Source organism: Pleurodeles waltl, chromosome 10, assembly GCF_031143425.1.
Source record: "Pleurodeles waltl isolate 20211129_DDA chromosome 10, aPleWal1.hap1.20221129, whole genome shotgun sequence".
Taxonomy (NCBI): Eukaryota; Metazoa; Chordata; class Amphibia; order Caudata; family Salamandridae; genus Pleurodeles; species Pleurodeles waltl.
Genome location: NC_090449.1, coordinates 138,981,159 through 139,053,247, shown reverse-complemented (window position 1 = coordinate 139,053,247; position 72,089 = coordinate 138,981,159). Strand labels below are relative to the sequence as shown.

General features: G+C 43.5%; 1 protein-coding gene across 2 annotated transcripts; it reads left to right on the top strand.

Moving 5' to 3' along the window:
- The first annotated feature begins 28,760 nt into the window (after positions 1-28,760).
- LOC138261236 (actin, cytoplasmic 1-like) lies at positions 28,761-53,117 on the top strand. 2 transcript variants are annotated; one of them, XM_069210002.1, is made up of 5 exons: positions 28,761-28,882; positions 35,863-36,106; positions 48,872-49,310; positions 49,423-49,604; positions 52,974-53,117. In XM_069210002.1, the coding sequence occupies exons 1-5, from the start codon at positions 28,764-28,766 to the stop codon at positions 53,115-53,117; spliced, it is 1,128 nt and encodes a 375-aa protein (XP_069066103.1). In that variant the 5' UTR covers positions 28,761-28,763. The 2 variants fall into 2 exon arrangements, with proteins under 2 accessions (XP_069066103.1, XP_069066101.1); XM_069210000.1 differs by having other exon boundaries at positions 28,781-28,886; positions 35,876-36,106.
- The last annotated feature ends 18,972 nt before the right edge of the window (positions 53,118-72,089 follow it).

Below are 72,089 nucleotides of genomic sequence, written 5' to 3'. Positions count from 1 at the left end.
GAATCTGAGGTCCGTCACACCATGTGGAAGCCGAAAGGAGGTTGGCATCATCCTGATGAAGAAGGTAACGCAGGAGTCGCTGGGAGAGAGAACAAAAGAGACATATTAGAAGAAATAGCGGTGGGATAATACTCACCTCCGTGTCTTTAATAAAATTAAAACTTTCCTTCATAAATTACTAGGAAAATCTACATTTTATGACAAGACCAGAGGCTCCTATTATGCATGTTTAAAGCATATCAATTACTAAAGAAGTTGCAGTTTTAACAGGTTTACAATAGAACGTTTTAAAGACGTTATCCTTGGACCAATCAGCAGACCTGAGAATGTCCTCTAAGCTGGAGTCTATTGAAAAAGCTTTAGAGGCCTTGGTACCTCTAGAGGAAAGGGCACCAAAGATGGAAACGTTGATACCCGCTAGGGACATTACCCACTTAACCCAACGGGCCAACGTGGCAGAGGATACAGGCTTATGGGGTTTACAAAAGGAAATTAACATTTGATGGAGAGAGGACATTTTGAGGCTGAGAGTCTTCTTTTCGTATTCTTTTAAGCAAAGGCCTACACAAAGTTTTGGTTTGTTGGGAAAAAAGGGATAGAAAACAGAATGTAGGTTGGTTTTTGTGCGTTTTGAAATGTGAAAAAGGACACCAGTAGGCAGGAATTGGCGGGAAAAAACATCTAAAGATTTAACATCAGACACACGTTTAATGGAAATTAGGCACAACAACATGGTTAATTTAACAGAAAGCATTTTTAGGGAAAGATCGGATTGTCCGGCCATATAAGGAACAAATTGAGAACTAGAGATACATCCCAAAGGTAAGAGTATTTGGAAGCTGGAGGCTTGGATAATTTTACTCCCTTTAGAAGGCGACAGATAACAGGGTGTTCCCCTGCAGGTTTGCCATTAATATGTTGGTGATGCATGGAGATAGCCGATAAATAGAGGTTTATAGTTCTGTAAGATTTACCAGATCTGGCTTGGGCAGCCAGGAAGTTAATTATTAACCTTTTCAATGCGGGCGTCGGCCACGTTATGATAAACAAGCCTATTTGATTCTGGTTTTAATTAACTTTAATTAATTGTTATCTCCTCCAAATTTATTCTTTGAGTAATTCTTCTAATAATTTTTAGAGTGTAATGTGTCTTTTATATTTATGTTTTTTTCAGAATGATGGGGTCCGGCCGGATTCCAGATTTGTGTATTCACTGGTGATTAGTGTTCAGTTTTTTCATGAGGTGATAGGTATTGGATTCATAGAAGCAATAGGAAGTATTCTTTTTATTGATTATGTATAACAAAGAGATTGAAAAAGGAAGAATTTATTATTTTTTTCTGAAGGGAAATATTTAATCATTGTATGATGTATATGATATTTAATAGATAGATTTTTTGTACATATGAATCCGTTACTCGAATTATGACATCGGTTCCAAATATATCCATGACAAATGACTTATTGAAAACAATTTAAATGATATATATGATTTGGAACCATGTCTATGTTTTAGGTATATATATGGTACATGAATATTTAAACATCTATATTTATACAATTATTTATCTATTTATATATTTTTACTGGTATTGTCTACTGATATAGGAATGTATAATTCTTGATATTTTAAAGTCATCTATATCTACTTATAAACATATTTATATCGTATTTATTTATATGTGGTGATAAGTTTATGTATATGGATGAAATTGAAATATATTTTTCGGTTGTACAGCATGATATTTACCCTTTTCAGATTAACAGGTTAACTATGGTTATATATTTGAAACTCACAAGAAAAGAATAATAGCAGTTTTTGAGAACATATAATGAAGTCCTGTTTCTATGACCATGATCACTAGATATATATTGTTGTTTGTATTAGTTGGATTATGCACGTGACCAAGGCTGCTAGTCAGTCGAAACGCGTTGTGCTGAATAAACTTACTTCTCTTTTGACCTCCTGAGAGTGCTGCTGTTATATAATAATTTTGTGGTTGAGGATATATATATATATATATATATATATATTTATGTATTTATATATATATATATATATATATATATATATATATATATATATATATATATATATATATTTGCCACCAGTTGTCTTGCAGTTGCAGCTTGCGTCTTCAAAGCAATGCACATACTTCAACTGACGCATTTCACCTGTAGCTTTTAGGCAGCAATAAAAAAGTCAAGTAAGTATTGTGAATATGTTTCTGCTACGAAAGGATCAGACTTTTGTCTAGTGGCAGTTTTAGTGCCATAAAGAAGCGCAGAAGGTTTATATGCCTACTGCAAAGAGCAAATCTGTATTTTATGTCAATAGCTGAGTACAGTAGTAAAGTCAGCCATTACCTGCGCTATAATACAAATGAAATGTATATGCGGGCGGCTATGGAGAGATGAAGGGCACTTTTGCTGGGTGGTAATGAGGGAATCCGAGGAGGAGGGAGTGGGAGCACCAATAATGATTGTTGGACTGGGCGCAGGAGGTGCTAAAGACTGTGACGAATGGTATGTGACAAGGTGTTTTTTTAGTGTCTTGAAAGAACGTGCTGATTGAGGGAAGAAGCGCAGGTAAGGTGGCCTCTACTGTTGCACGTATCTCACACACACCATTGATTTTGTGACTGTCTACGTAGGCTAGTGTTTTAGAGCAACAGTTTAGCCAATAGCAGAGATGGCATCTTGATGGATGACTGCTGTCTGCACTCGTGTTATAGAGGACAGCTCTGACATAGGATCAGAGACTGAGACATCAGATACTGAGACAGCATCTGAGGGATAGGACAATGGCGCAGACTCTGGTATGATTTTTCAGTCGGAGGAGTCCCATTCGATAACTCCTCTTCCAGTACATTATGAGGGAGGTGATGAGGACAGTCCTGCTGTCCCTTCGCAAGCAGTCTGTGCAACTGGGTAATAGTGGGTTGGCCCAACCAAGAGAGCAGGTGAATGCGGCGGCAAGCAGAGAGAGAGAGAGTGCTCTCTTGGGAGCTCCCCAATTTAGTTCAGCCCCAAATTCCACCACCCAAATTGTATTGTGGAGACATCAAAATTATCTATCGCAAAACAAACGGGTTTTGTAAGGCAGGCACCTGTGTTTTTGGTCCTGGGTTCGGCGGCCATATAGAGAAACACACTAAACCCAAACAGTTTTGGAAACTAGACATTCGGGGGAGTCCACAGAGGTGTGACTTGTGTGTATTCCCCAAAGTTTTCTTACCCAGAATACCCTGCAAATCTGAAATGTTGAATAAAAACTCTATTTTTCTCGCATTTCTGTCACACAAACTACAGGAATATGCTGGGGTCCACAAAATTACTACCACCCAGTGATTCCTCACCTGACCTGATGAAAGCAATACCCCACTTGAGTGCCTACACCTAGTGCCTGCGTCAGGAATGGATCACCCCAGGGTCAACAGCTGCCTCATGTAAGGACCAACATTGAATGTTGTGTGATCTATTCCTGTCGCGGGCACCAGGCCTACCCACACAAGTGAGGTACAATTTTTATCGGGAGACTTGGGGGAATGCTGGGTGGAAGGAAATTTGTGGCTCCTCTCAGATTCCAGAACTTTCTGTCACCGAAATGAAAGGAAAAAGTGTTTTTTGGGCCAAATTTTGATGTTTTCAAAGGATTCTGGGTAACAGAACCTGGTCAGAGCCCCACAAGTCACCCCATCTTGGATTCCCCTGGGTTTCTAGTTTTCACAAATGCGCTGGTTTGCTATGTTTCCCCAGGTGCCGGCTGAGCTAGAGGCCAAAATCCACAGGTAGGCACTGTTTTCTATGAAAAAATGTGATGTGTTCACGTTGTGTTTTGGGGCATTTCCTGTCGTGGGCGCTAGGCCTACCCACACAAGTGAGGTATAATTTTTATCGGGAGACTTGGGGGAACGCTGGGTGGAAGGAAATTTGTGGCTCCTCTCAGATTCCAGAACTTTCTGTGACCGAAATGTGAGGAAAACGTGTTTTTTTAGCCACATTTTGAGGTTTGCAAAGGATTCTGGGTAACAGTACCTGGTCAGATCCCCACAAGTCACCCCATCTTGGATTCCCCTAGGTCTCTAGTTTTTAAAAATGCACAGGTTTGGTAGGTTTCCCTAGGTGCCGGCTGAGCTAGAGGCCAAAATCTACAGGTAGGCACTTTGCAAAAAACAGCTCTGTTTTCTGTCAAAAAATGTGATGTGTCCACGTTGTGTTTTGGGGCATTTCCTGTCGTGGGTGCTGGGCCTACCCACACAAGTGAGGTATCATTTTTATCGGGAGACTTGGGGGAACGCTGGGTGGAAGGAAATTTGTGGCTCCTCTCAGATTCCAGAACTTTCTGTCACTGAAATGTGAGGAAAATGTGTTTTTTTTTAGCCACGTTTTGAGATTTGAAAAGGATTCTGGGTAAAAGAACCTGGTCAGAGCCCCACAAGTCAGCCCATCTTGGATTCCCATAGGTCTCTAGTTTTCAAAAATGCACAGGTTTGGTAGGATTCCCTAGGTGCCGGCTGAGCTAGAGGCCAAAATCTACAGGTAGGCACTTTGCAAAAAACAGCTCTGTTTTCTGTCAAAAAATGGGATGTGTCCACGTTGTGTTTTGGGGCATTTCCTGTTGCGGGCGCTAGGCCTACCCACACAAGTGAGGTATCATTTTTATTGGGAGACTTGGGGGAACGCTGGGTGGAAGGAAATTTGTGGCTCCTCTCAGATTCCAGAACTTTCAGTCACTAAAATGTGAGGAAAACGTGTTTTTTTAGCCACGTTTTGAGATTTGCAAAGAATTCTGGGTAAAAGAACCTGGTCAGAGCCCCACAAGTCACCCCATCTTGGATTCCCCTAGGTCTCTAGTTTCAGAGATGTGCAAATAACCACTGCTCCTCAAAACCTTATCTTGAGCCCATTTTGGAAATGCAAGGGTTTTCTTGATACCTATTTTTCACTCTTCATATTTCAGCAAATGAATTGCTGTATACCCAGTATAGAATGAAAACCAACTGCAGGGTGCAGCTCATTTATTAGCTCTGGGTACCTAGGGTTCTTGATGAACCTACAAACCCTTTATATTCCCGCAACCAGAAGAGTCCAGCAGACATAATGGTATATTGCTTTAAAAGATCTGACATCGCAGGAAAAAGTTACAGAGTAAAACATAAAGAAAAATGGCTGTTGTTTTCAGCTCAAAGAATTGTTGAGAACTAGATTGTGGGGAGATCCGGACGGATCCAGAAGGAGGGACGGAAAAACTGGGAGAAGGATCGGAAAGTCCGAGGATAGTTCGAGAAGGGGAGGAAACCAAACTTGGGACTGCCAGAAGGGAACCACAATGACCAGAGAGGCTTTTTGATGCCTGACTTGTGCTAAAATTCTGTTGATTAGAATGAATGGAGGGAAAGCATAATTGAGAGAATGGGACCAATCCTGCAGAAATGCATCTGTTGCTAAAACGCGAGGGTCTGGGCGCCAACTGAAAAAGAGTGGAAGATGAGTATTGATTCGAGAGGCAAATAGATCTATGTGAAAAGGTCCCCATTTGTTGAGGAGCATTTGAAAAACAGACGGATGAAGTTTCCAGTCGCTGGTATCCTTGGGATGGCGAGTCTGCTATTGAATTTTGGGAACCCGGAAGGTATTCTGCAAGAAGAGAAAATGGCCCTCATTCTGACCTTGGCGGTCGGCGGAGAGGCGGCGGTCGGACCGCGAACAGACCGGCGGTATTAAAAATGGCATTCTGACCGCGGCGGTCACCGCCGCGACCGACCGCCACTTCCCCACTCCGACAGCCACGGCGGTCATGACCGACGGGCTGGAGTCTGCGCACTCCGGTCCGGCGGTCGACCCAAGACCGCCAACGGTATCATGACCCTGCTTACCGCCGCGGTTTCTGGCGTTCGGGATCCGCCATGCGAACCATGGCGGTAGGCACTATCGGGGCCAGGGAATTCCTTCCCTGGCACTGATAGGGGTCTCCCCCACCCCCCACTGCCCCCCCGAGTCCTCCCCCCAACACCCTCCACCCCCCTGCCACCCCCCAGAGGTGGTACGAACCCCCTCCCCACCCCCACCCCGACATGCACATACACGCACCCCGACATGCACACACCCCCAACATGCACATATACACACCCCCTACACACACACATACACAACGGGGACACATACCCGCACACATACATGCCGACATGCGCACCCGCCGAACTACACACATTGCCCATAGGCACAGCAGCACTCCCCCGCCCGCATGCACGCACTCACACACCCCCTCTACACACTCACACCCACACCCCCATGCACGCACACATCACACAACACCCCCCCACCCCCTCCCCTCACGGATGATCAACTTACCTTGTGCGTTGGTCCTCTGGGAGGTGACAGGAGCCATGGGGAGGTGACCGCCAACAGAAGACCGCCAACAGAAGACCGCCACACAGAAATGTGGGTCGTAATTCTGTGGGCGGTGTTCTGCTGGCGTGGCGGTGGAGGTTGACCAGTCTCCACTTTCCCGCCGACCGCCAGTGTGGCTGCTGGCGGTTTTCCGGCGGAACGCTCCCAGCGGTCAGAATGCACACAGCGGCATACCGCCGCGGTCGGCGGTCTTCACCGCGGCGGTAACTCGGCGGTCTTGCGAAAAGACCGCCAAGGTCAGAATGACCCCCAATGTGTGGGAGAGGCAGAATTCCCAAAGGCTTTTTGCTAGAAGGGCCAAAGGCTTCGATCTGGTTCCTCCAAGGTGATTTATGTACCGGACCGTGGAAATGTTGTCCATGCGAAGCAGGATAGAGCACTGAGCCTTGTTTTTTGTGAAACTCTGGATTGCAAAGGAGCCGGCAAGCATCTATAAACAGTTTATGTGCAATTTGGACTCCTCTGTTGACTATATACCGCCAGTCGATATTGGTCCACAGCGGGCGCCCCAGCCCGTGAGGCTTGCATCTGATTCTAACACAAGATCGGACGCAGAGGGGAAGATGGTTCTGCTGTTCCAGGCATCTAAATGGTATTTCCACCATTGCATTTCTAACCGGGATTCTTCGTCTAGAGCAATGAGATCGGAAAATGCCAGTCCTTTGCGAAGATGTAGAATTTTGAGGCGCTGTTGAGTGCGGTAATGAAGAGGACCTGGAAATAAGGCCTGAATGGAGGAAGAAAGAAGCCCTACCACTCTTGCTAGAGATCTGAGAGAGATTAGATCTTTTTGGAGCGTTTGGGAAAGCTCTTTCTTAATAGAAGAAACCTTTGAAGGAGGAAGATGGAGGGTAGCCGAGGAGGAATCTATTTGGAAACCTAAGAATTCTATTCGCTGGGAAGGAACTACTATGGACTTTTCCGGGTTTAAAAGAAAAACGAGATCGATGTGCAGAGAAGATGTAAGGTGAAGGTGAGAGCGAAGGGATGACACATTCTGGTGCATGATGAGGATGTCGTCCAGATAAATTATGAGTCTGATACCTAGAGATCTGAGATGTGTCACAACCGGTTTCAGTAATTTTATGAAACACCAGGGGGCTGAGGAAAGGCTGAAGGGAAGGGAAGAAAATTGATAAGTTTTTGAACGCCATTGAAATTGTAAACATTTGCTGTGGGAAGGATGGATTGGAATAGTTAGATAGGCGTCCTGAAGGTCTAATCTCACAAGCCAGTCGTTTTGAAGTAAGATGCCTCTGAGATGGACAATAGTTTCCATTTTGAAATGCTGATATATTACAAATTGGTTGAATGATTTGAGATTGATTACTGGCCTGAGTTTTTTGTTTTTCTTGTGAACGAGAAACAGGGAGCTCATGAATCCTGACGGATCGGGAAAGGAAGGTTGAATAGCATTTTTGACTAGAAGAGATTGGACCTCTGTGGTAATGAGGGAAGACATTAGGTGAGAACATTTTGGAGGACACGGGAAGAAAGATTGGAAAGGAGGGGAATAAAGTTTGATGCGATAACCTTGGACGGTATCCAGAACCCAGGGATCTGAGGTGATTAAACGCCATTTTGGGAGGAAATACTTGAGATGCCCTCCCACTGGAAGGCCAGAACACAGGCTTACCTTGGGAATTATTGGCCCTGGAGAAACGTTGTCCGCGGTTGCGGAAACCTCTGGACCTCTGAGGGTAGAATTGAGGTTTGTACTCTTGTAAGCTGTAGGAAGATTTTGTAGGAACCTCTTGTGCCTTGGTTTCGGTAAGTACGGCCGGTAAAGCGGCTCCTGCCTCTACCGGCCCGTGCAAAAACACGCTGGTTGAATACCTTCTTTAGGGATTGTTGTGCTTTGTCGATAGAAGAGAAAGTCGTAACGTATCGACTGAGGACCTTAATGAAGGAATCACCGAAAAGCTTGCCATGAGCTTGGATGCCAGGATCAAGGGAAGCAAGGTTGGACAGTTTTGGATCTAACTTGAGGAGTAAGCCTTTTCTCCTCTCGTGGATAATAGCCAAATTGGCGTTTCCCAAAAGGCAAAAGGCTCTTTGGATCCAGAGGGCGCGATCCGAAGGTTTAATCGGTGAATCATCCAATCTGGCTGATTCCGCCAGGTTAAAAAAACGAGCAAGGGGACCCACCACATCGAGGAGTTTATCCTGACAGGTTGTCCAGGCTTTATCAACCCCTTTACGGGGATCCTTGCCGAACTTTGTAAAGAAAGTTATTAAAGATTGGTCTATGGAGGGGGTGGCAGTGATGCTGGACGCTAAAGAAGGTCTTGGACACTCTGATTTTAACTTTGCTCGGCTTTGTTTGTTGAGAGGAAGACGTAGACGAGATGAAATATATTACCCTACATGAGCAGAAGGGAGCCATTCAGTGGAATTGGGGTGGTGGATTAAGGTAGGGTCAAACATGGGAACTCCATCAGAATCCATGTTGGCAGAAACGTCAGTAAGAGATTGTTTAGGACGTTTAGTAGGAGGCGAGGAATCCAAAAAACTGTCATCAGGCATATCAGACTGGAATAAATCATTCATATCATCATCATCATCTGTGTCGAATATATTAGATATAACAATCTTTTTAGGCGCGTCATCAGTGTTCTTTGATTTGAATTTGCATTTAGAATGAATCGGGTAATAAATGTTGGTATTTTTTGCGGTATTTTTCGTGGTATTCCCCTCCTTAGAAGGAGGCCTGGGAGGAACCAAGTCCTCAATCTGTTGTGAGGAAACCTCACTAATCAGTTCAGCGCCTTTAGAAGTTTTTTTCAAAGACAATTTTCGTTTTCTGCTTTCCCCTGCAGAATGGGCCATGGAATTGAACACCATATGCTTGACAGTATTTCCGATATTTTTAGACATTTTTTCCATAGAAGCTTTTAAAGCTTGGTTGACAGAAGCCTGAATAAAATTATTCAAATCTTGTTTGAATATTTCCTCATTCAAAGCAGGTATAAGGGCAGAACTGTCAGAATCCATGTTGAAAATAGAAGCAGGGAAATATGGGCAGTAACTAGTTAATGTGGAACACACAGCTGAGAAACACTCCCCTCAGGGAGGAGCCAAAGTCAGGAAGAGGCAGAGAAAAAGGACGTGCTCTCCTGGAGAAAAAACAATGTGAATGTCAAACTGTGCGTGGAGTCGGGGCTGATAACGAGCAAGCGTCCGGCAGGCGCGCTCAAGCCCAAAGATGTTGTGCTGCTGAAGAGACGAGTCGGACCGCAGCGAAAAGAACGCAGTTAAACAGAGAGACGCGTTTTTGAAGAAAAAAGGACCGCAGGTTATGGAAAGCAGTTGGAAAGGCGGGCAGTGAGCGTCCGGAGACGCATTAGTGAAGTGAAGTAAGGCGCGTATGAAGCGCACATGAAAGAGAGAGCGCGCGACGGTTAGAGCAACTGGCAGGGATGCGCGAGGGAGACGCTGAAAAGCGTGTAACGGAGGGGGGTATGACACTGTAACCGACAGAGAAAGCAGGACAAAACTGAAATAACCATGAAACTTTCAAAACAGACATACAGTTAATGCAATATTGGAGAGTATAAAATGAGAGTACTTATCTTGACTGCGAGCAGCAAGAAAAGAGGACTGCTTGCAGTCAAGGGTGTACTCTATGGTACTTGGGGCCAGATGTAGAAAGCTGTTTGCATGGTGCAAACTGCGAAAATGGCAGTTTGCGCAATGCAAAAAGCCTTTTGCGATGCACATTCACAATTTGCGAGTCGGTACCAACTCGCAAATTGTGAATGCGACTCGCAAATAGGAAGGGGTTTTCCCTTCCTATTTGCGACTGGCATCGCAATGCAGAATTGCTTTGTGACCGTGAATGCGGTCGCAAAGCAATTCGCAGTTACCACCAGTGTCACACTGGTGGTCACCCATTCGCAAAATGGTACCCCTTCCCCTTTGTGAATGTTGCCAAAAAGGGTTTTTCAGAGCAGGCAGTGGTCCAATGGACCACTGCCTACTCTGAAAAAACGAAACCAAACGGTTTCCTTATTTTTTTATTTTGCAACTCGCCTTCCTTTAAGGAAAACGGGCTGCAAAATAAATTTCAAAAACTGCTTTATTTAAAAAGCAGTCACAGACATGGAAGTCTTCCGACTTCAGCAGGCCACCATCCCTGTGAGTGCAGGGACTCGCTATGGGGTTGCAAAATGCGACCCACCTTATTAATATTAATGAGGTGGGTCTTTGTGACCCCATAGAGAGTCGCTGCACTCACAGGGATGGTGGCCTGCTGAGTTGGTGTGACTCGCAATTTCAGAATCGCAAATTCTGACATTGCTAAATCTGGCCCTTGGTATCATGCTATTGGTGCAGTACATACCAATGTTTTGTTCCCATTGGCTAGCCTGTTGCTCAGCCTTTTGGGAACTCTAGTTATTGACTGCTGCTAGTTGAAATAAAGTAAGAAAAGAATGCATAATAGGAGCCTCCGGTCTTGTCATAAAATTTACTGTAACAGTGCTATAATATTATGGTATTCATAGACTTCGAGTTAACATATACCTTAGCTAACCTATCTGTTTGTAAGTAAAAGTAACTAAATTGTAGTGCCACCATTGAACTTCCTCAGCTGTAAATGATCCCGTATGAAGTCAGTTCGCAACGCTTGTAATCAACCAGTTTAAGATGCAGCGTTTTATTTTGTGTGGCTCTGGGAGAATTTTGTTTGAATCCCAGCTTCTTGGAAGCCATATCTCTGATCAAAATTGGCCAGTATATACCTTTTGAATTTAACTGAATAAAGTACAGACACATGTAACACCTCATTGTCAAAACTAGTACTTGATTTGGAGGATAATTATAGCAACTGACTCAGTAAGAAAAAGCCGAGTCAGAAAGTACTATGCTGAAAAGTCATGTTTGTAGAAGAACTATATGGCAGAGGGTGACCTTTCTCATTTAACTAAATGCAAGTACTCCTTCTATCTGGTCAACTTATGAACAATATGTGAGTCAAGAACAGGGAACTGTTTGCCTGGGCTAGAAGCCTGCCCAAACCTTTATTCAGTATCCAGTAATATATCTTGGGCATTACTATGGAGCGTTTTGCGAATTTTGTATTGAGTGGTCTTTTATCAGGGCGAATTTATACCCAAACTGGTCTCTTCCAATCCACCACTATTATAGCGCTGGACTACAACTGTTGATTATCTACGCTAAGAAGTGCTATAAGAGTGGCCTGCGATAGAATGTAAAATGGATCATACCAACTGATGGGGTCCTTGAATTATAGGAATAAAACAAACTAGAAGATTCCAACAGTCTAAGAACACAAAAGACAACTAACTACTTCACTGTAGGATATGTCAGATGATGACGCTAAGGCTGGAGACCATGTGTTTGTAAATCCACAACAATTCTGATGGGTTCTTCCATCAGTTTTTATTCTGGCTGTATAGATGTGGAAAGCATGCTGGACTAGCCAGAGCTGGGCTAGGTCAAATTGTTGATGATGCGTTCATGAGTTTTATTAAAAATATGCATCATTAATCAACACTTCAATTCACACTTGTACACGGACATGAAACTAGTGCATTTATAACAAGTTTGCTACGACTGGTTAAAGTGTGTTTTCTTGGCTTATGTTAAGTAGGCCTTAGTTAGGCCTTGACTCTTTGTTATCTAAATTGGATGTCTTATCATGTTAATTTATTCTGTTTATAATTAAAGCTTCCAGGTTTCCATTTTTACAGATAAATACAGACAGAAATCGATCTATTTCCTGTCTGTGTTTATTTTTAAAAGCGGAAAAAACTGAAAATTGTGTTTCTTTTGTGTGACACTCCTTGCTGTCCTTCATGAGCTCCAGACCAGCTGCTCAGCATGGGGATATTAAAAACAGGATAAGATCCCCTTAAATAGAGGCATATGTTAACATATCTTTATATCTAATGCTAAAAGTTACCTGTTGGTGAAGGGTTTAGTTATATTTGACTGCTTAATTTGCTAAAATGGGACTAGCATAAAAGTATGAATGCAGGGTTATCTGTTAAATTAATGTGGAAATATACCATTTTACAACTCCATTTATTCTCAACGTAAAATAAATATGGATAATTACCATTAAAATAGCCAAAAAATCAATGTGGATAAATACAGATGGAAATGTTAAAAATATAAATACTATAAAACCGGGAGCCCTAATTATAATTCTACTGCATGCAGTTTGGCAAGACATGCTTTATTTTCTGAACACTGTTCTCGGAGAAAGCTTAATTGAGGGCTCACTATTACATCGTTTTTCCAAGGACCTTCAGCTTGCATTTGGTATTCCATTAATTTACAATGGTTCATGGTTGTTCAGTTGACTAGTTTGTTTCGACACCTCTGGATGACATTAGGTCAGCCCCTCTGAATAAATATTCATGTAGTGGGTTAGTGCTTAAGTGAAAATGTATTTTTTTCTCATTACACAATGTGTTTGCAGTTCTAGTTTTTCCTATGTGGGGGAATTGGCTATATAAACCCCTAAATTTGGGGGTGAGGTAGGTCTTCTTGGGTTTCCACTAGGGATGCTGCCCAGTTTCTTATTTGGTTTTACTGCACATTTGAGACTTACCATATTACAAATTTTGCCTACTAATCTCAATGTTCTATTACTGGGAGCCTTCATGGTAATGATTCTTGCATTGAAATGAGAATATCTGCATCTGTACATTTCTGTTTCTCAGTCAATCAATCAAGGATTTGTAAAGCGCAGCTACTCACCCGTGAGGGTCTCAAGGCGCTGGGGTGGGGGGGATAGTATTGTATTGTACTATTTTGAATTTTGTAATAAACATTCAATGTTTTTCTAAATTCCACTTTAGAACTCACTTTTTGAGTCTGTCCTTTCTTATGTGATTGTATTTTGAAATGCTGATGCTGTTTTGTTCCTTGCCTCTGTGACAAGTTGCATCATGAAATTGAGGTTAACACCGTCACCATCCCTGACCCACCTAACCCCTGGGCGCGCTATTCAACCTCAAGATCTTAGGGGTACAGCGTGCCCACACTGGCATCTACATTGCTTTTGTTAATGCAGTCAAGGTCTCCATTACTTTTGTCAACAGACTCAAGGTCAAGTTCAGCTAACTCTAGGGAGTTGACTAGAAAGACCAGGGGAGGCTCCTCCATTAGGGCGAAGGAGCGTTTAACCCCCCCCCATCCCCACCAGCAAGGGCAGCTGCAAAACCTTTAAAAGAAAACGATCATAAACGGTGATTATTATAGTTTTCTTGAAAAGGCGCAGGGCATTGGGGTTCCGAGCACTTGAGTGGAGTTCACAGAGCACTCTCCTCAGAGCACATGTGTGTTTAGCCGGCTGTCTCAGGCCGGCCAAACACACATGCGCACAGTAGGCTCTCTCTAGCCCAGCAAAACAGTTTTCAGGCTGTAGAGAGCCTGCAAAGGCTCCCAGTCTGCCCGAGAGCACCCTGGCTGGGCGCTCACAGCCAATCCTGACGCTGCTTTGAGCTGTGTTAGGATTGGCCGCAGGGCAGGCTGGGATTCTGTGCCTCCAGTGATGAAGCAGTGGAGCGGCGCGGCGGCGGAGACGGTAAGTGTTTTTTTACAATGTTTTTATATAATGTAATATGTTCCCCTGCGCACTGCCCTGCTCCTTTTGCGACACGCGACTGAGGAAGACTTAAATATACTTAATGCTTTCAATGCCCTAGACTATCTACTCCGTGCTTCTAATGCCCTGTAAACAAGCATCTCGTCTGTAGGAGGCAATAAAACAGATAAATGCCAGAAAACAAAAGGCATAAATTATCCCTCCCACCCAGGCTTCCTATGATTCAGGAAAATTAAATCCCTCAAAGGAGGCCCTTCAGTTTCTCTCGAGAAGTGTTCAATAGCCCCAAGACCTCCGAGGCCTAACCAAACCGTCAGTTAGCGCATCATTGGCACCAGTAAAGTAGGAAGTGAAACGGTGTTGGAGTGTAATTTTATAATCAAAATTAACATGAAATGTTTGCAAGTTAATGTATAATGATGCCGCATAGAAAATGTATTAATGTTCTTTTACTAAACGTGTGTTTGAAATGTGGGGAGTGGCCACCATTGTATTCGATGATTAATAAAATTGACTAATAATGAGTTATTAATGTACTAATGTATGATTTTCTATTAGTATTGAGAGTTATATGTTAAGGTTTTGCTAATTAATCACTAGGCCTTAGTTAGCATGAGCCGGGGCCTAGCTGCCCGGTTTCATATTAAATGTGTTTTTCTAACGTGCAATGTGCTGACTTGCTGAAGGACATGTAGCTGTACATTTCCAGAAGTTAGAGATGTGTGTGTAACTGTAGTAAATTTTCTCATGAGAACCCGACTTGCTCAAGGAGACATTCTTATGGAGCGCAGCAGTGTAATTCGCAACAGGTACAAGGTCATTTAGACTAGGGAAGACAATGGGACTACTGACTTGAGTAACAAATGTCACTTATTCCTCACCTGACATTCTACCCGTTGGAGGCGTCAAACTCAGGAACCAATGAGCTGCGTGAGAACTGTCAAAAGTGGAAAGCTCTAATGAGGTGACCGTTGGACTATTGGATGGAGATAATGATGCACCAAAACTTGCCCAATTGGGAATTAGGGGACTGTACGACAAGTTTGATATAACCGTTTGACACAAGGAGAAAGCAGCCATTCCGAGCCATTTTCTATAGCCATTATGTGCCTTTACTATTGCTTAGACACTTTGTCACTCTGTCTTAAAGACTTTGTGGTTTATCTCTTTGAACAATACTAACTTTGCCTTGCCCGATTTATACTTTCATCCTTATGAGGGAAGTGTCCCTTATTGCCCCGTCCTGCTGAACTTTGCTGTGTTTCCTGGCTGATGGCGAATCAACTGATGTCCTGAGGACGAAGACTGACTCTGTATGCTGACCCATTACGGAGGGTAACTATATGATGTTGAAATTGTAATTGTCTATTTGCCTTTTCTTTCTAGGTACCAACTGCTCTTTTGATAGAGACAATAGTTAGATGTTTTCTAAATTTGTGTTGCTAAATTGTTTTGCATGAAGCCCAACATGCTAATGCTGATTCGAGGTTAGTTAAGGAATTCGCTAAACGGACGCAAATAGACAAATGACTGAATCTATGCTTTGTTGAAGAATGCGCTAATGATACTACTGACTTGATTAACAAATGTCACTTATTCCTCACCTGACATTCTACCCGTTGGAGGCGTCAAACTCAGGAACCAATGAGCTGCGTGAGAACTGTCAAAAGTGGAAAGCTCTAATGGGGTGACCGTTGGACTATTGGATGGATATAATGATGCACCAAAACTTGCTCAATTGGAAATTAGGGGACTGTACGACAAGTTTGATATAATCGTTTGACACAAGGAGGAAGCAGCCATTCCGAGCCATTTTCTATAGCCATTATGTGCCTTTACTATTGCCTAGACACTTTGTCACTCTGTCTTAACCTCTTGGGTGCGGGCGTCAGCCACTGGCCGACGCCCGCACTACCTCCACCGTGCGGGTCACGACCAGTGGCTGACACCAAGGAGGGGGTTAATAAATCCTCGGGTGCGTCGCACCTGAGGATTTATATATATTTTTTTAAACCCCAGGAGACACGAAAGCTTTTACGTGTCCCCCCCACCACCACCCGCCCCTTTGTGACGTCAGAGCACTGCGAGGTGCGCTGACATCACTTTGTTGATTTCCCCATCGGAGCAGGAAGCGTGTTTGCGGCCTCTTCCTGCTCCGATGGGGAAAACGGCCCCAAACGGCCTTCCCCACGTTCGGGAAGGCCTCGTAAGAAAGGGGAGACTCTCCCCTTTCTTACGAGGCCTTCATGAAAGTGTTTCCTGGCCCACAATCGCAGCACAGCTGCGATCGGGGGCCAGGAAACACCACTAGACACCAAGGATTTCACTTGGGGGGGTCGGCCCCCTCGGAAAACGGGCGGCCCCCCCGGGGGCATATATATATATTTTTTTAAAGGTAGGTGTCCCCTGGGGGTGCGCGATCGCTCGCTATCACGCCCCCCGGTGCTAAATTTTATTTTAAAAGAAATAAAAATATATATTTTTAAAAATGGACAGGGGGTCGCCCATGGGCAGGGCGATCCCCTGTGAGGGCAATATTTTTTTTTAGTTGTTGTAGGGTTTCCCTGGGAGCCATTTTGGCCCCCAAGGAAACCATACAACTACAAAAAATTTTTTTTTTTATATATTTTATATATATATATATATATATATATATATATATATATATATATATATATATATATATCTATGTAGATATATCTATCTACATGGATATATATATAGATGGATCTATATATATATATATATATATATATATATATATATAAGCAAAAGAAAAATAGATATAATACTCGCACACTCGGGTTTCAGGAACAAAAAAGATCAGTTTAATCTACACACAACGCGTTTCGACTGACACAGCAGCCTTGGTCACGTGACCAAGGCTGCTGTGTCAGTCGAAACGCGTTGTGTGTAGATTCAACTGATCTTTTTTGTTCCTGAAACCCGAGTGTGCGAGTATTATATCTATTTTTCTTTTGCTTAATTAATTACCGGCTTGCTCGTACCAGCTCTCGCACCACCCCTTTGGGCTGATTGAGATCTTATTTCGAGCATTTTTGAAGTTATATATATATATATATATATATATATATATATATATATATATATATATGTATGTATATATAAATCACTTTTGTCAATACATGTGTGGTTTCCCTGGGGGCTGCGATCGGCCCCAGGAAAACCAGATCCACATATAAAAGTGATCTATATATATATATATATTTGCCACCAGTTGTCTTGCAGTTGCAGCTTGCGTCTTCAAAGCAATGCACATACTTCAACTGACGCATTTCAACTGTAGCTTTTAGGCAGCAATAAAAAAGTAAAGTAAGTATTGTGATTATGTTTCTGCTACAAAAGGATCAGACTTTTGTCTAGTGGCAGTTTTAGTGCCATAAAGAAGCGCAGAAGGTTTATATGTCTACTGCGAAGAGCAAATCTGTATTTTATGTAAATACCTGAGTACATTAGTAAAGTCAGCCATTACCTGCGCTATAATACAAATGAAATGTATGTGTGGGTTGGAAGGCGGCTATGGAGAGATGAAGGGCACTTTTGCTGGGTGGTAATGAGGGAATCCGAGGAGGAGGGAGTGGGAGCACCAATAATGATTGTTGGACTGGGCGAAGGAGGTGCTAAAGACTGTGACGAATGGTATGTGACAAGGTGTTTTTTTAGTGTCTTGAAAGAACGTGCTGATTGAGGGAAGAAGCACAGGTAAGGTGGCCTCTACTGTTGCATGTATCTCACACACACCATCGATTTTGTGACTGTCTACATAGGCTAGTGTTTTAAAGCAACAGTTTAGCCAATAGCAGAGATGGCATCTTGATGGATGACTGCTGCCGTCACTCGAGTTATAGAGGACAGCTCTGACATAGGATCAGAGACTGAGACATCAGATACTGAGACAGCATCTGAGGGATAGGACAATGGCGCAGACTCTGGGAGTGATTTTTCAGTCGGAGGAGTCCCATTCGATAACTCCTCTTCCAGTAAATTATGAGGGAGGTGATGAGGACAGTCCTGCTGTCCCTTAGCAAGCACAGTCTGTGCAACAGGGTAATAGTGGGTTAGCCCAACCCAGAGAGCAGGTGAATGCGGTAGCAAGCAGAGAGAGAGAGTGCTCTCTTGGGAGCTCCCCAATTTAGTTCAGCCCCAAATTCCACCGCCCAAATCATATTGTGGAGACATCAAAATTATCTATCACAAAACAAACTGGTTTTGTAAGGCAGGCACCTGTGTTTTTGGTCCTGGGTTCGGCGGTCATATAGAGAAACATACTAAACCCAAACATTTCTGGAAACTAGACATTCGGGGGAGTCCACAGAGGTGTGACTTGTGTGGATTCCCCAAAGTTTTCTTACCCAGAATACCCTGCAAAGCTGAAAAGTTGAATAAAAACTCTATTTTTCTCGCATTTCTGTCACACAAACTACAGGAATATGCTGGGATCCACAAAATTCCTACCGCCCAGTGATTCCTCACCTGTCTTGATAAAAACACTACCCCACTTGAGTGCCTACACCTAGTGCCTGCGCCAGGAATGGATCACCCCAGGGTCAACAGCTACCTCATGTAAGGACCAACATTGACCGTTGTGTGATCTATTCCTGTCGCGGGCACCAGGCCTACCCACACAAGTGAGGTACCATTTTTATTGGGCGACTTGGGGGAACGCTGGGTGGAAGGAAATTTGTGGCTCCTCTCAGATTCCAGAACTTTCTGTCACGGAAATGTGAGGAAAAAGTGTTTTTTTTTGCCACATTTTGAGGTTTGCAAAGGATTCTGGGAAACAGAACCTGGTCAGAGCCCCAAAAGTCACCCCATCTTGGATTCCCCTAGGTCTCTAGTTTTCATAAATGCACAGGTTTGGTAGGTTTCCCTAGGTGCCGGCTGAGCTAGAGGCCAGAATCTACAGGTGGGCACTCTGCAAAAAACACCTCTGTTTTCTGCCAAAAAATGGGATGTGTCCACGTTGTGTTTTGGGGCATTTCCTGTTGCGGGTGCTAGGCCTACCCACACAAGTGAGGTATCAATTTTATCGGGAGACTTTGGGGAATGCTGGGTGGAAGGTAATTTGTGGCTCCTCTCAGATTCCAGAACTTTCTGTCACCGAAATGTGAGGAAAAAGTGTTTTTTTAGCCACTTTTTGAGGTTTGCAAAGGATTCTGGGTAACAGAACCTGGTCAGAGCCCCACAAGTCACCCCATCTTGGATTCCCCTAGGTATCTAGTTTTCACAAATGCACAGGTTTGGTAGGTTTCCCTAGGTGCTGGCTGAGCTAGAGGCCAAAATCTACAGGTGGGCACTCTGCAAAAAATACCTCTGTTTTCTGTCAAAAAATGGGATGTGTCCACGTTGTGTTTTGGGGCATTTCCTGTTGCGTGCGCTAGACCTACTCACACAAGTGAGGTATCAATTTTATCGGGAGACTTTGGGGAACGCTGGGTGGAAGGAAATTGGTGGCTCCTCTCAGATTCCAGAACTTTCTGTCACCGAAATGTGAGGAAAATTTGTTTTTTTAGCCAAATTTTGAGGTTTGCAAAGGATTCTGGGTAACAGAACCTAGTCAGAGCCCCACAAGTCACCCCATCTTGGATTCCCCTAGGTTTCTAGTTTTCAAAAATGCCAAGGTTTGGTAGGTTTCCCTAGGTGCCGGCTGAGCTAGAGGCCAAAATCTACAGGTAGGCACTCTGCAAAAAACACCTCTGTTTTCTGTCAAAAAATGGGATGTGTCCACGTTGTGTTTTGGGGCATTTCCTGTCACGGGCGCTAGGCCTACCCACACAAGTGAGGTGTCAATTTTATCGGGAGACTTGGAGGAACGCTGGGTGGAAGGAAATTTGTGGCTCCTCTCAGATTCCAGAACTTTCTGTCACCGAAATGTGAGGAAAATGTGTTTTTTTAGCCAAGTTTTGAGGTTTGCAAAGGATTCTGGGTAACAGAACCTGGTCAGAGCCCCACAAGTCACCCCATCTTGGATTCCCCTAGGTCTCTAGTTTTCAAAAATGCACAGGTTTGGTAGGTTTCCCTAGGTGCTGGCTGAGCAAGAGGCCAAAATCTACAGGTAGGCACTTTGCATAAAACAGCTCTGTTTTCTGTCAAAAAATGGGATGTGTCCACGTTGTGTTTTGGGGCATTTCCTGTTGCGGGCGCTAGGCCTACCCACACAAGTGAGGTATCAGTTTTATCGGGAGACTTGGGGGAACGCTGGGTGGAAGGAAATTTGTGGCTCCTCTCAGATTCCAGAACTTTCTGTCACTGAAATGTGAGGAAAACGTGTTTTTTTAGCCAAATGTTTAGGTTTGCAAAGGATTCTGGGTAACAGAACCTGGTCAGAGCCCCACAAGTCACCCCATCTTGGATTCCCCTAGGTGTCTAGTTTCACAAATGCCAAGGTTTGCTAGGTTTGCTAGGTTTCCTTAGGTGCCGGCTGAGCAAGAGGCCAAAATCTACAGCTAGGCATTTTGCAAAAAACACGTCAGATTTCAATGTAAAAATGTGATGTGTCCATGTTGCATTTCCTGTCGCGAGCATTATGCCTACCCACGCAAGTAAGGTTCCATTTTTATCGGGAGACTTGGGGGAACACAGAATAGCAAAACAAGTGTTATTGCCGCTTGTCTTCCTCTATATTTCTTCCTTCCAAATGTAAGACAGTGTGTAAAAAAGACGTCTATTTGAGAAATTGCCTGTAATTCACATGCTAGTATGGGCACCCCGGAATTCAGAGATGTGCAAATAACCACTGCTTCTCAACACCTTATCTTATGTCCATTTTGGAAATACAAAGGTTTTCTTGATACCTATTTTTCACTCTTTATATTTCATCAAATGAATTGCTGTATACCCGGTGTAGAATGAAAACCCATTGCAAGGTGCACCTCATTTATTGGCTCTGGGTACCTAGGGATCTTGATGAACCTACAAGCCCTATATATCCTCGCAACCAGAAGAGTCCAGCACACGTAACGGTATATTGCTTTAAAAAATCTGACATTGCAGGAAAAAGTTACAGAGTAAAACGTGGAGAAAAATAGCTGTTTTTTTCAGCTCACTTTCACTATTTTTTTATTTCAGCTGTTATTTTCTGTAGGAACACCTTGTAGGATCTACACAAATGACCCCTTGCTGAATTCAGAATGTTGTCTACTTTTCAGAATTGTTTAGCTGTGCGGGATCCAGCATTGGTTTCACACCCATTCCTGTCACTAACTGGAAGGAGGCTGAAAGCACCAAAAATAGTAAAAATGGGGTATGTCCCAGTAAAATGCCAAACTTGTGTTGAAAAATGTGGTTTTCTGATTCAAGCCTGCCCCTTCCTGAAAGGTGGGAAGATGGTGATTTTGGCACCAGAAACCCTTTGTTGATGCCATTTTCAGGGAAAAAACCACAAGCCTTCTTCTGCAGACCTTTTTTCCCATTTGTTTGAAAAAAACGAAATTTTCACTGTATTTTGGCTAATTTCTTGGTCTCCTCCAGGGGAAACTACAAACTCTGGATACCATTAGAATTCCTAGGATGTTGGAAAACAAGGATGCAAATTTGGCGTGGATAGCTTATGTGGAGAAAAAGTTATGAACGCCTAGACGCGAACTACCCCAAATAGGCAAAAAAGGGCTCAGCACTGTTGGGGGGGAAAGGCCCAGCAGCTAAGAGGTTAAAGACTTTGTGGTTTATCTCTTCGAACCATACTTACTTTGCCTTGCCCGATTCATACTTTCCTCCTTATGACGGAAGTGTCCCTTATTGCCCCATCCTGCTGAACTTTGCTGTGTTTCCTGGCTGATGGCGAATCAACTGATGTCCTGAGGACGGAGACTGACTCTGTATGCTGACCCATTATGGAGGGTAACTATATGATGATGAAATTGTAATTGTCTATTTGCCTTTTCTTTCTAGGTACCAACTGCTCTTTTGATAAAGACCATAGTTAGATGTTTTCTAAATTTGTGTTGCTAAATTGTTTTGCATGAAGCCCAACATGCTAATGCTGATTCGAGGTTAGTTAAGGAATTCACTAAACGGAAGCAAATAGACAAATGACTGAATCTATGCTTTGTTCAAAGAATGTGCTAATGATACTCTGCCACGATTAATCTATGTTGACGTCGTGCTTTGTTCTAATGTTTATGATTTTTGCTTTGATTAAATCTTATTTGAGTTGCCATATTATTACCGCGTTGATGTGGTTTGCTGGTATTGAGACTAATAAACTTGCTAGTAGAGTGTAATCAATAGGGAATAAATATCATCAATCTTACAAAATATTGTGTGGTTTTTCATGACTGAAAGGTCTTGGGGTGTTTTGATTCTTACTTATGCCATTATCCAATTTGAATCGATTTGTTATTGTGAATATGGATGAGGTTATTGATCTATTGACTGACATGCTAATTAGTTATCTCCTCTTAAGCTATCTCCAATCAGGGTCAAAAGATTAATTGGCCTAAAACGAGTCCCAGACTAATTAACTATTTAAGACGGGACACGTTATCAACGGCACCGCTGCCTAATGGGAGATGTAGTGCCGGAGGTACTGCAGTACGATGACTGGCCCTCGCTGTGAACCTTAGCACCTGCTCAACCTTAACTCTCCCTGTCTGGCAATCACCGGACAAAAGAAACAGATAAATGGATGACCCGAGGTCAGCCAATGAGGGAAGGCAGCAGTCCCAGCCTCGTCACAGAGTGGGATGGGGTCAGTGAGACTGCTGACCCCACCCCACTCTGTGACGAAGTGTCACTGATTGACACTCGCCCTGGGCACTTCAGGGCTTAAACTGAAGCACCCAGGGATAGTGTCAATTGGTGACGCTTTCCTCGTCACCCAGGGGAGGGCCTCGAGGCACCTTTGCTGGGCTGAGGAGGTCACGCCCATAGGAGCTGTGATCTCCTCAGCCCAGCAAAGTTCAGCTCAGGCAGCCAGGAGTCTGCGGAAATCACGCATGTCTGCTCCTGGCTGCCTGAGCTGAACATGGAGAGTGTTTGTCAGGCTGACCTTTATTCAGCCTGACAGACACTCTTCATGGGGTGGGGGGGCGTGGCCCCTCCGCCCTAAAGGACAGGCCGCCACTGGGTTTTCATATGCTGTAACCTCACCTTTACTTTCGCTGACTCTTGCCTTGATAGTATTGACATACGTTTGATAGTATTGACACACGTTGAGAAATTATTTATAGAGTAAATATATTTTATTGAATACAGGTAGGGCAGCAGTAAAAGCGATAAACCAGTGTATCAAAAGAAAGTTGTGCAATAAAGATGGCGCTCGTAAAGCGTCTATGAAATGGACCCATCCCCTGTGACGGTGACATCATCGTGACCAGCCAACTCCAGACACTTTAAAAGACAGAGATGCAGTCACTCTGAGGTAAATTCACCGAGGTGTGCACCCTCTCCACAGTGCAGTCTCTACCGCGTCTGCTGTTCTCCACTCACTCACTCACTCACTTCAGAACCAAGTCAACCAACGTACTCAAGCACGTGCAGAGCGACTTCATAAGAGGTGAGCACAAAACTCTTCGGTCCATGGTTAGACTGGACCGAAAACGGACCTGGGCAACAAAACAAAAGTGGCCCCTTTACACGAAAATGTGGTAAAAAAAAGGCCAACATATGCAAGTTGTGGAAATGTAGATCTTTGTGACATGCAGTGTGGATCTCCTCTGAGGACTGCGGGCCCACTGACTTTTATAGCTGCTGGCAGGGATTGTGCCAATATTTGGGAATTCTGCAGTTTTCCCTACTTCCCTACGTCTATCTACATCTCAGTCATTGGCGGCTATGATGAGATAAACGCGTCCGTAAGCACCTTCCTCGTTCTCTAAATCTTCCACCCTCCTTTCCTCCCTCTTTGTCACAGATTTAAACCTCAGGTGTTGTGGATACCCATCTGAGGGGACCGAGGCGCAGGTGGTCCAAAACCAATATAGATTTGTAATAAAAAACACGTACCTTTGGCTTAGGAAATTAGATGTAAAACATGCTTGATAAAAGTATACAAACCTATACTTGTCACACGCATAAAAAATAAGCTGTATTTGTTTGTTATGTAGCTACCTGGGAAGCTGGCCCTGCATAATGTAGGGAATTTAGGACTTTGTTGAGAAACCATTACCAATTTAAAACAATAACAAGCGTTTGGATTGGGAATAGAAAATAGGAATGTCGGAAGGCAAAGAGGGAATAACTCAAGTCTGATTGTGGGGGTGATGGTGTTCATGTGGCTGGCATTGGTGTGAACAGAGTAGTGAATGACACCGGATGAGGGCTTTGGTGGAAGGTATAAGGGGAACCAAACTTTTTGGGTGGCGCCCTTTATCCTTGTCTCTGGGCCATGGAGTTGTTTTCTCCAAAAATGCCATGCCACCAGATAGTATTTGGTGCAGGTTTCTAAAAAGTACTGAACCTAAAATGTTATGCTTGCCCATGGCCTTCGGATTTCATTGCCCAACAGTGAGACATCCCGACGAACACGCCCCTGTCCCTGAAGATAGGGAAACATGGGAAGTAATTGGGAACAAAGAAAGGAACATGTTCAAGTTACTTTCCTTGAACGTTGCTTTTTATGTGCTCTTCGCCAGGGATTCTGGGGGTATCATTTTCCCTGCAGTTCACTAACTTATGGTATAGCATGCCCACCATAAGTACCATCCAGACCACCTTTCAGTGATTTTTTGCTATTAGGGCTTTGGTTATTCATAATCTTATAGTTCATAACAGTTTTGTCTAGACTGCGTTCCCTTTCTGCTAGATTGGAGTATTTGGTAAATTTAGCTCCTCCAGCACTAGAAACCGTACTGACCAGGGAGGGGGGCATTTCTTTATAGGTTTTGATGCCTCAGAACCTGCTGATTTGGAAGAGGATTTTCATCCTCAGGTCTCTGTACCATTGGTTGAAGATAACATGGTAGTGGTTTTCTCCTCTCCCTATGTCACAGCAGCATAGATCAGGGGTGTTGCTTTTAACTATGCAGCAGGTGCAATGGCACTCACTCCCAGGGGCGTCCATACCCCAATTATGGCTTTATGTACTGCCTAGCTATTGAGAAGGAGGGGGGGGTTCTATTTTCTTTTGTGTATTAGGGCCTTTGCACCTTTGCTACAAAACTGTCTTCGATATAGTCAGTTTTATTCGTAGTTGTTTAGTTCCATAATGTTCAATTGCATAACGGAAGGTGGTATGGTTATTGCCTTCCATGGCAGATGTTGTAATCTGTCTGTCTTGTTTCCCAGGCTTTTTCTGCCATTTGCTGTATATCTGTTGCAAGATTATTTTTCTTGGAAGGAATCTCTGTCCAGTTTTAGGGCCGGATGTACAAAGCATTTTTCCTGTCACAAACGGCTCATCCAATGTACAAAAGGCAAAATGCGACTCTGTAACTTGTTACGAAATCGCAATTTGCTTTTGCGATTCGGTATTAGGTAGGGACGTGTTTAGGGCGTCCCTTCCTAATACCGAATCGCACTAGTATGGGTGAATGTTTTGCAACGAAAATGCGGTCGCAAAACATTCACATTTTACCGACTCCTTGAAGGAGGTGGTAACCTATTTGCAATTGGGAATGTTTGTGAATGTGGGTGTAAACATTTTTTAAGAGCAGGCTGTAGTCCCACGGGCCACTGCCTACTCTTAAAAAATGAAGAGAAAACATTTCAGTTTTCCTTTTGAAACATATCCCCTTTTCCTTTAAGGGAAACGGGTTGCATTTAAAAAGAAAAACTGCTTTATTGAAAAAGCAGTCACAGACATCGTGGTCTGCTGACCTCAGCAGGCCACCATCCCTGTGATTCTTGCCATTCACAGTGGGTTGCAAAGCGAGACCTACCTCATTAATGTTAATGAGGTAGGTCTATTTACCACCCACTGCGACTCGCACAATGTGTCAAATTTACATTGGTACATGGGTATTTGCGACGTCCTAATTGCAAATCGCAAAAACTTGCAATTAGGAAATTGCAAAGCCAAACCTATGTACATCTGGCCCTTAGTTCCTACAAAGTGCTCTTTTAGAATTGTCCATTTGGAGCATTTCTTATCATACCCTTTCTTTTGTGGCTAAACATTGCATACATTTTAGAAGGTGTTACATGAAGCATGTAAATATCACACAAAGGTACAATACAACCATAGAACTGTCAAATATGCAAATTGAAATTTTTACCGCTATGGAGACACCGCATCAGATTGATCCCCATGTATTTAGATGTAGCTAGAACACTAGAATTGACCTCTTACAATATGGAGGTGCGTGTCTCTGACACCATTCTGAAACAACATACATTCCAGACACCTACACAACCTCTAAATGCTATCCACTCCTGGCCCCTAGAAACCACTCCGCACACCAAAACTACACCCTCCCTGAACCCTAAAAGCTTTTTCTACCCCTAAGTACACCCATACCTGAGTCTGTAAAACCTCCCACGACACCTAAACTACACCTATCCTGACCATTAAGTTTCCCCATTCGTGAACCCTAAAAACTCTTTCTATCCCTAGACTTCACCCAACCATGTGCCCCAAAACCCCTCACTACTCCTAAACTCCACCCATTCCTGAACCCTAAGAACCCCTTTGTCCGCCTACACCCCAAGCATCCCTGAACCCTTAAAACCCCTCACCACCTCGAAACACTACTCATCCGTGACCCCATAAACTCTTTACAACCCCTAAACTCCACACATCCCTAAACCTTAAAACTCTTTCCGTGCATAAACCACACCCATTCCTATCCCCTGAAACCCCTCACCACCCCTAAACTCTACCTAATTCTGAAGCCTAAAACTCTTCATCACCCTTAAACTCTACCCATCACTGAAACGTAAAAACCCTCATCAGCCGTACACTCCACCCATCTGTGAACCCCAAAAAACTCAACACCCCTACACTCCACCCATCCCTGAATCTTAAAACCCCTTCACCAACCCCCAATTCCACTCATATGTGAGCCCCTAAACATCACCATGCTTGATTTCTAAAAAAACTCACCATTCCTAAACTTCATCTATCCCTGAACCCTAAAGCCCCCTTTCTACGCCTGAACTCCACCCATCCCTGACACCTAGAAATTCCTCGTATCCCCCTAAACCTCACCCAGCCCTGAACCCAAAAGACCCTTGCTACTCTTAAACTCCACCCAAGTTTAATATAATTTGGGAATTTTCCTTAAAATGATCTTTCTTTTAAATAGTTTTCTCTAATGTTCAGTTTATCTGTGTTCACTTAAAATTGTTTCCCCATGACTTGGCTTCCTGCAATGTGGTTTCTCAGTTTTCGTTTTTCAGTTAAGTCACATACATCACTCTATCCACCCACATGCGCCTCTAAGCACATGTTGCTGCAAACTCTGCATCTTCATTAAACTAAGGGTTCGTATTTACAATATTAGCCTATCCACAACCATAAAACAGACCCCCGCACAGCCACAAAGCCTAGCCTATCTGGCCTGCTACTCAAAAGCTATTTAAGTATCGATTTGAAAGGACCATAATGCATCTAACTGAAAGGTAGAGCTTGTGGTATTTTACCTTTTTTTCATGCATGGAATTATTTTCCTCAAACACTAAGACTTTCTTATGACCAATGACATTTCATAAGACCCACCATAAACTCTTAAATTACTAGCCTGTGATAGAGTCCTCTAAGTCACAGAGCAAAGTTAGTGAATTCTATCAGCAGAAAAGCAATATTAATGGCATTACTGCTCAATGCAGGTCTCAATAACATGACATTAGCACAGTAACCCCCCCCCCCCACTCATTTGTTATATTACTGTTCAGTGCCTGTGCTTCATTGCTTTCAGCAAATTACTGTCACCTCTCTGCTAGGTTTGCACTATGCAGTCAAATAGGATCCTAAATGAATGGATGAATAGTTACCTTGGAGTGACTTTGGCCATTCCCCTCGTGATTTCTTCGGACATGGCTTTACTGAATATCCCAGAAGCCTTTGAGTGCGGAAAAGAAAGGGTGTTACTTGAAAACTGAAACAGAATGAACTTTTGAAAATTAGAAATGATGATGCAGGTGGAGGCACTTGCAAGGTAAGTGTTCATGAGAGTGACATACAAGTGTCTATGAAGTGAACTCACTAACAGAGTCAAGCGCGCTTAAGAAACCACAAGGGGCCTGGTGATACATGGGCAGTGAGGTATCCAGAGACCTAGATGAGGCCATAATGCTTCTTGCTGTTGTGATGGCAGCCTCTGTCAGGCAGATACCCTACTCCAGCCCTTGGTGGAAAAAGACCTGGGCCACTTGGGTCAGGAACTCCCGAGGGACGAAGGAAGCAAGATGCTTAATGGAGCTGTATGTCTTCAAATAGATGAATTATTTCAGAGTTCAGACCATTTTTCTGAGTTCCGGTTTCTGTTTCGCTTCTCTATAGACACCACTTTTTGTCCAAATTATAAGCCACATTAACATTGAAGATATAGAGACGAGTCTGGTGACACATAAATAATGAATGAAATCAAATGTGCCTAGCTCAGAAGTTTGAACGTGGCCTGGAAGGCCATATACCAAGGAGGAGAACAGTTTTTCCTATTATTAAACACTGAATCGTATTGTTTTTTTTTTTTTGCACAACTGCATTTGTACTTGCTATTGAATCCAATGCCAATATTTATGTAGTTAATATGTGGGCATATTGAGTAAAACTTTTTTAATATTACATTTTACAACCCAGTTGCCCACGTCCATTATATGTGCGCACGGCTAACAATATTGTTGACTCTTCACATTTCCACAGATCACCATGAAGAATGATGTTGCCCCTCTGGTTATTGACAACGGAACCCATATGTGCAAGGCTGGATTCGCGGGAGATGATGCTCCACGCGTTGCCTTTCCAACCATTCTGGGACGGCCAACACAGCAAGTATGTACTCTTCATGTGCAATGAGAGAATGGTCTAGGTTGGTTGTTAATTTTATTTTATTTATGGGTACTCTGCTTAATATATTTTAGAAAAAACTGCAGCAGTATGCCCAAAGGTTTCCTCATTGGGTAAATTAAGATAAAGTGCATTTGTGGCAACAATTAAATATTTTCGCATGATTTTGCCGGTATATGCAGTTTTTTTAAGCACTGCCAAAATAGGGGATATTGACTTTCAAGGCTTCATATTATTAATGTAGCATTATTCATTTCATTTATTCTAATTAATAAACTGCAGTTAATTACTTTGCTCAAAATCTGAGCTGAATGCTCTGTTCATTGTGAAAAGGATCAACACCACATCAGTCTTGACTGGTTTAAACTTTGAGCCAGTTCTCGATCAGTGCCTAATGTCACTTTTTATCATGAAAGGCAGGTGTTATGATCAATTTGTAGTTAATGTTTTCCTAGCCAACATAACTCGATCTCTGCTGAAGTTGGAGGGGTTGGTAATACTGTGTATTTGTTGGTATTCAGTTGTTGGAATCAATTTCGTATATTTTCTAATCTCATGGTAGATCATTTGAAAAACGTAGATTCCGAACATATTTGTTTCCTGTGCTCAGACCACTTCTGTTTTTGTCTTTTTGCTGACAAATTGTTTTTTTTAAAATATTTATTTTTATTAATTTTCATCAAGATCCAACAAAATAACGAAATGCACTACAATTCCATACTTTATCTGAAATAACCTTCCTGATAATTTCCAAAAGGATAGCTCCACATGAATACAATCAGGCTAGGTAACAACCCAGATTCAGTTTATGATTAAACCTGAAAATAATTACATATACTTGTCTAGAAAAAGTTTGCCCCAAATCCGTGAAAACATTTTACCACCGCCCATTCTCCTGGAATATCTCATTTCCTGATTTCTGACCTGTACCATTTTACTCAGCCATTCTGGAGGGGAGGAAATTAGGTCAGATCACCAATTTCTTAACAGGAGAGATCTGGCAAACACAGTGGCAATAAAAACTAGTTTTTCCCACCTGGGTGGAAGCCTTGCCCCGGGATTGTAGCCCAAGCCCACCAACCAGATACTGGGAATTATAGAGATCTGAGCAATAGTTGATAATATCTTAAATACTCCATCCCAGTATTCCTGAAGAAGTCGGCATGTACCAATCACGTGTATCCAACCAGCCACCCCTGGTGCCTTACAATGAAAACAGAGATACTGGCAGCTGGGCACCACCCTGGGATAAGGCTTGCGGGGTACGATATAATAACCATTTATTAAAAAGTATCATGCAACGCCAATTCACACCTCTAAGTACTGTAAAATTTAAATGATTGATCTTCTCCCAAAACTCCCTTGACAGGTCGAGGCCCTCCTGACAAACCCATTTTCTAGCCGCCTTTACCCAGAGGTTAATCTTATTCTGCTCTAGGAGTAACCTTCTCCATGCACGAGCTCGCCTTATCCCAGGAGGGTCAACTAATTCGGCAACCAACGCCTGTGTATTAATAATTAGATCACTATCTAGGTCCCTGAAACTATGAAGCACAATACTGTAGGATCCCACCAAGAGAAAATCATTTTGAACGGCCATCTGAATATTTAAGGGGGTTTCCCAATTGTCATTGATACGGAAATCCCCAATTTGACTAAATCCTGCATAATCCCATCTCCTTGCTATGTCTGAATCGAGCTGAGAATCAGAACACAACATGAACTGTGCGAGAGGAGTAAGAAAGTGCACATATGTGATTGAATATCTTCTAAAGAAATCCGATTTTCTTTTAAAGAACCATTTAAAAATCTCATATCTAACCTTTTTTGGAGATTTCACCGACAGTGCAGGATTCGGAATTCGGAATGTTGTGCTTCCTGCAAATTAATTCACGAAAATCTTTAGTAAATATGCAGCCCATAGGTTGGTTTGCTTTGACATTAGTAAAGTAATGTGCAAAAATGGCGAAATAATAATCTTTAAAATTTGGTAGTGCTAAGCACCCCCTTTTCTCTGTCAGCATATAATGTACTTAATGCAGCCCGAGCCTTTTGATTTTGCCAAATAAATGAGCCAAACATAGACTCTAATTTCTTAAAAAATAGAGACGTTAATACACAAGGAATGGCCAAAAACAGAAAGTTACATATTGTTAGCATGGACATTTTAATCAATGCATTTCGGCCAAGTATAGAGAGGGCGTGAGATCCCCAGTGTGCAAGTAAGGCCTGAGTTTTCAGGAGCAAAGGATCATAGTTAAGATCATACAGATCACCTATTTCGGATGAAAAAATGATCCCAAGGTATCTTTTTGACCTAGTATTCACACAGTGCATTAATTCGGGGAGAAGTCTAATGGAAGAAGTGCCACAAAGAATAATATCGGTCTTACTCATGTTAATCTTATAGCCACCAATTTGCTCAAATTCAGTGAACACCTTCAGAGCCTCTTCCTGGGAGAACCGCTCTTCATCTAAAAACATAATTATATCATCCGCTTAGAGTTTGATCGTCCCATTGACTTCAGTGGGGGATGAATCTGATTATACTGTCTGATTTTAATTGCTAAAGGCTCAATGAAAAGAGCAAAGAGAATAGGGGATGGGGGCACCCTTGACGGGGCCTGCGTCGAACTTGAAGTTGTCCAATACAGGTAGAGTTAATTATGATATTGGCTTCAGAGTTTTGATACAGCCTTTGGATTAATGCAGAAACCTGAGAGGGCACGTTGTATCTAGACAATATTTCAAAACGTGTGTCCCATACAACCAGATCAAAAGCTTTTTCCGCATCTAATAATAGAATGAGGGCAGAAATTTTATTAGAAGCAAAATAGTCGAGCGCCTCAGCTAAATAGTGCATATTAGTTGCAAGTTTTTGACCGGCAATAAACCCGTTCTGATCAGGGTGCACCAGTTTAGTGACAACCCTGTTAAGCCTGTTAGCTGAAATTTTCATGATAATTTTATAATCTGTATTTAGCAAAGAAATTGGACGATATGTCCTTATTCTTCTTGGGAAAGCTAACCACATTCCCTGAGTACCAAGAATTGGGGATCCGCTGGCCCTTAAGCAAGCCACTAATTAAAGACAAAAAATTGTCTATAAATATATAGATGAAACTTTTATAAAATTCAGCCGGAAAGCCATCAGGTCCACAAGCCTCCCCAATGGGGAGGTTTTTAACAACCTCAAGGAGTTCTGACTTTGTGAATGGCTGTTTCAGAGCATCACTGTCTTCTTCCGTAAGACTAGGAATATCCAGTTTCCCCAGGAAATCCCTAATGGTCTTAAGGTCAATATGCTGGGATTGGCTATAAATTTGCCTATAATGTTCTAGCATGATTTCAGTATGCCTTACCCCAGAGACAGGGCACCTCAATGCATGTCTCATATTGCTAGCAATTTGATCTCAAGCTTGCCAGGCCAGAAATTTGCCTGTAAAATTACTCTCTTCATATACCTTCTGTCTGTAAGTCTGATATCCTATGTCATCCTTCTTAAGAAAACTGTTGGACAGTGCCCGTTTAGCTAATTCGAAAGATTTTCTATTGTTTTCTGTGGGGGTATGAAGATAGATAGGTAAACTCCTCCTCACTGCTTCTTCCTTTAAAGTTTTCTCAGATATGTCGGTCACGGCTGCGCATCGGAGGAGAGAACTGAAGGGAATGATTCCCGCATTTCAAAAAGCCGGAGCTCCGGCAGGACTTGTGCAGCAATCTAAACTTAAAGTTTTTTTTCAGGGACAGTGCTATTTAGTTCACACAGTTGATGCAGCTAAGACTCTTTTGCATTAGATTCAAAAGCCTGATCGATCAGGATGAAGGGGAGGGGGAGGAGGAGGAGGTGAAAAAATATAAATAAGAGAAGGGAAGGGGTGGGCACATCATGCAATAAGAGGGGTGATTTTGTTTGAGAATAGCGGATTCCGCAGAGTATAAATATAACTTGTTATCTTGGCACTTACATTCCAGTCCTTTTGCAGTCAATGGTTTCTAGGGGCCATGCCAAGGCACCCGATTAGGGAAGGATGGGATCCGGGGGGGGGGGGGGGGCTGGTGGTCCTGGATTGCCCAGACAGGAGGGTCCCAGGTGTTGGCCACCTAAGGGGCGGGGAAAGGGTTTAGGGGGTCGGGTGGGGGTGGGGGCAAGGGGCACAAGATCCTTCTTTACCACACTAAGATGTAGCTATGCGCAACGTAGAATGACCGTATACAGTGCGGGTGATACCATCCGATGCAGACCAAGGTCCAAACTTTCTGGTGGTTTCAGATTACTTAATATTTAGGCAATCTTTTATAAGAATCAAATGGCAAGGTTGGACTCCCCACTAAGAATAGTCTCTTGGAATGTCAATGGGCTTAACAATCGGAGAAAAAGGGCTGCAATAGAAGAAAGGGTAAACGCTCTAAATCCCTCAGTTATTTTATTACAAGAAACTCATATTCCGGCTAAAAAAGTAGCGGGCTTTAACATGTTCAAAAGGTCTGTTGATTTCAAGGTGGTTGCTGCAGCTCCAGCCGCTCACAGAGGTGTGGCAGTCTTTCTAGCTAGAGATCTTGGTACTCGGGCACTCAACTTTTTTAGCGACCCCAAAGGGTGATGGTGCTGGGTGCACTGCTTAATCGCCAAAGAAAGATTTGTTTTTGCCAGTTTTTATGCGCCTCTGATAGATGATCCAGCCCCTTATGTGGGACTGTTTCAATCCCTTTTGCAACTTCGAGGCAAGATTATTATTGGTGGGGACTTTAACTTTCTTCAGGATCCATTCATGGACTCTACTGTTAGGAGTAAAAAAACAACAGAAACCTAGACTTGCAAAAATCCTTAAAGACTACGTTAAAGTGTTGATGCTTGGTGATCCTTGGAGAATAAGTGCCCCAAATGAGAGAGACTATACATGCATCTCAAGCCGGTTTAGAAGCACCTCCTGCATTGATTTGTTTCTGATATCTAAAACACTGCACTTTAAGAACCAGTCGGCGAGGCGAGGCATTCTGGTTTATCTGGTGCTAGAAGTGTCCCTTTTCCCAGAATGCTCTACGCCTCAACCTAGAAGGTGGGTGTTTAACCAGCAACTCCTCCAGGAAGAGGGATGGGTACAGGCCTCTAAAGCCGAAATAAGTGAATTCTTCAAATATAATCAGGGATCTTCATCTCCAGCTATGGTTTGGGATACGTTTAAGGCCTTTTTTAGGGGCATCGTAATCGCTAAGGGGGTGGCAGATAAATCTTTTCAGAGACAACAAGCCAGGGTTCTGGAAGAAGCAGTGCAGAGGACTTTAGCTATCTATCTTCTCTGACAATTTGATTCAGAATAATTAGATCTAAGGTGTCTATCTGGATAAGTATTGGTTGGGCAGTCTCTCAATGAAGGTTAAGATTATGTGCAAGCACTAAGTCAAGACTATAACCAAACAAATTAGTGCTGAGCTGATAAACTGATAAAACCTTGGTAGTTGACAGTGGGAGAAAGGTTACTGTTCAGGCTACCTCTCCACTCTTATGAAACTCATGGTAACAGTTTTGAGCCCCACGCATGATTTAACTCATTGATTTTCCCTTCACCTCACTGTTAACTTTGTTTAAATCAGTGTGCTTGTGGAACCCTGAGTAGCTGTGTATGGAGTCCTCCTTGCAGGCATTTTGACCTCAGAGGGAAATTTTAAACCTTGGCATCTTATATCTCTTGAGTGTAGAGTTCCCCACAGATATTTGTTTCTGTAATATAGAACAGGAGATAAGTTATCAGGATTCCTGAATTCTATAGTTAATGCGTGACCAGGGGTTCTCTGTGAGGACCACCATTTTGAATGTCTTCTTATCATTATTTGACAAATAATTCAGGATAAATAATAAAACAAATCCGTAGCACAACAATAACTCCAAACATCAAATGGGAATATTTAAATGAGATTAAAAAAATAAAATAATTAGCCAGAAACTAAAGGGCATAACTAATATTCACAAAACAGAGACAATAATTGTTTAAAGAAGAAAAAGGAAAGGTAAAACACAGGCTTTTAGAGCCCAAATAAAATTGAGTATGTTATTACAAAGACAACACGTCCTCCTGAGAATGTAAGCGCTAAAGAGGAGTTTCTGAAACTTGTGATTTGAAAATGTAGTTGTTGGAACTTGGGGCTGTCCAGGAGACCTTTGCAATAACTTAATACAGGGCTCCCACCCACACAGGTACATGTTTTAGGGCTAGCAAGGAGGTAACCCTTTGCACGCAACACTGTATGAACTGAATCCTAGATTCTAGGTGACAAGTACATTTTACATCACACAGGGATGAAAATAGAACATATATGTTTAAAAAACCCTAAAAGCTTGCCAGCTCCTGTTTAGCTATTTTGTTACGACTCTAATAGCAAGGTACGCTAGTCAAAGTGCTAGTTAAAAAAACATTTACAGTGTTAACTAGCAAGGCGTTCATCTGGCAAAAAAGCCCACAAAACCTAGACTGTTGGTAATATGATTTAGTATCTTGATTTCACAAGGGAGACAGAAACTTTCATCATTTTTAAAAACTGGCAATGCCTGTGAGGAAAATGTGAAGTGGAATTGTGGAGAGGACTAAAGGTAGACATTCACCGGTCAAGAGAGAGAGAGAAAAATAGAGTGCAAGATCTATAGATAGGGAGAGAAGAACAAAGAAGGAAGGGAAACATACGAAGGAAGAAGGAGACATATTATAAAAATGGGAATGATTTATAATTAACCAGATAAATGTTGTTGGACTTGGGCGAATTAGTGTGGACTACTTAAGCTTTGCTCTGAATATTCACCTAAACCCAGACCCCTCTATGAAGATGAACCCTGTTTCGTATGATTACATGTTCTTTTGTACTTCAATTCAAATGAGATGTAATGTGCACTTTTTGAGAAGGTATTCATGTTTTATGAATACTTACACAATGTCTGTTTTCTACACGTTTCTCCTTTCCATATTTCTTGTGGCATTAAGGATGGCATGGGCCAGAAAGACATCTACGTTGGTGATGAAGCTCAGCGCAAGCGTGGTATCCTGACATTGAAGTACCCCATTGAATACAGTATTGTCACCAACTGGGATGATATGGAGAAGATCTGGCACCACACCTTCTACAACGAGCTCCATGTTGCCCCAGAGGAACACCCTGTACTTCTAACTGAGCCTCCACTCAACCCCAAGGCCAACAGAGAAAAGATGACACAGGTGCGTGTTCCATCCTGCTGAAGACTTTACACTCTTAACTGTTTGACTAATGGCCAAAATTTGTTGCTTTCCATTTACTCGATTTTGCCATTCACAGGCTTCCTTTCCCTGAGCTGAGTCTTCTCTCCCTGGAATTCTCTCAGGTTGTCTTTCCTGAACTGTTTTTTGTGGATTTACTACCTGCTAGTATAACTTACTTTTCTCTAGTTGCCAACTGTACTGTACCTTATAGTATAGAATTAGCAATTCTGTAGTTTTGTTAGGATGCATTTAGCCTCCAGGCCCAGAGTTAGCTTTTCCTTACTGGAAATTTGGGAGCACTTCTTAGGAGCTCACATTACCAGATTTGGCACCACACAACTTAGAACGAGCTGTACCTTGCCCCAGAGGAACACCCTGCTAATAGTAACACTAATAAATCCTAGACGCAAACAGAGAAAGGTTGAAATGTATGCTAACCCTTACCTATACCCTGAGCTGTCATAACCTATTACAAATGTGTATTTCTTCCAGAGCTTCATTTAGGTTCTGTTTTTTGTATATATATATATATTTTTTTTTTATTTGGTTTAACACATGATACAATAAAGCAATCATGCAGAGGAACATCAAACTAGTATGTGTGCACATAAGTATCATAAATTGTAGTATCTCTGCAAGGGCGTAGATCAAACACATTTAGATAATGCAATATGATCACTACAGTATGACTTAGAAAGTATATCATGGTACATAAACAATAATAAGGAGGCAATGGAGGCTGTGCAGGAGGTTCCAAGGAACATAAGAAATTGATTGTGAGTCCCAAGAAAAAGTAAATATCGGGTAAGCCAGGTTGAGAATATTGCAAGAAGATCGCCCACCCTAGGGATTGTAATGGGCAAGCTGTCCTTGACACAATTCGGAACAGATCAGCAGTTCTCCATATCAGAGATGGAATGACTGTGGTCGGCAGATGTATCAGCCCTCCAGGCTGTGGGCCATTAGGGATTGGGGACTATCCCCATCGTTCAGGGTGGGTAATTGTCATTCTTAGCTTCCACATTAAGAATATATGTAACCTAGTGTCCCATCCCAGTCTTCAACAGGCCCCTGTTGTGTAATGCTTGCAGTGTACTGGCTTCGGCTCGAAACCACAACAACTGGGACCGCAGCCATTGCTTTGTGTCCGGCGCCATTGGGGCTTTCAATGCCATAGCAATCTGACATTTATAAAGGACAAATGCTAGATCAACAAATCTATGTAACTGTTTAGATCCTTTGGCCTTTGGTCTGTTTCCAACAAGCAAGATTCAGGGGTAGGGTGTAGGGTATGGCCCGATATTTTGTTCGTATGTGTTGTAACCTCTGCCCACACTATGCAAATGAGGGCACTCCCACACCATGCGGTAAAACCCTGCATCGGATAGCCGGCATCTGAGGTGTCTGGGAAAATGCAGACAATTCAGTGCAGGGCTAGGTATGTTAGATGTAGAAAATTAAATTGTGTGTATCGAAATCGGGGGTTGCGGTGAAACTTCTTTGATCTGGCTGAGTGCCTGTGTCCATTTTGTGTCTGTGAGGAAGGCGCTTGATAGCATAGTAGGAGAGGAACAGTCCAGGATCAACATTGCATTTGGTCCTGATGTCTTGAAAAGATAATAATGAGCCTTCCTGGAAAAACTTCCCACTTCAGTGAATCCTACCGCACGCCATGGTGTAAGGTCGTGCTGCCATTGCAGGCGACGCATACCCGGTACTTGGTCTGTCGGTATAAGAGGGGAGTATGGGGCAGGAAATCTCTTTCTTTGTATATATTGTAGATAACAATGTTGAGCTACCCGGATCTGGAACTGTTCATGCTGAGAGCAAGATTCGCAGCCTGCCAGCCAGGTAAGCACAGGCGCATCGCCCAGCACAACCCTAGCCGCCGCTTGTTCCGGAGTAGCTGATGGAGAGAGCCAACACATAGGCCATTGCAGCTGTGCTAGAGCGTAGTATAGTTTGAAATGTGGGGCACCCATCCCTCCCTCCGTCAATGGCACTTGTATGGTTGGTAGGGCCAGCCTGCGTCTACCTGTTCCCAATACCAGTTCCAAGAGCAATCCATCTAGTTCTTCAAAGAAGGCTTTAGGGAGCACCACAGGGAGGGCAGCAAAAAGGTATAATAATCTCGGTGGGATCAGCAGTTTAGCAATTGCAGTGCGACCGAATGGTGACAAAGGTAGCGAGCTCCAAAAGAGTATGGAGCTCCGTATAGAGCAGACCGCCCGTCCCAGGTTACCATCCCAAAGAGCATTCTCAGTGTGTTAAATATGTACCCTAAGGTATTTAAACAAGCCATGACACCACTGAAGCCTGGAGCTGGGTGCCTGCCCTCTATTGTGTTCAGATACGGGTGTGAGTGAGACCGGACAATCTGTTGAAGTCAGCTTCATCAGCATATAATGATACTATGTGATGGGATTTCAGGTCCCCAATCCCCCAATCCACCGCTCAGAGGTGTAGGTGAGATGCCAGGGGCTCCATTACAAGAGCAAAGAGGAGAGGGGATAGTGGGTATCCCTGGCGAGTGCTACATTGAATAGGGAAGCTATCCAAGATCAAATGTCCAGGTAGTAGGGTTAGCGTATAAGTGCGTATCCAACTCACAAATCCAGACCCAAAACACATCTAATACAAAGTGTTCATCTAGTAGTCCCAGCCAAAGGTATCGAATGCTTTTTTGATATAAAGAGACACTGCTACTCCACCATGTGTTTCAGCTGGTGTGTCTATAACCAGCTGCAACTAGCACCTGATATTCAGGAATGTATTTCGTCCAGGTATGAACCCTGGTGGATAAGGGTGGTAATAAAGGGAAATAATCGATTGGCAAGGATTTTCCCAAGTATCTAAAAGTCGAGGTTCAATAAGGATAAGGGGCGGTATGAGGAACATCTGGTGGATCGCGACCCTGCTTGTGTTTAAGACTATTATTATGGCTTCCCGCATCGAGGCTAGTAGGCGGGTGGCATCATGAGCCTCTTGGAACACCTCCGGTAGATGCTGAGACTGCATTTCTGAGAAAGCCGAATAATACTTTACCAGCAAACAATCAGAGCCAGTAGCTTTATTTCTAGTCATCTGAGACAATGCTAGCTTGATCTCCTCTAATTGGATGGGTGCATCCAAATTAGTCCGTTGGAGGGAAGTAAGGTGGGCAAGAGGGAGGCCGCGTAGGAATTCAAGTGTACCATCTAGGACAGAAACCGGTACCGTAAACCTGGCCCCTCCATTTCATGCGCAATTTGCATAGTTGATTCTTAGTAATGTCAGTATGGTGGCGCTTAAAATATACGTGGACTGATAGCCCTTAAAACGGTGTGGCTAATCTCAGTACATTCCATGTGATACAATTATAGCGTGGTATTCTATTGTCAACCGTGTCAGTCATAGATTAAGATGAGCCCATGGAAATGAGGGGATGAACCCATTACCCATCATCAAACTGAGACAATATACCAGCCATCCCCTATGTGTAGGAGTAAGAAAAATCCTCAATGTGAGTGCGCCCTCTGCATGTAGGAGTGCGTGCGGCAACAGTACAAAAACAGAACAGAAGTCACATAACGCAAAAGATAAAAAACATTAATCTCCCCCCAGTCATTGACAAATCCGTCCCTGGCCGTAGTACCCCAGCAAAAAAACATCAAAGCATAAACAATAATAAACAACAACATGAGTTCACTTTGAAAGTCCTGGGGGCCATAGAGGGTGGTGAGTCCAAGTGTTCGTGTCCACGTTCTGTAACACTTGTTGTCCCATCCAGTAACAAGGGAAAACTTTAAGTTACCTGATTCACGGTACCTGCACCCAACTCAGCTATAAGTGTCAGTGTCACCTCAGACACAGGTCGTCGGCCGATCTGGGGTCACCGTGGGCCTGCGGAGGGACACTGCCGCAGATAAGTCCGACTCCTCCGCGTCTGAGTTGGAGTCCGATGGGCTGTCTCTTGAAAGGGGGCCAAAAGAATTATCACTGAGTTGTGAAGCCTCCAGTACTGCCCTGGTTTGTTCATCAGCTGCCTGATCACATGTGGGCGGTTTTTGCCTCTGGGTTTTCCATTTCGACAGGGTCTGCGAGGAGTCAGCCAATCTCCCTTGGGCTTGTCCTTGGTTGTCTGTAGTGCCAAGCCTTTGGCACAAGCCAAGTCCAAACATCCTCCAGTGAGGAGAACACATGAATGGTCTCATCCGATATAACTTTCAATTTAGCCGGAAATAGACGAGCATATTTGATACCAAGTTCTCTGAGTTTTGTATCACACTGTAATAAGAATTGCAAAGTTGTTGTACCCCGGCCGTGAAGTTCGGATAAGCCGTGATCAAGGCATCCTCAAATCTCATGGGGCCATGTCCCCAGAAAGTTTGGAGTACCAGATCGCGATCACGGAAATTGAGGAGCTTGGAAATAATCGGCTCCGGCGGAGCCCCCGCAGTAGGACGTCTACCCTGGATCCGATGCGCTTTGTCTATGAAAAATAATTTAGGGGCCTTCCCTGTTAGCATCATCTCATTCAGCCAGTTCTCAACAAAAAGTTCCACACTAGAATCCTCAGCTGGCTCAGGAAATCCCAACAGCCGAATATTGTTGCGACGGGATCTACCCTCTGCATCCTCAGGGCGTCAATATAGAGTAGCCAACTCTGCCCCAAGGGATTTCACCTGAGCTTGCAGATCTTGCACTGTGGGGCGTAGAGAGGTCAGTGATGATTCTGCGTCATCGACCCGGTCCACCAGTTTGCTGTGATCAGCACGCAGTAAATTGACATCTAGGGAGATAAAATTCAATTCTTGATTTTAATGATGTCTTAGAATCCAATATCTCCTGTAGAGTGCACCTTGAGAGTTGTCTTCAAATGTTGTAGGGTCTCAGTGGAGCTGTCCCTGGAGAAGGGAGTCGACAAGAAGGTGGTCATCTCTGACGTTGTAGTGTTCGCGGATTTCAGTTTCACCATGGTGACCAGCATGGGCAGGAGTCACTGATGTGCCCAAGTGGTGTCCAACGCTCTAAGGGTCACCTGGGACTGTGGTGACGCTCGCAAGGTTCGCTCTGCCAGGTTTCGCCTTGAGAGAACAGCCGGAGAATCGGAGGTCCTCTCTATCTACGCCTTGCACTCACTCCCGTAATACACTCTCAGGATCTGGCCTGCAGCAACATTTGTCAAGAGATGAGCTGCCGAGGAGATGTGCTGTGTAAGTAATGAAGCGAGTGTCCATGAGATGGTGGTGCCCAACACAGCAATAAAATGCAACCAGGGCAAGCTATCAAAGTCCCACTTCCAATATTAGGTCATCACGGCGTCACAGTGAACTGTAGGGCGGTGCTCTGTCACTTCCAGTAAGGGGTAGGCTAACAATGTGAGTATGGGTCTCAGTGTCAATATCTTGATGATTCCTCTCTATATAATGCCAGTAAGTCCATGGATTTATAAAAGCAATAGCCAGGGACCAGGGGGGCATAGCAGCATTCAAACCACATCTGGGGATGGCATAATCTGTGAGCCTCACTGGATTGCAGGACGGGCACTGGTACAATCAAAATCATGTTTCCTATATGATGCCCACCACATAGGAATGCACTGGGTCGCCGCATTCCCCCCAGCCACCAGCACTGTCCGCAAAAGGAGGCCGATCTGGTGCAAAACTAGTGGTATGGTGCACTCACCAGGCACACTGAAAGCACGCCCGGCCAATAAAAACTTTGTCCCCTATGCAACAATCCATCCCATTTATGAAGGGGCCCAGGAGGCAAGGTAAGTACGACAAGATAGGGGTGCAGGCAATGAGCTGTGCCGTCCGCGACTCACTAAGCTCCCAGCAGTCGGCCCGAACAACCACTCAGTGCACCCCCCTGCTGGGTCTGGAAGACAAGAAAGGGCCTTGCAGTAGTTGCAGCTTGCTCCACCGCAGCCAGGTATCGGCACTGGGAGCTGGGCACACCAGGGCCACACCGACAGCTCCAGGCACCCCGCACCTCAGGAGCTCAATGCAAGTGCTGGGCCTCCATGTTCGAGAGCTCTTGCCAGTCTCGGCCCGGCACCGCTCGACCGCCCGCCCACAACTCCACCGGCACAGGCGCTCCACCTCTCATTGCCAGGACTGGACGCCGCCATCCAGGCCACACCCCTCATTTAATGTTTTTTAATTCGTTTTTACATAAATATTCTTTTAGGTGTCTGCATTCCTTTGCTAATTTATTTTCAAACAGATAATCACTGTCTGGCTGTAGTGCTTTCCTCTTATTTAGTTTCTAAGCACTAACATAACACAACAGAAATGCACTTCTGAGGTCAAAGAAGACTTTTATTGTTGTTATATGAATGACGAATTAGTAGCTTTCAAGTCCGCGTTAATCAAACAAAATATATCAGTTTGCAATATACACAGCAGGTTATATTTATAAGATATTGAATGCAAAGCAAAACAAATACTTCACCGTGTAGGAACTATTTACAGCTACATCTTTCTAAGGTCTGCAAGCTGATGACCCCTGTCAGCCGCGAGAAAGAGTGTCATCTACCCACACGGGATGCTGGCAGCTGGCGCCAAGCTCCAGCACGAGGTCCGGCAGATTCGAATCTGACCCTCTGCAGCCTGTTACATTCGTTACAAAGGTGTGCCCCCTCCTCTCAGACCTGGGAAACTGAGCAAGCCTTTTGGAGACTGGCCAGGTCTCCAAGACTACTCCTGTTCCCAAGCTCAAGGGAAGAGAAACGACGCCCATGTACTCTCTCTTATCAGGTCTAGTCTACTGTGAGAGCAAAACATCTTGGTTCTCTGGTGCAAAAACACAGCTTGGAAAAATACAGCTTAGATTCTCAACTGCCATGTCTAACTCCACGTTAAAGGCAATGGGCAGCTAACCTAAATATCAAATGCAATGTCATGTTAAAGGCAATAGGCAGCTAACCTAAATATCAAATGCAATGTCTAGTGTCATGTCAAAGCCAATAGGCATCTAAGCTGAATACAAAATGCAATGTCTTATATCATGTCAAAGCCCATAGGCAGCTGAGCTGAATATAAAATGCAATGTATAATATCATGTCAAAGCCAATAGGCAGCGGAGCTGAATACAAAGTGTAATGTATAATATCATGTCAAAGCCAATAGGCAGCGGAGCTGAATATCATGTCAAAGCCAATAGGCAGCGGAGCTGAATATCATGTCAAAGCCAATAGGCAGTTAAGCTGAATACAAAGTGTAATATATGATATCATGTCAAAGCCAATAGGCAGCGGAGCTGAATACAAAATGTAATATATGATATCATGTCAAAGCCAATAGGCAGAATATCTAATAGCATGTCAAAGTCAATAGGCAGCTAAACTGAATACATCATGTCAAAGCCAATAGGAATGCAATGTCAAAGCCAATAGGCGGCTAGACTGGATACAGCATGTCAAAGCCAATAGGCAGAATACAGAATGTAATGGCTAATGCAATGTCAAAGCCCATAGGCGGCTAAACTGAACAAAACATACCATGTGCTACTGGTGAACATTGAGCAACTAATATGCGCAGTGGTGAAACACAAAGTCATTGGTCAAAACAAACTTTATCAAATGGCAGGACACTGGCCTTAAATTTACCTGATTGAAGGAGTGGCGTGAGAAGTTGAGAAATCCATTTCTTTCATTAGAAGCTTTCTAGAGAAACAATCTCTGGCAAAGTCAATAGTTCTCGCCTTTGAGCCCTATTGGTGTTGTCACTGATTTCTAGCTATGCTGTACACCATCCCTGATGCTTTGCAACATGACTACATTTAAAAAAAAGCATAACATGTAATTTTTAGGCATATGCACCACACATGCCACGTCTATAAAATCATGTTGATATTTTTTTTTTCCTTTTTATTTTCCAATCCAACTTGGATCATTGCATAAAAAGGAACAAAATCTCTGAAAGCATTTTAGTGATTTATTTTGGAAAGCAGACAGGGGCATAGCTTCCAGGGGGTGGCGGGGTGTTTGGGGTGTTATATCCCCCTAATAAATATATGCTCTAATAAATAGTTGGGTACAGGTTCTTTCAGTCGGGTATGGTGAGGTGGTCCGATTTCACCTGGGATTTTTACATACACACACAGACAAAGGCACACACACACACACATCCACTCACTGTATTGTCTCTGTATTGGAGGTCTTAAAACATTGATTATTTTACAAAATGATGAATTTTAAGTACCCCTAGCAATCCGCACTTCTCTCCCTTTCCTCTTCCCCCTAAGCTTCCCTCATGTCTTGCTTCTCATATTATTATGTATTTTAACATAATATGCCAGAGTGATTGTTGGAAAATCTAAAGCTCACACTCCCAATCTTACTGATCAAGCTATGCCCCTATAAGTCGATACACGGGGAGGCTAATGTGTGCCGAAGCAACAGGGAGTTTGGAAACAACAAGAAGGGCGTGTGTGGGAGGAAGCAACACAAAGGGTGCGGGAGGGAGCATAAAGGCCAGAGGGAGAGCAGTGTGAAGTGCAGAGGGCAGGGGGAAAAAGTTAATGCATGTGAGAGAGCAGCACAGAGTGGAAAATAGAAGCACACTAGGCAGACAGATGGAAAACACTTGTACTCGTGCTTAAACATGAAGCAAAATAGTGCCTGAAAAAGACCAGCAGTGTAAGGAAATAGTATTACATCCATGCTCCGGGCGAGGGATAAACAAGAAGCGGAAGGAAACCCCACACATGTTAACAAATAAGAATGAAGCAAATGAGAGAAACATTGAAGACAACCAATGGTAATGGCACACTGCGACACTGGAACGTCATTTTTTTTAGTGCTCCGGTGGCGCAGTGTGCTGGCCCATATTTACAAGGCCACAGAAAGCCACCTTGCGTGGCTTTTCAGGGCCTTGTATATATGGACCTCTTTGATGCATAACACTGTGTGAAAGGGGCGTTCCATGTGTGTTGCTGTGGGTGTTCCCATGCAACACCCATAAAACCCAAAGGAATCTGACATTCCCAGATTGACAAGTCTGGGAATGCGTCAGATTCATATGCCAACTCAGAGGCATAAAAATGAGACGCAATGGGGAGAAATATCTCTATTTCTCCCCGATTTTTTTCTCCTACTATAGGAGCAATGCGCAGCACACATTGAAAGAAGAAAACACCTCTTGTGACTGTTTTTGGGCAGGAAGGTGTCCCTTCCTGCACAAAAACAATCATCCCCACAATGCAGGCACCCCTGCTCCATGGTGCAAGGGTGCCTGTGTTGGCGCTAGGCTGCAATTTGAGCACCAGGTTGGAGTGAGAGGACAGAAATATGCAGTGTCTTGAGGATGCGGCGCATTTCTGCCCTTTCCCGGTGGCGTAGTGCGGCACAGATTGTGCCGCCCTGCGTAACGGGCCTTGTAAATGAGACCCTTACTTTATTTACTCAATGACAAACGTTTACTCCGAGAAAAGTGCATACTTTTCCAATAAGCAGGAAATGTTTTTCTATGCTGTGAGTTTATTTTATTCTAGATGAGCTGCACCAGGACTTAGGTAAGTGGCACAACCAATAAGTATTGTGGCAGGGCTGAATCACTTCCTTCTATACTCTACATACTCTGCAGAGCAAAATAATGGGAAACAGTGAGACTAGAAAATCCCCCCAAACAATCAGAACAGCCTTTACATAAGCAAATGTTGCCAAAAAATAAGGAGGTGTGGCTATTCAGATCAACACAGTTAAATAATACAGTCAATGGTTGATGGCACAAACAAACAGAGCTTTATAAAACACAGCATAGTGAGTAACACTATGTGAAAGAAGTACGGTTGCTTCTATGCTTTAATATACTACGCTGGTGTTCATAAGTGCCCTGCTACATACTTCTGATATAGCTATCAAAAGTAGTACAACATCACTTTGTTTCACAATCTATATGCTGCTCTTAACAATCACAATTTCCCAGGCACTGGGAGAAGTGATGTACAGCACAGAAGGACGAGAGGATGTCTGTCATCAAGGGTACATTTAAAAAAGGCATAGTATGAACTGTGGACTATGTAAATTTGAGTTTGGCCTCTGAAGAGAAAAAAGGCGCTGCTCTTCTCAGGCTAGGAGCTGGGTGATGAACGGCGATCGGGAACGATGTTGTCCAGATGTGAGGTACAAGACGCGGACTCAAGAAAGCACAGAAGGTGGGCGCCTAATTCTTGCTCTTTATAAAATATAATGAGCCACTGACACTGAGAAGTTCTGGCAATATCCCCAGGGGTTGGTCACGGAGTTGCCAGTATAAAAAGAGGTGATGGGAACATTATTAAAAATCTTGTTTTATTGGTATTATACCTATGATACGGAAGAAATTGAAGAGAAAAAAATGTGAACTCTTGGAGCTTCGGGGTGCCAGTTACTACCGCTACTGGAAAACAAGGCACATTTGTGGAAACAGTAGATTAATTAGCATTGTCGCAATTGTTTTTGTATGGTAAAATTAAAAATGATATTCACTGAAAGATGGCTCCCAACAAATGTGTGGCACATAGCAACGAGAAACAGAACATTCAAACTCAATTTTAAAATATTGTTGACATGCATTTATTAAGAACATAACACTAATAATAATAAAATGTGAACTCACCTGAAGTGGGGACTCTCCCGAGTAATGTGTTTACTTATATTTCAGTGACATATTTTGCACCATAAAGGATTTCGATCAATATTTGTACATATAAAGTAACTCCGCAGAATCGAAAGTGAGGCAAGAAGGCAACTTGTGAGTGAGTTCTAGTCGAAAGTTGATCGTATATAAAGGTTGAAATTAATGAATTGGCTCTCACCTACTGTTAACACAGAGGACATATAAATAGTGTTAAATTCCTCTGCCACTCATTCTCTCTGCCTGGTCAGTCACAAAAGGCATTCACCCCCTTTACCGAGGGTAGCCTGGTCGGAGAAGTGTGGCTCAATGGTTAGAGCGGCAGACCCTGAAGCAGAGATCTGGCTCAAGACCAGGGTTCAAGTCCCGCTTCGGCAGGTCTTGGGCTCAATTCCCCTTGACCAGATAATTCTCGCCTCGGTGCCTAATCTAATTCATGGGTCCCACTCTGCAACTCTGGGCAATAGCTTGCTTAATCTCCACAACGGCCCCAACAGCGCTTGGATGTCTGGCTTCACCCTGGGGGTGCTCAGGAGTGGGCGCCTCACAGGGAAAAGCCAGGAGGGGTTCCATAGCGGTATGAGTACAGCGCCTTGAGACCCTAACGGGTGAGTAGTGCGCTATACAAGTGCTAATTTACATTTACAATTTACATTTACTAGTGATGACAGCCATCCTTGGAATGGGCGACGGGGTATATGTCGTAAGCATTAACTTTAGGATGCCTCTTTCAGAGTGGATGCTTAAAATGGTTCAGGTGTTTTTGCAGCATGTTTGCTTCCTGTCTGGTTCAATTTAACCCATAGTCTCAGTGCATACAGCTAACCAGCTCTGTTCTGCTTTGTAAACGTTTGCTACAGATGGAGTGTGGAAAAAGAGTGGTGTTTGTAGTAACTAAAGTACTGCTGGAAAAGAAGGCTTCCTCTCAGTACCAATAATTATCTTACATCCCCAAGGCATTTTTGGCTACCAATTTGATAACTAGCCAACTAAAGTCAAAACGCATTGTTAAAGCCACTAGGTCTTGTCTGGGCATCCAACTTTATGTTTTTGTAAAGAGAGTTTTTGTTTCGTTGTGGTTTTTGCAAAGTGTTATTATGAGGGAAGCTGTCAGAACCTTGTCATTCCAAAAGAAACTTTGCTTGAAAGCGAAAATATGTTTTAGTCTCAACAAGCACACATTGTCAGAGAACTACTTTGTGTGTGGATGGGCTCATTGTGAAAGGGAAAAATGCTGTCACTCAAAGTGAAGATAGCCAATAGCTGAAGTTGGCTGACCCACAACCCCATGCTGTAGCAGATCAAAGAAAAATGTTAATGACACAATAACAGACAAAGAATGAAGAGGGATGGCTGAACGTCTTTATAAGTATGTTATACATAGAATTTTAGTAAAATAAAAAGGTCTTGCCTAATGCTAGATCTAAAAAGGTACATGTGCTGTTGAGTGACGGGATTAAAGAAAAAAAGAGCTTGAAAAGGTTATACGTTTGCAAGGGCAAGGTAATGTGTGATCAGATGGTCTTCATCTATAAAACCTTATGGAGCAGTTCACGTCATCACAATCAAGTAGTGTCAACTATCATCAATAATGAGTATTATGAAATAGAGCTGAAGATACTAATAAAATATCTATTTCAGAGTTCAGATTTCTGCCGTTTCTTACTACAATGTTGGAATGAGGTTAATGTTATTGCCATGTCCTTTTTTCACCCTTAATGTTTTAAAAACAGATTCTAACAAAATCTATTTAATTTTCTATCTAATGTTTGCTAAAATCCTAAGAAACTGTACCAAATGGTATATGCTACAGCAAATAGGTATTTGCATGCATATCTCCACACTTGTGTCATTCAACAGAAGCCTGTAAATCACTCTATAGCTACCATTAACACATGCCAGCCCCATTACGATTTGCAGCTTTGTTCAAATGCATTAGAATTGCATTTTAACTTCTATCAGGTGGTCAACATCTTACATTTATCATTATGATGTTTCTGGTATCTCTATTAATTGTGTTAAAATTATTTTTAATTAGAAATTGAAAATGAGTGTTTTGATTACTAACTAAAAACTGCATACACAACTTTTACCCCCTTCTTTTTTCTCTAAATTGCACTGAACATCACTTGTTCTTCAGATCATGTTTGAGACCTTCAATACACCAGCTATGCATGTTCACATTCAAGCAGTCCTGTCCCTATACGCCTCTGGCCGTATCACTGGGATTGTGGTAGAGTGTGGTGATGGCGCCACCTACACAGTGCCCATCTATAATGGATATGCCCGGCTGCATGCCGTCCCTCGTTTTCTTTTCGCTGGTCGTGACCTGACGGACTACCTCATGAAGATACTGACTGAGAGGGGCTACAGCTTCACAACCACAGCTGAAAGAGAAATTGTGCGTGACATCAAGGAGAAGCTCTGCTATGTCGCCCTGGACTTTGAGCAGGAAATGGCCACTGCTCCTTCTTCATCCTCTCTGGAGAACAGTTATGAATTACCTGATGGTCAGGTGATCACCATTAACAATGAGAGGTTCAGGTGCCTAGAGGCTCTCTTCCAGCCATATTTCCTTGGTAAGCGTTTTCTTCAAATAATGCATTTAAAAAGCTAAATCGTCCAGTATTCAGTGTGGTGGTACTGCTGATGTCTAACATGTTTTTAAGATGCTACTTGAATTCTCCATAGGCATGGAGAGCTGTGGTATTCACGAAACTGCTTACAACTCCATCATGAAGTGTGATGCTGATATTCGTAAGGATTTATATGCAAATATTTTGATGTCTGGTGGATCCACCATGTTCCCAGGCCTTGCAGACAGGATGCAGAAGGAAATCACTACCCTAGCACCAAGCAAAATTAATGTCAAGGTGAGATGGCAGAGTTGCTAGGTTTTCTGTTTCTGGATATCATCTGGCCTGACAGAGTGACCAGCTCTGTTCTGATGTATATATGTCTGTAGGGGGAGAAAGGGGTTTGAATGTTTTCCCTCCCCTACTCAGCTAGGCACTGTAAACCTATTCTTTTCAGTACAGACTGGAAGCTTATTTTTAAATGGCAAATTTAATAATGGATACTTGTTACCATCGGTGGCTCTTCAGTTAGGGCGGAAGAGCGTCGCCTCCCCCCCCCACCAGCAGCAGCATCTGCAAACCCTTTAACAAACGAAACAATAATAAACCAGTTTCTTATTGTTTTGTTTGTTAAAGGGGTGTGACTTTGGGGATGTCGAGGATGAGGGGAGTGCACTGCGCAGTCCCCTCAGTGCGCATGTATGTTTGGCTGGCCGTCATGGGCAAGCCAAACACACATGCGCAGTAGGCGCTCTCCAGCCCAGCACTGTGTTGCCAGGCTGGAGAGAGCAAACACAGACTCCCAGTCTGCCTGGGAGCGCCCTGACTGGACACTCCCAGCCAATCCTGACGCGGCTCAGGATTGGCTGCAGGGCAGGCTGGGACCCTGCAGTGACGGGAGAAAGAGGAACAGCGCGGTGGTGAATCAGGTAAGTTTTTATTTTAAAAATTTTGATTACATTTTACCCCCTAACAGCCTCCCACCCTCGCATGCCGCACCTGCCACACCCCTTGTGAGCGCAGCAAACCGCGAATGCTTGTTACAGTCTATATTTTAAAGTAATCTACGAAATTTAAGTAGTATTGTCTTCTCAAACCCATTTTAATCTAAAACTATATTAACAATCCCGGGTTCATTCATACCAACTCCAGTTAGTACTTGCTCAGTTAAATATAGTACTCTCCACACGCCCTTTCACACTAATATTGCTGCAGCTAGTACTATTGGGCTCTATGCTGTTTGCATGAAACTAAATTCTATGGGTTGTTGAGGTACTTACAGTAGTTTCCCCAGTATTAGAACTACTGAGGTTGCTACAACTGTTACTAGCTAAACCTCTACTGGTCTGGCTAATGCTTCCTTTTTAAGTACTTCTTTTCCAATAAGTAGTAATCTAGCTAACATTAGTGCCATGTATAGCACTAGTGCCATAACTCATGATACCAATACTGGCACCACTGGGGCCATAATTACGAGTGGTGCAATTCCACCCAGAGCAAAAAACTTGTGATGGAATTATCCCGTCTTCATTTACAAGTGTCTTTAGGCCCAGAATAATCAGGTCTGAAAACTCTGAATCAGGTGGTCTGAGCCCAGTAACAGGGACAGGAGTGAAGGCAGCACTACAGCTCAGAGCCCACAAGTCTATTGTAGCTTAGGGGGGGAGAAGGAAACACTTCTTTTCACAGGATAAAGCTTCATTGACTCCAAGCACAGAGAGGATAGAAAAGTATTGGGGAAAGCCATATAGTGGAAGAAAAGGGAATCCCTGTGTCTGTGAGGTTATTTCCCGTTCTGGGGAGAAAAACAGATAATCAATAGACAATTTGTGCACAACTTTCGGCCAAATCTGCACCAAAATCTACTGAGCATTAATAATATAATACAGGTAATAATAATGCTACAAGGGAATGTAAAATTAGCTTTCAGTAGAAGGTACTCTTGGAGGCCTGTTCTTTTTGAATTCGGAAAACTTGACTAAATGACGCCCTTGATATTTTGAAAATTAATTCTAAGTATAGTTTACTCCTAGAGTTTGAACGTGGAGCAAAAAATTTACTTGTAGTGACTGTGACACTCGCAAAGGGTGAAAGAAGAAGGTTGAGACTGCCATAGGACCCTACAGACGTACCAGCTTCCTGGGCACAAGGTTTAATGTATTGTCCTTCAGAATAAATAATTTTACCGAAATCTCTGCAAGCACACTTAGTGTATTCTCAGAAGTGGATTTAAATTGACATGCTTGAAATTGGGACTTAGGGCTGATTTAGATCTCGGCAGATGGAATACTCCATCACAAACTTGATGGATTTCCCGTCCACTGGATTACAATCACCTAGGCTATAATGGAATTGTATTGTAATTAGTTTGTGCCGAAGTATTACCCATGCTCCTTAATCTCAAGTTTCTCTTACTCAGAAAATATCTGTCGAAGGGTGTTCTTCCTATCCTTCACAAGGCCAAGTGAAATTGACTGTAGCTGGAGACTAGCATCTCAAGAGCCTAGTATAAAATGGTAGGTAATTAGAAACAAAAGCAGCTGGCTAGAGTAAGCAAAGTCCTTTTTCTGGCCAGTTGTAAAAGTAAGGCCCATATTTATACTTTTTGACGCTAAACTGCGCTAACGCAGTTTAGCGTCAAAAAGTTTTGCGCCGGCTAACGCCATTCTGAAGCGCCATGCGGGCGCCGTATTTATTGAATGGCGTTAGCCGGCGCAAGCAGACCGGCGCTGCCTGGTGTGCGCGAGAAAAACCACGTACACCAGGCAGCGCCGGCGTAGGGGGAAAATGGCGCATGGGCGTCTTAAAATGGGGCAAGTCAGGTTACGTCGAAAAAATCGTCGTAACCCGACTTGCGCCATTTATTTTCGACGCCCATCCCCCATCAACATGACTCCTATCATTGTAAAGATAGGAGTCATGCCCCCTTGCCCAATGGCCATGCCCAGGGGACTTCTGTCCCCTGGGCATGGTCATTGGGCATAGTGGCATGTAGGGGGGCACAAATCAGGCCCCCCTATGCCAAAAAAAATTATTAAAAAAAAATAAAAAAATACTTACCTGAATGTCCCTGGGGTGGGTCCCTCCAGCCTTGGGTGTCCTCCTGGGGTGGGCAAGGGTGGCAGGGGGGGTCCCTGGGGGCAGGGGAGGGCACTCTGGGCTCATTTTGAGCCCACTTGTCCCTTAACGCCATGCCTGACCCAGGCGTTAAAAAGCGGCGCAAATGCGCCGTTTTTAGCCACGCCCACTCCCGGGCGTCTCTTTTGCCCGGGAGTATAAATACCACGTAAAGGCCTGGGAGTCATTTTTTAGACGGGAACGCCTCCCTTGCATATCATTAACGCAAGGAAGGGGTTCACGCTAAAAAATGACGCACATTCCGGGAACTTTGGCGCTATTCGCCTCTAACGCCATAGTATAAATATGGCGTTAGTTTAGCGTCGAATTTGCGTCGAAAAAAACGACGCAAATTCGGCGCAAACGGAGTATAAATACGGCCCTAAGTGTTTAAACTACAAGCTTCCATGCCTTTAGTTCTGAACACAATTTTATATAGATAACGACCTTGAGATCTGGAGATTCTGACTTCCAGCTTGTAAACCTGGTGTGCTATTGCTTTGAGTATGTTAAAACTAATGGTATAAAGCTTTCCCCTTTATCTTTCAGATTATTGCTCCACCAGAGCGTAAGTACTCGGTCTGGATTGGTGGCTCCATCCTAGCCTCTCTATCTACCTTCCACAAGATGTGGATCAGTAAGCAAGAATATGATGAATGTGGGCCATCTATCATTCATCACATATGCTTCTGAACATTATATTACCTTGTTGCATCTGGCCAAACAATTGCACAGAGAAATCTGAGATGGCATGGTATTTTCGTAGTTTGCTTATGGCGCTAAACTGTGGAGTGGGTAACTGGAAGACCAAAACGGATTCCAGTCTTTTGAAGACAACATTCAAAACTTCTGTAATGATTTCACGGACATAGTTGGGCTCTGTCATTCCAAATATTGTGTAATGCAATGTTACTTGCATCCATGAAGGATAACTAACTTGTGAAAGCACAAATAGAAAAGCGCATGTTAATAACATTTGCAAACTGGACTAGTTCGTATAAAGTCCACGGGCTGAATGTGTGTTTCTCGACTTTTCTATCATATCTTCTTTACTAATGCAACACTTGCTTCTAGGATTGATCATCTGTCAAAGTCCACTGGAGTTCGGAGTTGTCTTTGAGAATTTCCATATATGGGTAAAATGCACTGATGGCTTTTGTGTGTCTGACAGGCTTCATTACAGAGTGAACTTTTTGCATGTGGAATCGGTTAAAACCAGCTTGTTGCACATGAAACCTATAGTGTTGAGAGGATTGACTGTGTCACTCACTGTGAGTGGTCCACCAACCTGTCTTTAGTGAGTGCATGGTGAGAGGGCCATTGTGCCAGACTGCTGCATACATAGCTGAATTAAACAACACATGTGAAAGGAACAGTGAACCTGTTAGGTTAATCACAGCTATCAAAGTTGAGTTTGCCACAGATGCCCAAGTGCAGTGCTAGTCCTTAGCGTCAGACCATAAAGTAACAAGTCATTGAGGAATCCTGGGTATATACTAGTCTTTCATTATGCAAAAAAGAAAATGTTGACACTTCCGGGTTTTACAATGAACCCCTTTATGTACACACTATATCCAACCTTCTATAGTTACTACTTTATTTTGCCAAGTTGCCATTTGCTTGGCGTTAGTTTTCTTAGAGGCACGCAGAATAAATCTGCTGGAGTGGCATGGTTTACAGCCAGCAAGCTTACTGTGCTTGGTGATGCAGGCCTCAGCCTGTAGCATAATTGTTCATGCACCCATCAAGGATTAGCTTGGCTGCTGTACAGGTAACCAAATGTAGAAGGGCATGCAATATTTGCATTAATTAATTTTCAAAAGTGTAGAATTAGAATAAACCAATATCTAACTAGCCCCTCATTTTAACACATGGTGGAACACTTCCACCCTATAGGGTGTAAGCACACTTTACATGCTTTCTTTGCAAGTCGTTTCCTTGAGCCCCCTCCTAAGTCTTTCATGGATCATGATAGAACTGTGCTGTCTGTGTTCAGGAGGGCACCCTTTTGGCCACCTTAATGTGGCTCATTAAACTGCTAATGCTAAGACAAAATACTCTTCATAGATTCAGTATACCCACACAACCCTCATCAGTGACCTCTACTTCCCAGACAAATCAAGCAATAAAAAATAAGAGGCACTAATTCATCAATGTACTCAATGTGGTACAACATGTTACTGAACTAAAAAACCTCAAATGCTAGATCATCAACCTCAACTTCTCAACCTCACCAATCATTCAGTGCAAATCTCAACTACTCCTGCACTGGGCCTATCACCATGCCATTCACATCATACTACTCATCATCCAAAATCAACAAAACTTCAGATCCTTTTAATATTTCTTCATCGACAACAACCAAAAGCTCATCTCTCGTCACACATGTCATCAACCTACAGAACAGCTTCAATGAATCTCTAGAAAAGCATGGGTCATGTACATCCAGGCTCCCAAAAACCAAGTAGGTTCAAGCAACACCTTGGTACTCAACTGTGTCAGTGACAACAAATGCTTCATCCATAGAAGGAAGACATTGAACTCATGCTACTGAAGTCTATTGGTGCAACATGCCTACAACTCATCACATCACCATAATACAAGTGTTATATTAATATCAATGAAGTTGCAAACAGAAGTAGAATACTTGTCAAGACAATCAAGTACAGCATCAGCCACCACCCTCTCCCTGTAGTCCCACTCACCACAGGCAAGAGCAATGCCATCAACCTTTCATTGGAGAACAAAATAAGAACCATCCAATAGCACACCAATCACATCAAGCAGTCCTGATGGATAAAATGTTGTTCCAGATCCTTGGCGCATAGATGGAAAAGTCCTGCTATCTTGTTTTACTTTTTTACACTTTTTAGGCTGCGATTTGGTGGAATCCTGGCTACAGGAATGCTGACGGCCACCAGAGATCATGAACTTGTTTGCGAGGTAAACAAGGATACTGGTCATTGTGAGAATTTGGATGTATTGTATGATATGACTGTGCGTCCTAAAGGTAGAATGCACTCACGAAAACTGTCTTGAGTCCAGTCAGGCACGTTCGTACAACCACAGGCTCAACTCGGGGGTAGCTATATCTTTGACCATCAAGGCTTGAGCAAAGGTACTTGTGTAAAGCACTTAACAGTACCAAACAACAAACTAAGAAAGCCATGCAACATGACATAAACACAATTCTAATTTATAAAAATAGATTATATTTCAATTAATTTTTAGAGTCTAAGATTAGCAAAATCCAAAGGAGGGTTTCAGAGATATAGATTTGTAAAGAAAACTTAGGCCCTGATTTATACTTTTTTTGCAGCGCATTTGAGTAATTTTTTGACGCAAAGCAGGGTAAACTTACAAAATACTATTATTTTGTAAGTTTACCCCGCTTTTGCGTAAAGAAATGACGCAAATGCGGCGCAAAAAAAGTATAACTCAGGGCCTAAATCTTCAATACAACCGCAAACAAGCAATGGTAACTGTAACATTTGTAAGCTTTAGAAAAGTTTGTAAACGTTGGTTTGGCTATTCTGGCCTAGCTTAAGTGACCAAATCTGACAAGGAGGAGGTGTGTGTGTGTGTGGGGGGGGGGTGCAATGGGGTAGATTTAAACACTTATCTGTCCACCAGAACATTTTCCAGTCCAGTTCCAAACTTTAGCACACGACCACCATTGACTTCAATGAAGTGGGCCTGATGCTGCGGATGCAAGAGTTGAAGATGCTTAAGTATGTTCCAGGTGCTGTGTGGTCGACGGGAGTGCCTTTGTGGTTATTCCTCGGTTGTGGTTATTCCTCGGTCCATGGGTCAGGTGGGGCGACTTTGGCCACTGAGGTCAGGGTTCCCCTTGTGCCCTGCTGTTTACCGTCATAGCACAGCTCAGCCTTTGTAGGATCATAGTTTTTTGTGATGTGGCTCTGGGCTCCCCTCCTTTGAAATCTTTGGGGACTCTTTGGGTTTTTCTAATGTTTTATGCTTCACCTCATCTCTTACCTGAAAGAGGGGGGCTGTCCTCCTTTCTTGTTTTCACCACCATGGGCCTTTTTGGGCACCCTAGTGCTTACCCATTCATCCACTATCTTCCTCCGCTCTCTTGGACTAGATACCTTAGAATCTACTAGATGTCTGTGTAACTTTCTCGGAGGTACAGTTTGTAAGTATGTGCTCTTTAACCACCAAATTGTAGAGCCCCTCATACATATCCACCCTGTTACCCTTAATATACCCTTTCAGTGACTTTACGGAGGCATCCTAAAAGTCCACCCATGTCTGAGTTGACCCATAGTGTGTTCCTGAACTTTTGTTTGTACTCATCTGAGGTGAGACCAAATAGCTTGATGAGTACCTCCCTCATGTGGGTGTACGACACTGCTACCTCCTCCTCCAATGTCAGCAGTCTATCTCTCCTTTCCTTTGGAATCTGTTTTCACAAGGAGGGCCTCCAATGTTGGGTACCCACCCTTCTCATCCTGAGAGCTCTTTCATAGGATGCCAGCCATTTGTCTATGTTATTCCCCTCTACATACTTAGGAACAATAACCTTGGGCGACCTGGGATCATAGGCACTCTCTGCATTCACCTTGTTGCTGCCATCATGTCCTTGGGGTTTCAACCCCAGTTTGACCACCTTCTCCTATAGGGCCAGTCTCCTTACTTCTAGACCCAGCTTTCTCTCCTGAATCTCTATGAGGTTGAGCTGGGCTTCCAAGTCCTTGGGTCTCCTTAACAGATGTGGAGCTTCCTTCACTTCTAGAAATGGAGTCATGCCTTCATCGAATTGTGGGGACCACACTCTCATTGCCCCCCTCTGTTTCAAAGAAATCTCTGCTAACTTCTTCATCCTCACTGACTGGGGTGACCTCTTCTTCCAGTTGAGCCTGACCTCACTTTGCTTCTTCCCAGGCTCTGAGGGCATTCTCCAGGTCCTTTTTTTTGGCAGTGATCCATGGGCTGATGTTCATGTCCAGTCACAGCACCCTCAAATCAAATCAGTGATGTTTAGTGTGGGTAGGGTGGCCAAGTCGATTTCCCTACTTTCCACCTTTGAATATCTTGTCAAACGTTTTGCCACTTTGTGAAGACTTGTGGACTTTTCAGCTTCAAGAAAACAGTGCCTTGAATATACAGAACATGGCTACTTTTGAAATGTTTTGATCAGTGTCAACATGGCAAGTACTTTCAGTGGTTGCTAACTTGTTAATTGTCTAGAGCAGCTAAATACAAGTCCTCGATCCCACCGGTAGGCACCAATGTGAGGATTTGAGTGTATTATATGGTAAGGCTGTGCAGCCTTACCATGGAATACACTCGTAAAAACTGGCTTGGATCCAGTCAGACACATTTGTACAACCTCAAGCTCAACCATGGGTAGCCATGGCTTCGTGCAGCAAGGACTGAACAAAGGAACTAGTGTAAAGCATTTAACAGTACCAAACAACGAAATAAAGCCATGAAACACAAAAGAAACAAAACTCACATTTATAAAAATAGATTATATTTTAATGAACTTTTATAGTCCAAGATGAGCTCAAACCACCAGAGGGTTCAGGAGATACGGATTATGAAAGAAAACCTAGGGCCTGTTTTAGATCTCGGCAGACGGGTTACTCTGTCACAACGGTGGCGAGTACCCTGTTCACCGAAATATAAAACCCCTAGGATATAATAAGATTTATATTTCGGTGGATGGGAAATCCATCAACGTTCTGACAGAGTAACCCGTCTGCCGAGATCTAAATCAGGCCCTTAATCTTGAATCCAACCATAAACAAACATTGGTAACTGTAAAGTTTGTAAACTTTTGAAAAGTTTGTTAAAGTTAGTTTGGCTACTCCGGCCCGGCTTTGGCAACCAAATCTAACAGAGAGTAGGTCTGGGGTGCCCATGGGTTAGAATTGGACAGTTGCATGGCCACGAGAGCATTTTCCAATCCAGTTCCAAGCTTTAGTGCACAACCACAATAGACTTCAATGGAGTGGTCCTGATGCTGTGGATGCAGGAGATGAAAATGCTTAAGTGTGCTCTAGGTACAGTGCAGTCGACGGGGGTCTCTTTGCAATTATTCCATAAGTCAGGTGGGGCGACTTTAGCCACAGAGGTCGGGGTCCCTTGAAGCCCTCTCTGAGTCAATCGAAGGCCAGTGGTGGCTGGAGTACTGGTCTCCGTACACAGCAGTATTCTTTGGTAAAGACTGGTGTCCCTCTTGGGCAACCAATCTGGACTCAGGTGACACTTACAGGTTCGGCTGACTCAGGTGCAGCTTTTGGCCATTGAGGATCCGTCATCTGGGGTGCCCAGCAGCAGTCAGTGGGGATCCTTCCAAAGTGGCTACTGACTTGCTGAGTTTGGCCACTTCAGCTTTGATGGCCCTGGTGCTGGTTGCAGGGGATCAGCCAATCGAACCTTGGAGTCACTTCTTTGGTTTGGGGCATGCCTTTTTTCTTGAGCCAGGAGCCACAGACACTGTCCTTTCTGTGCTAACCCAAGGTGCAGTTGGTGCAGTCCAGCAGGTGGTGCAGCCTCTCTTTGTGCAGTCCAGGGGTCTGCTCTGCAGCCCTTCTTTGGTCCTTGTTCCATTTTCAAGGTGATTTGAGGTTTAGGGTGTCAGGGGTGTCATATTTATTCCCAGAAAGTGCCCTGGGGGATGATGCGGTCACTAGCCAATGGGCTACCAGGTCCCCTCCTTCTAAGTGAAGACTTTCCAGCTATGTGTGGCACCTGGCAATCACAGAGTGCACTAGTCTGCCCACTCTTAAGATGTCTGGCCCTTCTTAAGATGTTAGGAGCTTGGTAGCCCAACTTAGAGGTGTGGCTATCTGTGGGCTACACACCCATAGGAAAACCGGTTTGGTCACTGGTCTCCGCTCTCTGCCCCCGTCTTCAGCCATCTACCTGAACAAAGGGCAGCCCCTCAGGAGTGTGATCGCCATTAGCCCACCAAAGATGGCTTCACCTTTGAAGCTCGTCTTTTGGGCTAACACCCTGTGTGGCTTCCTATGAAGGAGAGTTAACACGATGCCCTGTAGCAGGCTGTTATTGTTCCTAAGACTGGGAGTTGTTCATACTGTTCTCCAGGTGGGCAGAATGCTGTCTGGTAGCCAGTGACTGTGTGAGGCCACTGGACAAACTGGGCTACAGAGAGGCAACTTTCTAAAAGTTAAATTTCTTTGCATTAAATGTGACTTGGTCATCAAGTCGGGCTCAGTGCCATGATTAATTTGATAACTCACAGTGCCCATCTAGGTAGTCCCACTTAGAAGTTAGCTGGGCTGAGGGGTTAGCCGGTAACCCTGTGTTAGCCAATGGGGCTACTAGCCTTTCCACAGCAAAACAACAATTTAGAAGTATTGCTGTTAAGGCATATATAAAAATACAGGTCATACTTAAAAATATACAGCTCCCTGCTTTAGTGCTCAATAGGCCTTGCTGAGGAGAGACTTACATATGTTTTTAAGGGAAGTGGGGGCTTTGCTGTTAGTTTGAATGGCAAAGTCGAACTAGCAGTGGGCCACTGCCCTTCAGGTCTGGCACAAATAATGCAATAGCCCTGGGTTCCCTCACTACCTGCTCCACCAGTCCCTCTAATATCGCCATAGCTCTTGTCTAACATGCACTTTTTTTTATAGTGCTACTCTTACCAGTGTAGGGTGTCTGAGGTGCATTCATAATCAAGGCTAAGCTACAGCTGTGAGCTTTTCTATTGACTCAGTTCAAGAACATGATCAACTCAGTTAACTGTTTATTCAATATCTGTTGGGGGTTAATTTTCTTTTAACCAATATAATGTAAACAGTTAAGATCTGTGCATGGTAGATACTTTACCATGGCCTTTGCTAAATAGGATGGGAGAGTATTAAGGCCTAGTGGTTGGAACAATAGACAGTCTGCTTTGGTCTGTACTGAGGTAAGCAGGGTTAGCATTAGACTACTCTCCCATAGTGCTTGATTTATCAAAATATCTGGACTGTTCAATGGGGGATCTTGTTTAGCAACATACACCTTTCACTGTGCTCAATAAATTGATACAACAGAAGATGAGCACACAAAACATTTTGTTGACTACGTAGGTTATGCTTCTCAGTTAATGATGTAAAGGCATGGATCAGAAGGCTTTAGTTGGTTGGGTGGCTATCTGTTTTCAGGTGGCAAACGGACAACTTTTGACCATCGGTGACCGTCTTTCTAATCCTGTAAGGAAATATTTATTTTACCTCTTTGTAGCTGTGACATTCATAAATAATCTTGATGTAAGTCCACCACCCTCCCAATACAGAATACTTTTAGTTCAACATGTAAAGCAGGAATGCTGAGAAACCAGCCTTAAATTCCACAGCCTTCTGTTTCTGGCATGAGGTTTTTATGGGAGATGGACGACTTCCCTCGCTTTATTTTACAAGTTGAAAAAAAAACAAAAGTTGGAAGGGGCCCTTTTTGCAGGCTTATCCCCAAACGTTTTGCCTTTTTCCTCCTATTTTTCTGACCCTCTTTTTGTAGGCTTTAAGACTCTGGGCCGTTTACCAATGCTAATGATTGCTAAAGTGCATGTGATCTCGTCCCAAAAACATGGAATAATTGGCCTACACCTGTTAGGACTATTTAATTTACCTAAAAGTCCATTGTAAAGTGGTATACCATATACCAAAGGCCTGTAAATTAAATGCTACTTGTGGGCCTCATCGCTGATTGCGCCACCCACTGACAAGTCTGAAGTAGCCTTTCAGACTTGTTTCAGGCCTGCCACTTTGGTGCCTGCATGTGCAGTTTACTGCCACACTGACTTGACAAGTCAAGCTACTTGTCAAGGCCTAAACTCCCTTTTTACTACACCTAATTCATATCTAACGTATCCCCTGGATAGCCCTATGGACAGGGTAGGACATATAATTTGGTGAGTTACTTGTCCTAGTTGTGACAAACAGCCTATTTCGTTTTTCACTGCTGTGAGTACTGCTCCTCTAATAGGGTTGTAATGGGAATTTCCTTATATATGTCTAAGTGGTAATTTCTGATCTACAAGGAGTAGCATGGGCATGTTTTGAAGGGTAGTGAGAAATAGTGCTTACTGGTGTAGGTGAATTCTACATTATTATATCAGAAATGCCACTTTTAGAAATTGGGCATTTCTATGTGCTCACAACCCTGGTGCTTTGAAGCATGACTCCAATCCACATCTAGGGCAGAGTGACAGCTACACTTTGTGCATACTCCCTAGACAGTCATCCATCAGGGAGGGTTAGGTGTGACAGGGTTAGAGCTACATTCATCTACATACAGCTAGTCTTCCTGGGCTGGGAGAGAGGGTGGCAGGGTGCACGTTACACTTATATAGACTGTGTCCTGCACTCACACAAAGGGCTCGTTTACTCCCGAATAATGTCTGGAGCCAGGGTAGAGGAGAAGGGAAATTCTTGGAACTGGTCAGATCTGACTGGAACATTCTCCCACCTTCTAGGAGCTGGGCATTTTGAGTATAAGTAGAGGTGCTGTAACCCCATGTTTTAGAGCACTTTTGGAACTAGGATTGAACCTCTGTCAGAAGGACTGCTGGACTGCACAAATGACTCATCTGGACTGCTCTTCTGCTTGATGCCCTGCTGCCTGCTGTCTGCTGGGTGGCACAAAGGACTCACCAGGATTGCTTTTCTGCTTGTTGCCCTGCTGCCAGCTGCTCCCTGTCTCTGGACTACCTAGGTACTACTGGACTGCCAGGATGAATCGCCATTAAGTACCTTATTGTGCTGTACTGCCTGCCTGCCTGCCCACTGCTGCCTGTCTTGTGTTCCCTCCAGTGTTCTCCCAGGGAGCTGCGGGTGATTACTGTTGGTGATTTGCTACTCTGGATTCTGAAAATGTAGTGCCTAGGGAGAGCTATACTTTTCTGTTTGTGTCCTGCAAGCTCAATGCATGTGGAGCACTGTCCACGAGAGGAAGGAAGGAGTGTTCTTGCTCCCATTCCCAGGAACCCATTTTTACAATGTAGCGTGTGAAAGAGCACTTTTTTTGTTTACTTTCCCAGAGTATGTTGAGCGCTTCTTGCCTGGGTGGTGCCGGAGCTGCATACCAAATTGAACCGCTGTTCCGACCGCCCTTCACAAGGAATCTTGTTTCTGGTTGAGAGTGTTCTCCCCACCCTCTGTGGGGGAACCCCAATGAACGACCTGGCTGCTATCAGTCCCTGCCGGTGGCCCTCTCGGCTTGTTTGCATTGCCCTCATGAACCTCCTCAAGGGGGGCCCGTAATCTGGCTTTAGCACTAGCATAGGCTGCACCAGTTTGGCTGTCGCAAGGCTGGGTGCATCGTACCTGCCACCTTTGTGAAGTGCCGCTGCACAGTCATTCAACCCCCTATCATGGCCTCGCCACAAAGATGAACGGGGTGAGCGGAGCCCGCAAAGAAAGGTGGGTGTCATCTTGGAGTGAGCGCACTGTGGGGGCCACCCTCATCAAGGACTTGCCATATACAGAAAGATGCACACATTACAGTAGTCAGTGTGGTATGCGTGCAGAGGTTCTGTAACCTGCAATGGTGCTCACATTAGCTCATAAAGTATAGTGGCGGTGCAGTTGCACTGTCTCTGTGATTATGATGGTATATTTGTAAACCAATATTACTAAGTATATGAAGTGATATGTGTACTTGGTTTTAACATCCTGTTGGTGACTCTTAAAATGCCAACAGTGGTATAGTGTGCACACCTATCACGGTTCATGTACTTATGGTGCCGTATGGCATTCTCATGCTTAATGGGTGTATATTCTAGTGGGTTACGTTTCACTCTCTAAATACACACTGATAATGTGCTGCATGTCACTGAGAATTATTGGATTACTCAGGATAACCAGTAACATCTTGTAATAATTGTGCTATTTGCACAGTACTTATGTTTTATGTCATTTTGGTCTTACGATATATATATATACAATATAGACATATATTTATAAATATTTACTGGTGGAGTCTCTTCTGTGGTGTACTTAACGCTTTACACATGACCTCTGAGGATAAGCCTGACTGCTCTGTGCCAAGCTACCAGGGGGTGAACCATGGATGTAAATTCACCAGAATGCCAGGGGCAGCGGAAGTGACATAGAATGCCCTTTGAACTCTACTTTCACTCACTTACATACACACAAATTCACACTTATCCGCACAAAGTCTCTCATATAAACACACTCTCACCCGCAAGTACACACACAACTAACAAATTATTGTTTCAATTGTTCTAGCTTTTTTCCTTTATCTGCCGAAATTCAGGAGTGCTTAGAAACAGCCTAAACTCCAGTTAGAAACACAGCTGAACAAATAACTCTCTCACCACCCGGTGATTCCGATATTTTTGTTTCTCTTTGAAATGCATTCCTTGGAGAGCAATGGTGTACTTACGGGTTCTTAGGATAATACATATTTGAAGAAAGCCCTAAAGACAGTCCTCTATTAAAACAATCATTGGCACAGCCAATACGTCTCACCTTTGGAACCTTATAAGTGTTTGGCTACAGTTATTGGTTTTGACAATGTTTGTTAGCTATGTTGTACAGTATTGTGTCTGATAAGCAGCATGTTGAAAAAAAACTTTCACAAATCATTAGTTTTACAAGTGTCAAGCTCAGAGATAGTATAAAATACAGAGGAAATGCAAATGAGCAAGATAATATGCACGTTGAGTATATAAATATCAAGCATGCATGTGTATAGATTACCAGCATGCCAACACACTCTGGAAACAACATATGTGTAAAATCTGTGCACAGTGGGTCCTTAGCTTCCAATAGAGACAGTATAACATAGGAAAGGCATGAATGTGTAATTAAGATGGTGGACCCAACTGTAATTGGAGAACATGCTCTTGCATGTACATACATGTGAGACTACCTGAGATGTATGTAAACAATATGTTGCTCGTACCAGAGATGTATGTAAACAGCATGCAGATTGTATAAATATGGATGTAAACAACATGCAGCTCGTACCAGAGATGTGAGTAAACACTATCTGTGCAATATGGCTTGCATAATGAAAACACAGCTAACAGGAGAGAAAAAGACAGGAGAAAATGGAGAAAGAGTGTGTTTGTTTCAAAGACGTCACTGGTCATGTATCTTTCCACACTTGTATGATTGGAGGGTGGAGAGCAGGGAGAGTGGAGAGCAGATAGAGTGGAGCAGGGAGAGGGTTTAGCTTATGCACTCTGCATTATAATTCAAGAAACACCTTTTGTAGTTACTATAAGGAAATATACCTTATATACCTACAGACAGGTTTTAATCCCGGCTTCAGCATGTTAACATACAGTATATGATTGGGAATGGGGGTGTTTCTGATGTCTGGAAAGACATTTCACCTTTGGAGAGGCGTCTACGATAGTCCCACCCCAGTCAACACATTCTGTGATGTTCCTGCATGCAGATGTAGAATGCTAGGCTATGTGTATGTTGTATTGTTAGTATTGTATTGTATTTCTTTAAGGCTTCGTGGAACCTGGCTGTCTCCCAGCAAGAAGCTTGATTCTGGAATGAGGGTGCAGGGAGGAGAAAGGAGCGGTTGGTGTGGATGACAGCTGGGCCAGGGGTAGCTAAGGATTAACATTAAACCAATTTAAAAGAAGAGGAACCGCACCGTGTCTTTGTCAGTCACTTTGCGGCCGCAACGTAATAGTGGCAACGAGCGTTAGTCAAGGAAGTATCCTTGAAATCCACCCGACCCCTGGACAGAAGACCGTCGGCAGCACAAAAGAAAACAAATGTTCAGATAAGTGTGCTGCGACAAGGAAGCCGTAGAACGGTGTGTTTTACTTAAGGCACTGCTTTCAAGCACCAAGCGTCTTTCATTTTAACAGTCACGCGTGTGCATGAGGAAATGGCACCCGTTTGCATGAGGAAGCGCGTGTGCGTGTGATGTCAGCAGAATACACTGCCGGCAACAGTGTTGCTTAGCAACGTGACGCTGCCAAGGTCAGCTGAGACGCACAGGGATTAACGCGATTAAAGCGCATCGCGCATCAAGGATTAAACAAGATTTAACGCTGATACGCACAGCTACAAGTGGAAAATAAGATATAATTATTTTTTAAAAAAAAAAAAAATATATATATATATATACATAGAAGACAAATATAGGCAATGAAATAAAGAATTGCTTAACAGCGGCTCAGACAGTGACAATGGCAACAAAATTAATAATACCCCCACCAGTGTTTTTACAACATCCAGGGGAACCATGCATGGATTGGGAAGATTGAAAGGATGCCTTTATCACATGCTTGGATGCCATTGGAAGGGAGATGTATGTGGAAAAGAGGAAGTTAGCAATTTTGAAGCACTGTCTCGGAGTGGAGAGAAGAAAAGTTTGAAAAACCCTACCATTACAGAGTGTACATGGAGAAGATTCTGATCAGGAAGAAGAGGTGTATGAAAATGCTATGAAAGCATTGGAAGAGAACTATGGGAAAAAGATGAATGTTGTGGTAGAACAACACAAATTTTCTCATGTGCTCAAAAACAAGGAGAAACAATAGATCAGTATGTAAATGCTTTACGAAGATTGACCATAACTTGCAAATTCAAGGACCTGAATGATGAAATTATTTGTGATCAATTCATAAATAGACTAAAAGATACAAAAATACAGGAGAAATTATTAGGTTTGAAAAACCCTACGTTAGACAAGACAGTTGAGGTCGCTAGACACATGGAGAATACATCTCAGTATGTCAAAGAGTTGAATAGCGCAGATTCTGGAAGTAAAGGACAGAATATAGTGAGTGAAGTGAAATTCACCAAGAAGGGTGCAACAAAAATTTGAAGAAGGCTCTGGAAAAAAGAAAGAGTGCTTCAGATGTGGCAGTAACAAACATTAGGCGGAAGCAAGAAACTGTCCAGCTATGAATACTAGGTGTTTTAAATGCAGGAAAATAAGACATTTTGCAAGAGTATGCAGGATGTCGGATGAAAGTAAGTTCAAGAATCTGTATATATAGTAAAGGGGAATGGTGTGGAGAATAAAACAAAAGATGGTAGTACGAGTGAAGATGATGAATTGGAAGTTTTGGCTGTGGAAGAAGAAGGCGCATTAGTGTGTACTCAACATGGTGTGAAGTGTGATGAATACAATCCACCCAAATGTGTCATTGAAATGAATGGGAAACAGTTACATATGTGGGCAGACTCATGTTCACCATTTACATTGATAGATGAACGAGTGTGGGAAAGTTTAAAGAATAACAAGCTTAACCCTACAGCTGTGGAGCTGGAGGGATATTGTGGTGGAAAACTCCCAATATTGGGTTATTTTGGAGCGGAACTTGCATTCAAGGACAGAAGGACACATGAAAAAGTATATGTAGTACGACAAGGGAGATCGTTGCTCGGATGGAAGGAGCAACGAGCATTGGGGGTCATATTGAATCCTAATCATCCGGAACAAGTGTTGTTAACAGAAGGAAGTAACGAAGGAAAATGGGTGACAAAATTTCCCAAATTGTTTAGTGAGAAACTGGGTCACCTCAAAAGCTTAGAACATCAAATTGTTTTAAAAAAGGGGGCTGTGCCAAAAGTGCACATAGCATGAATGGTGCCAATGGCACTAAGAGATAAATTGAAAGAGGAGCTTCAGAGGTTATGTGGAGAAGGTGTAATTGAACCCATAGAAGTATCTGAATGGTTGAGTTCAGTAGTTATAGTGAAGAAACCCGATGGGAGAATTCGTATGTGCATTGATTTAAGGGACTTAAATGACAATATATTGATTGATCGGTACCCGTTACCAAGGATAAACAAAATGTAGGCCAGTGTTCGGAAGGGGAGGCATTTCACGACATTGGATTTATCGAATGCCTATCATCAGGTGCGTTTGTCAGAGAATTCCCGACACTTAATATCGTTCATTACTACTGAGGGGGCGTTTCGGTGTGTAAGGATGCCTTTTGGCTTAGCCTCTGCAGTATTCCAGAGAATTATGCAAAAGATTTTGTGCATCATGAGTAACACATTCGTCTTCCAGGATGATGTATTAGGGTGGGGGGAAATGAACAAGCACATGATGGGGTATTGGAGGAAGTGTTGGGAAGATTGGAGAAAGCAGGGCTTACCATCAGCAGGAATAAATGCAACTTCTGTGTTGGAGAGGTGGAGTACCTAGGGCACACGTTGAACCAAGATGGCATAAAACCGAAGCTAAAATTAATGGATGCAATATCGAAGGCTCCCTCTCCTCAAAACAAGGAACAACTAAGATCATTCCTTGGCTTGGCTGAGTAGTACACAAAATTTGTAGATCGCTTTGCAGACAAAGTGCATGTGCTGAGAGACTTAATGAAAAAAGGTTGCCATTTTAAGTGGTCCAAGGAATGTAAAGAGGCGTTTGATTTTATTAAGAATTCAATAGTGAAAGCTATCACATTGAAAGCGTATGACCCTGAAGATAAGACTATAATAGTGGCGGATGCAAGTAATTATGGATTGGGGGAGGCATTGTTGCAAAGACACGAAGGCAGAGAAAGAGTGGTAGCTTTTGCGTCACGCACTTTGAAGGGTGCTGAACCGACATACTCAACTATCGAAAAGGAGGCATTGGTGTGCTGGTGGAGTGTGCAGCATTTCTGTACATATGTTTGGGGCAGAGAATTTGAACTACGGACAAATCACAAACCGTTGATAGATATTTTCACCTCTAAAGGGGCCAGCAAAGCTACACCAAGGATTGCTAAATGGATATACAGACTACAAGAGTACACATTCAAAATGAAATAGGTACTGGGTGTAAAGAATATAAATACTGATTGTATGTTGAGATTACCAGTGGATGACGGAGAAAAGTTTGAAGAAGATGAGTGGATGGTGGCAGATATATCAGATACGTAGGGGAGCTATAGACAGAGAGGAATGGGAAGCTGCTGTACAAGGAGATGCTGTGTTGGATAGGTTAATGAAAGATTTACCGGTGATAGAACAGAAACATTTGGGTGCTGATCTGGATGAATTCAAGAATGTATGGGAGGAATTGTCAGTTCTGGATGGTGTATTGAGAAGAGGTGACAAACTGGTTGTACCAGAAAGTTTAAGAGAACGGGTGTTGAGATTGATGCATGAAGGATATGGTGGCATGTCTGCCATGAAAAGGAAGGTTTGTGCCGATTTTTGGTGGCCAGGAATGGATAAACAGATTGAAAGGTAACTGAGAGAATGTATTGCAAGGCAATGTAGTGACAAGTCACGTGTGTTGCTGGAATCAACTATCAAATCAAGGGAGTTACCAGAGAAAGCATGGGAGAAGGTAGCCATTGATATTTGTGGTCCATTCGAGTGTTTGGGATAGTCAGACAGGTTTGCTACAGTCATGATGGACTATTATTCAAAATGGCCGGAAGTGGCATTTATGAAAGAAGTGAGAACGTGTAATGTGATAACATTTTGCGAGGAGATATTCAGAAGGGAGGGATGTCCTGGGGAGATAGTCAGTGATAATGGTCTGCAATTTACTTCCAGTGAATTTGTAAATGTTCTCAAGAAATGGGGAATTAAACATTGCAAAACACCTGTGTATCATCCAAGGGGTAGTGGTATGGTTGAACGATTTAATCGTGTGTTGGGGGAGAACATTCAATTGGCTATATTCAACAACTCTTCATGGAAGACTCAGGCTAGAGACATGCTATGGAGTTACAGAACGACTCCACATAGCGTGACTGGGGAAACACAATTATTGTTACTAAAGGAAAGAGTACCATGTACAGTTCCGGTACCAGCATGGATGGTTAAAAATAAAACATTTGTGGTAAATCCTGAGGAGATTGGTGAAAGGGTGAAGAAGTATCAACCGCAATATGTGTCAAGACACAATAGCAAAGTTAACAGAAAGCAAGAGGTGTATGAAAAGGGTCCGTGGGTGAGAGTAAGTACGGGAAATTTGGCAAGGAAGGGTGAATCTAAATTGTCAGAACCTAGATGTGTGATAGATGTGAAGGGAAGTTGTGTAAAGTTATTGGATGGTAACTGGTGGAATGTGAGAAGGACGGTGAGGTGTACTGATGTGGAAAGGAGTGACTGGTTGAGGAGGAAGGGGTTGAGTGAAATACGAATGAAGTGTGGTAAAGATACAGTAAGAAGATTCAGCGAGAGGGTGAAGGAAAGATCAAGGTCTTTGAGAGACTATGGCCCTCATTACAACCCTGGCGGTCGGTGTTAAAGCGGCAGTAATACCGCCAACAGGCCGGCGGTAAAAAAAAAGGAATTTTGATCATGGCGGTTACCGCCATACAAAACCGCAACTTTAACACACCGACCACCAGGGTGGTAAGAGCCGCTGGGCTGGAGACTTCGGACTCCAGCCCGGCGGCCGTCACAATCCCACCCTCAGAATTAGGACCCGGCCTATCGCCATGGTTTTCGTGCCAATCTTACTGCCACTAAAACCATGGCGGTAGGCACTATCAGTGCCAGGAAATCCCTTATCTGGCAGGAGAGACCCTGCCCCTCTACCCCCTACCCCCCTACCCCCCCACCCCTCCCCAGAGCCCTCCCCCACCTTCCCCCTCCCTCTCCTGCCCCCGCACAGATACATACCCACATGCGCACCCATATAAACACATGCACACATGCATACCCACATCCACCCACGCATGCAGTCATACATACCGACACACCGCAACACACACCAACATACCTTGTCACACACATGCATTCACAACACTCACAATCAGTGGGGCAAATTGTTTTGGATTAGAGTAGGGCCGATTGGAGTGGGGCAGATTGTTTTGGATTGGAGTGGTGCAGATTGTTTTAGATTGAGTGGGGCAGATTGTTTTAGATTAGTAGGGCAGATTGTTTTGGATTGGAGCGGGCAGATCAGAGTAGGGGAGATTGGAGTGGGGCGTATTGTTTTGGACTGGAGTGGGGCAGATTGTTTTACATTGGATTGGGGTAGATTGGAGTGTTACAGATTGTTTTTGATTAGAGTGGGGCAGGTTCTTTTGGATTGCACTGGGGCAGATTGTTCTGTATTGAAGTGGGGCAATTTGGAATGAGGGATATTGTTTTGGATTGGAGGGGAGTCAGATTGGAGTTCGGAAGATTGGAGTGGGGCAGATTGTTTTAAATCAGAGTGGGGCAGATTGTTTTGGATTGAGTGGGACAGATTGTTTTGGATAGAAGAGGGGCAGATTAGAGTGGGACAGATTGGACTGGGGCAGATTGTTTTGGATTGGAGTGGGGCAGATTGTTTTAGATTGGAGAGGGGCAAATTGTTTTAGATTGGAGAGGGGCAGATTGGAGTGGGGCCTATTGTTTTGGACTGGAGTGGGGCAGGTTGTGTGTTGCTAAAGTTGCCCTAAGTGGGAAAGGCATGCCCAGACGTGGGTCCCTTGCTCACTGTGCCAATGGATTCAAGCTAGCCTGGCTGATGAAGGGTGATACCCTGAAACCGGTCCCAGGATGCTTGTTTCCGGTCCAGGGAGGACCTGGCTTGGCAGTTCAGGTTGGACTGTTCCCATGAGGAACAGGGCCAAGACTGATTTGCATATGGCTGGGTCCAAACTGGGGTGGCAGGGTGAGCGAAAGAACAATGGATTAAACCCAGATCTGTGACTGGGGGTGAGTGTTGGCATTGTTCAGCACTCCGTCCATCATATTTTTGTGTTGCTAAAGTTGCCCTAAGTGGAAAGGGTATGCCCAGACGTGGGCCCTTGCTCACTGTGCCACTGGATTCAAGCTAGCCTGGCTGATGAAGGGTGATACCCTAAATCCGGTCCCAGGATGCTTGTTTCCTGTGCAGGGAGGATCTGGCTTGGAAGTTCGGGCTGGACTGTTCCTATGAGGAACAGGGTCAAGACTGATTTGCATATGGCTTGGTCCAAACTGGGGTGGCATTGTGAGCAAAATAACAATGGATTAAACCCAGATCTGTGACTGGCGGTGAGTGTTGGCATTGTTCAGCACGCCGTCCATCATCCTTTTGTGTTGCTAATGTTGCCCTAAGTGGGAAGGGTATGCCCAGACGTGGGTCCCTTGCTCACTGTGCCACTGGATTGAAGCTAGCCTGGCTGATGAAGGGCGATACACTGAAACCGGTACCAGGATGCTTGTTTCCAGTCCAGCGAGGACCTGGCTTGGCAGTTCGGGCTGGACTGCTCCCATGCGGAACAGGGTCAAGACTGATTTGCATATGGCTGGGTCCAAACTGGGGTGGCATGGTGAGCAAAAGAACAATGGATTAAACCCAGATCTGGGACTGGGGGTGAGTGTTGGCATTGTTCAGCTGTCCGGCCATCATCCTTTTGTGTTGCTGCAGATTGTTTTACATTGGAGTGGGGTCGATAAGAATGGGCAGATTGTTTTGGATCGGAGTGGGGCAGATTGGAATGGGGCAGATTGTTTTGAAAAGGAGTGGGGCAGGTTGAAGTGCAGAAGACTGGAGTGGGGGAGATTGTTTTGGATTGATTGGGGCAGATTGTTTGGGATTAGAGAAGGTCAGTTTAGAGTGGGGAAGATTGTTTTGGATTGGAGTGGGGCAGATTGGAGTAGAGCATCTTGTTTAGGACAGAAGTGGGGCAGATTGTTTTACAGTGGAGTGGGGTAGATTGGAGTGGGTCAAGTTGTTTTGGATTGCAGTAGGGCTGATTGGAGTGGGGCAGATTGTTTTAGATTGAGTGGGGCAGATTGTTTTGGATTG

Excerpts from the sequence above, each read along its gene's own strand:
- LOC138261236 (XM_069210002.1), top strand. The coding sequence starts at position 28,764 with ATGAAGAATGATGTTGCCCCTCTGGTTATTGACAACGGAACCCATATG. Across the intron at positions 28,883-35,862 it reads ATTCTGGGACGGCCAACACA|TTGTGGCATTAAGGATGGCA; the intron begins GCAAGTATGTAC and ends TTTCCATATTTC. Across the intron at positions 49,311-49,422 it reads CTTCCAGCCATATTTCCTTG|GCATGGAGAGCTGTGGTATT; the intron begins GTAAGCGTTTTC and ends AATTCTCCATAG.